Below are 72,089 nucleotides of genomic sequence, written 5' to 3'. Positions count from 1 at the left end.
AATGGTGGATGTTGAGCAATGTTGAATTCAAGCAAGTTGCAGATTTAGGGGTAGCAGGTTTTATTCACAGCGTTCAAGAGAATTGAAATCTGCCTGTTGACAAAGGAGACATACGAGCATACCATGGTCAACTTGTATGTGTGGGTGAGAAATGGCAAGTCCCGGCTTGAAACAGTGGTTGTGTGTGGGCTTGCTTTTAGCAATGTTAAATTCTAATAGCATCTCAATTGGCATCGCAGAGTTCGTGGGCTCAACACTCAGGAGATAGGAGAGAAAGCAAGGGAGGTAATCTGGGCATTTACTTGCGCCAAGCCAAGCATGTGCCAGGTGTAGGGCACTTTGGAATCTACTACGGTATAGCAGATCGCGCATGCACATGTGTGTGTGTGTGTGTGTGTGTGTGTGTGTGTGAAGTCAAGCCGACTCAAAAAAGGCTCAGCGACTGCAGGCGGACAACTAAAATATCACTTGCTTTTGAGTTTGTTGTGGGCCATAGCGTGCATGAGGAGTCGAGTGTGTGTGTCATTTTGCTAGCTCCAAGCCAGGCAGTAAGCGAGCCAATGAGAGCAGGTGAAGTTGACGAGAGTGATTGGCAGTAGCTTTTTCTTATTTGGGCTCTGCAAGCGGGCAACGCGACAAGCGTGTGTGTGTGTCGTGTTTCATTTTCTACGTGCCATATTCGGCAGCCATGAATGGGTTTGTGTGTGTGTGTGCGAGTCACGATGAGAGAGGGATCATGACGGGCCCGAAAGCTATGGCGGCGTGAGGCCAGGTCTAGTATAAAGGTTCGAACGAGAGTAGAGAGGCTTCTTTATTTTTTTGAATTCTAAAAGAAAATTCCTTACACTACAAGAGGTTGTGTGCTCTTGTGACGCTCTTAGCGACGGAAATACACTGGGTTTTTATAACCCCCGGCGTCGCTATATCCGTCGCTAAAAGCGTCGCTACGAGAGCGTCGCTATCTGCGTCGCTCTCTGCGTCGCTATAGGCGTCGCTATGAGCGTCGCTATATAGCGACGGATATAGCGACGCCTATAGCGACGCAGATAGCGACGCTCTCACAGAAGAGTATAGCGACGCATATAGCGACGCTACAGAGCCATAAATAGCGACGCTTATAGCGACGCCTGAGAGAATATTTTTTTGGTGGCAGGGCATTGAATGCCCTGCCACCCATCAACCATATTGTACTTGATTCACTTTTTAAAAAAAGTGCAAAGGTAAATAATAGACCCAAAATAGTCACCCACAAGACACATTGTTTGCAAAATTGACAATTGTACACATCATAGACAAACTGAATTGATTGGCAAATGTAATAATGACAATTGTACAACATCATAGGCATAAAGAATTGATTGGCAAAAGGAATTGCGGTGACAAATGTAATAATATACATGGTTCAAAAAGACGTATAAAATCCGTCTCATGATACATAAGCTATGAGAAACCCTAAACTAATGCTATCTAGCTACGGCTAAACTGACGTCGTCTAATCAGACGTCTCATCGCGTCCAAGCGGCGTATTTGTCGGATTCTGCAAAAAAAGACAATAAGACAGTTTTCAGTAAATATAAACATATAACGACATTTATAAAACAATACAAAAAATAAAAAAGAGTAAACCCTAATACTAACCATGCCGCCGCGAGAACTGAGAATGTCCATCAGGGCGTTTAAGCCCTTCCTGCCTGCGTACTCGCGCTCGTACGGTGTGGGATCACGTCCTGTCATCGACCACTGTCAAAACATACAAAGATTTCATTATGTTAGAACTAAAAAACTCATAAACCCTAAACTATCGAACATGCATAAAGAGCAATGTGAAAAGACTTACAAAATCGGCCTCAAATGATGCCCATCCACCGCTCCCCAAGTGGTGCGAGCTCCCTGCCTCTACTCGCGCTCTGGCTGCATCCTTTTGTTGCTTCCACTTGTCGGGATTCTCGCGCGCTGCTTTCTTCGCATTCTTCCAATCTTCTTTGGCCAGCCAATCTGGCCTATTCCACCCATTCTTGATTGCTTTTTGCACTTCGGAACGCTTGTGTTTGCAGTATTCGCGCATTCGAATCTTCATCAGGTCTTCATTGAAGCGCTGATCCCGTGTTGGAACGGGAAACTCATCATGAAGTATGCTGATGACTCTGTTTTTTAAATCACTTGGTACTTCACTCCATTTGTTTAGTATATAGTGTCTAAACAGCTGAGAGCAAAGACCACGCATGCGCGAGATCACCTTCTTGCCGTCATCATCCATGATGATGCCGCCGCTGATGTCGACGGAGTAAGGCAAGCCCTCTGGCCGGTGACGCGTGAACCTGGGTGTCCCGGCAGGGGTCTCTAGCGGCGTGTCGATGGGGGTACGGACGTCAGGTGTCTCCATCGGCGTCTGGGCGCCGAAGCGAGGAGTGTCGAGTGGGGTGGCTCCTGGCGGAGTAGGTAGAGGTGTGTAGCTTCTAGGAACAGTCAGCCGTGCAAAACCTGGCGTAGACGGCGATGTTGTGGCTGGTGTGGGGGCGGGCAAAGAAGGGGAGGGTAAAGAGCCTCGTCGAACACGAGGCGGTGTGGAGGCATCGGTGGCGGAATCCCCACAACAACCGCCACCGCCACCACTAGAGCGCCGGTGTCTAGACGAGTGTGACGCTCGTCTCGTCGACGCCGAAGCTTCGGAGCGCGCCGAATGCTCCGAAAGAGAGGGAGATGCGGATGGTGTAGGAACGCGCGATGATGCGCCAGAGCGATGACGCTCCACGTACCACTGTCTCTGCTGCGGTGACAAAGAAGAAAGAAACTCCTCATCATCCATACCTGCATTAAACACACGAATATTTAAACTCCTTATTGAATGAATAGAGTAGACAATGACGCAAAGACCATTAAATACAATGACGTAATGACGCATATAAATACAATGACGCAATGAATCGAGTGATAGAAGAGGCAAGTCGAAAACTCAGAATTTTCAATCAAAAGATGTGAGCGCGAGTAGAAAAGAGCATTACACACCATGGAAGCTACTTAGAGAGCTAGAGCTTTTACAGCACGGAGCAAAATTGTTCAAATACAATATTTGTGGCTTTAAGAGATCTCTCTCTCATCCTCGCATAACTCAGCATAACTTCCTATATCTATATAGAGCTCTCCGTTTAAACACATATCCTCTGTTTCATTTTGTAGCTCCTCTGCATGCACCCCATATAGAGTAGTAGCATCTTGATGCTCGTCTGGCACCACCGCAGCGGCTTCTGATTGAGCATCTTCTCTGATCTCCTCCATTGATGTCGTTGTGATTGGCACATGGTAGCCTTCATACGTCCTTGCACTACGAGGGGCTACCTCTATGACGTACCACCAGTTTGATGTAGACTTTGTAGGATGAAATACTACCTGCCAGAGCCACATAACTTACATGAGAGCCACATAACTTGTAAAAGGGGGATGTTAACTATTTATATACTTACTTGTTCACAATGCTCGGGTAGTACGAAAGTGTCTCTTAGGTCAGTCCATTTCTTAGTAGAATCCACCTCAAGAAAACCAGACTCTCCTCTACGCACAGTAGCGTTTCGACCCTCCATGATTATCTTGAACCATTGCACGTCGAACAAGTCGACAAAAAATCCTCTGTAATCGATCCTCAAAATCTCTTGCAGCGTGCCGAAGTAAGTGAGTTCCGCCACCACGGGATCTGCATCAGAGGAACGTCGTCGACTAGACTGTTCAAATTTTGCCATGATTCCACAATCTTGAGTAAAACGCTTTTTGTCGATTCGTTCCACCCTAAAATGTCAACCTTTACACCATGCTGCTGTGTATGACCTATACTACAACGAACAAAGATTATGAGTGGCCGTTCAAACGTTTATAAATAAAGTCACTTGCTAGTCGTACATTGCAAACTTACCTTGGTCGCGCAACCCCGAGAGTACTCCCACTCTTCTTCAGTCACTTCGTCACCGCATTGTTGTGCGCTTTTCAATTGGTTGTGCAACCATCTTAAGCTCATGAAGGTTGGTAGGCTCTCCAGAACCGCTGGATAGTGCATCGGTGGTCGTCTTCCCCGTCTCCACTCGATTCGTGCCCTTTGTTGCTCTTGCTTTGCATCCTCATATTGTGAAATCCACTTTTGCATCACTGGATTGTGAAGCATGCAAAATCGGTTGATTTTAGCCTCTAGATCTTCCGTCATCTTCTTCTCAACACCGAGATTGCACATGACAATCCCAGATATGCGCTCATCATCTATGGTTCGCCATAGCGTGTCCCGGGATTTATCAAATCCGTCTAGCCACTCTCCAATGTACACTAGGGACTCTGATACCAACCAACCTTCTGCCATGCTACCCTCCGGACGTGCCTTTTGACGCACATATCCCTTAAGCGTTTTCATGAAACGCTCTAAGAAGAACATCCATCTGGAATGAACTGTGCCAGCTATTTCCACCTCATCAACTATGTGAATAAGAAGATGCACCTGAATGGTTAGTATTGTAGTAGGAAAATGTTTCTCAAACATGCACACAAGCTCCGCAGCATTTAGTTTGGCGAATGGTATGGAGTCTACGTCGATCTCCTTTTGTGAGATCCATTGCACCAACTTTGCAAGTTTGTAGATTGTGTTACGGATGTCGAGAGACAAACATCCCTCAATGGCAACCGGTAAAATAAACTGTAAAGTATGTGCAGCAATGATATTAAAGTCCACATTTTATGCAATGATATTAAAGTCCACTATGAACGTACCTGACACATTTTATGCCAATCGTGTGACTTCAAACCGGTAAGCTTTCCTTCTTTAGTAAAACACGTTCGGAGCGAGTGCATTACGCCAGTGGGGGTCCGCAAAGATCGAATGGCCTCTTTTACTTTGCGTTCTTGGGCTCCTATGAAAATCCATGGTGCTTTAGGAAGTTTTATCGATCCATCAGACGCTGTTTGCGGCCAATATTGCTCCATACGATCCACATTTCTAAGGTCAACTCTGGCTCCCAAAGTATCTTTCTTGCCGGTCAAATGGTCCCATAGTAGATTACCCACATTCTTGAATATGTGCATTGGATCGAGCAAGTGATTGATCACGAGTCGGGGCCAGTATGGTAACTCGTACCATAGAGATAGTCTCTTCATCCCTGGAGGCAATCCGTCATCGCACATCTCCTTCTGCTCTAACCATGCTTGTGCAGACATCCTTGGTGGCTCTCTTCCCAAAAAGCCGTCGCGTAACACATGATTCTCCGGAAGATACGCTTGATGACCTTCGTAGATTTGCTTCTTCAGTGAGGGTGCCCTACGTGCATTCAGTCTAGGTCCACATGTGACACATGCTCTGTATCCGCTTGTTTGAAGCCCTGCATGTATACACATGATAATAGATCAACTATGGGGAAAAACAAGATTTACAGTGTCTGAGAGAGGAGTGTCAATAGATCACCTGAGCATTCTGTTAGCCCGGGATAGTCATGCATGGTCCACATTAGAATACCTCTGATCAAAGCATTCCGTCGTCCTGTGTGTCGGCTCATATCCACCACCTCTATGCCAATCCACAATTGTTGTAGCTCTTCCAATAGTGGACGAAGATACACATCCATATTCCCCACTTTATATCGCCCTGGCACAATCAAGCTTAGCCATAGGTGCCCCTTCTTCGTAGTCAACCACGGGGGAATGTTGTAGTTGACGATGACAACGGGCCATACACTGTAAGATGTTGATCTTTGACCAAATGGATTTACGCCATCCATAGCCAGGCCTAAGCGCAAATTTCGAGCTTCCCTGGCAAAATCCGACCATGTTCCATCTATATGTTTCCAGGCTGCGCAATCTGCAGGAATTCGTAGCACACCATCCGAAGATTTATTCTCCTCATGCCATGATGCTAGGGCGGCCATGGACTTACATTCGAAGAAATGCTTGATGCGAGGAAGCAAAGGAAGATGTCGCAAAACCTTTTGTGGAATTTTTGTCCCGTGGAGATCTACTCGATATCTTTCGGAATCACATTTCGGACACTTCTCCATGTCTGTGTATTCCCCTCTGAAAAGAATGCAGTCATTAGGACAAGCGTGGATAGAATTGTAATCCATCCCCAAGTTTCGCAAAATCTTTCTTGCTTCATCTCGGGAATCTGGCATCACATTGTCAGCTGGTAGAATGTGCTCTTTCAGCAATCTACACAACATAAAAATATGATACAGTCGTGTAAAAATCTATCAGATCATTATACATTTAGAGTTCTATTAAAGTAAACTAATTGTAATAGATCACCTGAAAAGCGCTGTGACGCTAGTGTCACTCCATCCAAACTTTGCCTGCATGTTGAGAAGAACCAGGAGTGCTTTCAATCTAGACATACGTGCTCCATTATACAATGATGTATCGGCTTCACTTTTCATATCATCATAGATAAGCCTTTCTGAATCCATGATCGTCTCGATCATTTCATCAATCTCGGGCTCAAACATTGCCTCGTTGGGAATGTGCTATGCATGATCATCCCCCGAGCTGTCAGAGGCTACATCTTGTGGCCTCACATATGCTGCTTGACCAAAGCGCCTGCGAATACGTCTATTGGGTTGCAAGATTGCTGCTTGTTGGCCAGCGTCAGAGTCCGACGAGTTATAATTGGCAACAACTCGATCTATAATAGATGGATCGAACTCGCCAAATTCGCGAATGTGCTGCAAAGAAACACGTCTTGTCCGTCGCACAGCATGCTTGCATTGATTACAAGGACATAAGACCCTCGTTGAGAGATAGGTGTTTCGGTTGGACGGTCCCACATCCTCGTCGCTACTCATAATGAGGATAAAAAACTTATAACCTGGACAACAAATTTAATATTCTATTGGCATTCTTCGTCTTATCTCTCTCTCTCTCTCTCTCTCTCTCTCTCTCTCTCTCTCTCTCTTTACCTCACATTCTCTAGTCATGTCCAATCCCCGCACACCTCGGTCTAGAGGTGCACGGAGATCAGAACCACCGGGTTATAATCTCGTCTTTATTGGTCAATACCTATATTTGTGGGTACAAGAAATCTAGACACCCACGTCTACATGATACTGCATGTAGTGGACAAAATCCCTTTGCCTCTTCTCTAGCTGTAGCACTTCACTTCATCTTAACATCTTTTCACAGTAGATCTTTTCACTGTTCGTCTAACTCTAAACCCTAAACCGTAAGTAATTCTTGCGTGGACTCGATCTAACGTAAATAAGCGTAAATCTAAATAAACGTAAATCTAACTAAAAATAAAGCTAAATCTAATTTAACGTAAGTCTAATGACTAGAGGTTGTCTAGATGGTCATTGTGTCGGGGATGTAGTGACTCTTGCTGCCCTGAAGATCCACCTTCTTCCCTATCTTCTGAAGACATTTCACCAGTACTTTTGGATCGACGGAGCCCACCATGAGTGAAGGCAGCAATACCCTATATTCCATTGAGGGCTTTCTTCACCCGCTTCATGCAGGCATCGCAGTCTATGGAGACCCGCATCTAATCTAATATAACGTAAATCTAAATCTAGCTTAAATAAACGTAAATCTAGTTAAAAATAAACCTAAATCTAATTTAATGTAAGTCTACATATAACCTAATCTTTAACGTCTTTTAAGATAGTTTCCTACGACGTTATAACTCTCTTCTTCCTGTGTGTGTGCGCGTGTGTGGATGTGTGTGCCAATAAAAAGAGATAAATGGTATAACCTTTCTATCACCCATGCCAAGTATGATAGATTGATTATGCCATTTCTCTCTTGAATAATAGGTCTTCAGTTCAACTCCTCGTCGGCTAGATCTTTAGGTCTTTTAATTTTAATTAGTTTTCTACGACGGTCCCTTAGTTTCTCTTTCTTTCTCTCTCAATGTGTGTGCGTTTTTTTGGATCGTATGCATGTTTTCTTTCTCTTTTCCTCTCTCAATGTGTGCGTTTTTTGTTTATGCATGTTCTCTCTCTCTTTTCCTCTCTCAATGCGTGCGTTTTTTGTTTATGCATGCTCTCTCTCTCTTTTTCTCTCTCAATGTGTGTGTGCATTCTTTGTTTATGTATGTGTGTGCGTTTTTGCACTCTCTCTCGCTCTCTCTCTCTCTCTCTCTCTCTCTCTCAAAAACACTATGTGTGTGTGTGTATGTGTGTGTGTGAGAGAGAGAGCGAGGGAGAGAGAAAGAGGGGAAGGGAACATGAGAATGAGGAGAGGGAAGGAGCATACCTGGCTCTCCTTCCTCTCCTCGTGTGTGTGTGTGTGTGTGTGTGTGTGTGTAAAAGAAAGAGAGAGAGAGAGAGAGAGAGAGAGAGTGAGGGAGAGCGTTACCTGCTCTTTGCTTGAGGGCGCCGAAAAACTCAGATCTGAGATCTGAGTTTTTGGGCGCGCTCGGTTATTTTTTTTACCCCAGCTGGCGTCGCTATGAGCGTCGCTATAAGCGTCGCTATGAGCGTCGCAAATTTCTTTGTAAATTTGCGACGCTCATAGCGACGCCGGGAAATTTTTTTTTTGAGCGTCGTTGTGTGAGCGTCGCTAATGTGAAGAGCCTCTTGTAGTGTTAGGAGGGTGTCCCCACGTTAGAATCATAAAGGGGAATTACCGTGTCCGCTAGTGAGGGGGGGGAAATGATGCATACATCGGCAGACAAAAAATGAAATATGCTCATAAAAAAATCTTTTTTTTTGTAATCCCGAGCCTGATCAAACTATCAAAAAAAATTCTTGCGTCCTTTGATGGTGCATACACACCAATTTGAACATTATAACAGCTAGAATTCCACATGCATCATGTAATGAAACAATATATTTGTCCAATCCTCATTAAAATTTAAATTCTCATCTATTTGTACACACTATTTGTACACACTATTAATCCACTCTCGCCCATTTTTCCATTTATGCTCAAAATTTATTCTCAATACATCAATTCATAGACAAGATGAGTAATCAAACCTTCTTTGGCTCATTTAAATCTAATTTTTTCAATCATTGCAAAACTAATTTCTCATATCTCAATGATCTAATCATCCAAATCATAAGATTTGTCATTTTGTTTTGTGAGGCTATACACATTCGATTATGACACTAGAAATTGCACAAATCATTCAAATTTTTACCATATCCAATTGGCGTACATATCAATGATAATAAAATCATCCTCAATTGTATACAATTGATTCATACCAAGTCATTTGATTATACACACCAATCTTTTAGGCCTTTCAATTATCATTAGTAATTGCTCTCAATCATTCATTCAAGCACCAGATTGCACATGCCATTGAGTAGGCACACGCGCCCAAATTTAGGCCAAAATTTTATGCAAAAACTACATAAATTCCACATTGCAATGCTCAACTTGCAAACTCAATCAAGCATAAGTGAATGCATGCATGCTTAACTTCTAAAAAATTAACACTATTTTGACCCAATCAAGCAATGCACACACTAAAAAATTAAGCACAAATGATCAAATTTTTCTCAATTGGCAATGAATTGAGGCTTATACCTAATGATTGCACACACGTTTCATGCACATTTCTCAATCAAAAAGAATTGCCCCAATTGAGCATCAATCATTGAAAATCAAGTGGTCTTGGATGGGTACACACACTCAATTTTTGCCCAAATTTTTGGCAATTAGGTTTATCCAATGATTCAATTAGCCTAGCATACACATCAATTAAATTATTTCATTCTCATATACCATCTATTCCATCACTTTATATGCATGCACACACTCAAGATTAGGTGCACACACACTTGAATTTTTTGACAGTTTTTTTTCCCTCTTTGGTGCATGCACACACACAATGATTTCTATGCACACACATGAATTCTTGATGAGAATTAAGCATTATCTTGATACACACAAATTTCATTAGTCAAATTAAATTTGACTATCAATTTCATTCGAAGTGAATCAAGCTAGATGCAAAGTGTAGGTCAATTGAATTACACACCTAATTTTAGCAAATAATTAGCACACATTGAACCACATTAATCAATCAAGAACCGACATAATCAAGTGAGTGCACTTACATCGTAATCACACTTCAAGCTATTCCTTTGCTCTACGCAAAGACACATCATTACACACACAAGTGTGTGCACCATCAAATTGACTCCAAAATTGACCATTGTAGGCCAAAAATCAAACACTCAAATCATCAAATTAAGCATAAATTGGTACAATTAACTTGATTAGAGTGATGATTCCACCTCTTAAAAGGGGATTTAACATACATTACACTTCAATGTTAGTGGTTAGGTTAGCAAATTTAATCAACAATTAGTAGAAATTACCATGAAATTAGTACAATTAGCATAGAAATGAAGAGAAATTAGCAAGGGTTAGTATGAAATTAGTGAAATTGGAGTTGGAATTGGGGGTTTGAGATATTTATAACTCTTACTTGCACATCATCCTCAAATCAAACGAAAAATTGAGTTACACACACTCAAAAACCAAGAAATTAGTCGTGAAATTACTCTATTCTAAACATCCTACACTCACTAGCTTAGATTATCGATCCCCGACAACGGTGCCAAATGTTGGGAGGCGTTGTAGCACGACCTAATCGCAACTCACACAATATTATCAAATCCGTGGATTGGCAACCCAAGTAGGGCATGGAAGCACGAACATAGAATGAATAGAAATAGAGGATTCAAGAGATCGCCTCTCCAATGCAAGTAGAGATTATCCATGGCAAGACTAACTCTAAACCTGCTCTAATCACTAATCAATCAACTCCTACACACAGCAGGTCCACTAAAGTCCAACTTACCATAGATTAGAACACTAATGATAAGCACACACTAATTACATTGGTGTTGGCCTCTCCAATCACCACATGCCAATCACGTCACTTCATCAATAGCTATACACACGAAGTGAATGGTGCAAGAGTTTCATAAAACCTATCTACACACAAGCAAACAATAGGGTACACACACTAATTACAAGATCAAGATCCAACTTAATAAGCCTAATTAGTGATGTTAAATCTCACAAATCGAATGCTTGTGGAAGAATATGAGTGGTTAATAGCAAGAAGTACATACCTCTCTCAAATCTAGAATAATGAGAGTGTAACACTACTTCATGGCATAATGAAATGTAGAAAAGAAGTAGACTAATGAGAAAATAGGAATTAAATTAATCAAGAAGAGCTTACTCTAGTTACAAATGGATTAGCACTAGCCTCTTAAGCATGGACATTAAGCTCAAGGTTAGGCCATAGATGAACACTCAAAAGAGAGGGAGCTCTCAAAAGTGTATCCTCAAGAGTGGATACTCAAGAATGAATCCTCCTTGCATAAAGGCTTCCTTTTAAAGGCATTCACCACAATCCCTTCTACTATGGGTTTAAGCTTGAGCCTCTAGCTAGCATATACAACTTTGGAACTCCAAGTGAGCCCAAGACTTATACAAAGTGAGTGGGAAGTATTGAGTGACATCCATAGCATATCTCCCACTTGATGCATAACCGGTGTAGCCTATGTTAGCCACTGCTAACAAGAGGAGAAGGACTATAGGATGATCTTTTCCTCTTGGGAGGAGTTGGGGATCATGGAGACTAGCGTCTTCATGGAGACACACCTTCAGAGGAATTCGGAGATTCACTTCTTTCTCGTTCATTGGATTACTCCTCTTCTCTTATCGGAGAGCGCCTTCTTTTGAAAGTCTCAACAAGAGGCTTTCTAAGCTCTCTCTCTTCTTGGAGAGGCAGAGAAATTTCATAAGCATGAAGTTGTTGAGTAGCTTTGGCTTGTAAGGTTGCCCATAGCTTGTTGCAACCTAGTAACAAGATAGTTCACAAACATTGGGGCATCATTAGTAGCACCTTCATGTGAAAAATCAAAATTGTCAATATTCATTCTACTCTATATTATTGTCAGTCATGCTAACTAAACTTATGTATATGCTACTTTGTGCTTTAGTACCCTCAAAAACCTCAATTTCTACTCTTCTTTACCTTTGAAAATTAGCTCTCAAGTAGCCACATCCGTGGTTTAGTCGGTTGATTATGGTTCCTATTAAGCTTGCTAGTAGTTCAATAATGGTTAAGCTAAGGGCAAGCCTCGAGAGACTCCGTTATTAATTCTATAGTTCCCAATGGTGCTCCTCGAACTAAGTCCTTTTCAACCAACATAATAGATCCCTATCCCACTGACCCTCTTGCAATGAACAGGTCCAACCTTTCATGGACAACTTAAGGACCTCTCTTCTTAAGCAAGAAAAGAGAAACCAATAGCTTTGATACGAATGTAACAAAATTGGTCTATAAACATTGAGAATAATGGAATTTAGAGAATTGTAGTGAGCATTTTTATGAGAATACTTTGGGAAACTAGAGAGAAAACTTGATTAGAGGTAGCAACATAACCATTATGTTTAATTATCTTGGCATGAACAATACTTTGCAAGATAGAAAATTAGAGAACTTGACAACAATTGATGACCGGATTTATGTGGAGCCGGTCCCCCCCTCCAAAAGACTTTTTTATTATAGCTTCTCCCATAAAAAGAGACTTGGTACAATACAAGCTTTGTACTCCTTGAGACCTTGATGGTGCAATGAAGATAGAGAGCTTCATGCACCACAATTATGTCCGTAGCTTAATCTAATGAAAGCATTAACTGTCCCCGACCTCGGTACCAAGACCTCAAACACCTTCAAAGGTGGAGAGAGCTAGCAAGGAATGAGGGTAGGAAAGAGGAAGAATAAGTATTCTTACGAGAAAGAAATAATCTCCTCACTTGTATTACTCTTGTAGCTTAGCATAGCACAGTAGCATAGTAATGGAGATGAAGAAGATAGATAGCTTGCACTTTGGAGCATGTTTCTTGACTGGATTTTCATTCCATAGCCAAGAGTTGTTGGTGTAGGCTCTCGACTTCTCAAGGTTAGAGAGGAGATGGAGTTCTTGCTCAACACACCATGAGAATGAATGTGTGTGTGTGTGTGTGTGTGTGTGTGTGTGTGTGTGTGTGTGTGTGTGTGTGTGTGTGTGTGTGTGTGTGTGTGAGAGAGAGAGAGAGAGAGAGAGAGAGAGAGAGAGAGGTGAAGCCACCCTCCTCCTTGCTTGGATTGACCCCTCTTCCTAGCTCAAGCTTGAAGTTGATTGGACCTTATCTAGACTAGCCAATCATATGCATTAGACATATCAAGCAACCATGGTAGCATTTGGACAAGTGTCCTCCTTTCCCCTTTGAGAGAGAGGGGTTGAAAAAAGCTTAAACAATTAATTAAATAAATTAAATTCTCATTGGATCCCTTTAGAGATCAACCAATAGGTTTTAGGCACTACATGAGGGCAGCATGTGTCGGTGCTTGACATGTGTCCTTGTTGCCTCTTAGGTCTTGGGCTTGCCTTGAGTGAGTGTGCGTGCGTGTGTGTGTGTGTGTGTGTGTGTGTTCTCTCTCTCATGCCCCTACTTGTAGGGCTCGCCCCCCCCCCCCCCCCCCCCTCCCCTCCTTGTGTAGGGATGTTGTTGACTTTGGAACACCTCACCCCTTAAACACCTTAGTCATGAAGCCCCTCAAGCATTTTAGTCATAAAGCATGACAAGCACCTCAAGGACCTTAGTCAACTCAAGCACGACGAGCACCTCAAGCATCTCAAGCACATGCTTAGCTTGTATAAGGTCTAACATACTCTAAGGTCTTGGGTCTAAGGACTATTAACACTAACCTTTGGAGGTATTTAATGAAGTTTACCCTAAGGTCTTTTAAGCTCCATTAGCTTGCATGTCTCTTTGCTAGACCATCTCCCATTTGTACCTATTGCCTTTGGTCCCGTATTGAGATAACTCTAAAATCACATGTCTATATTCTAACTCTTGTTCATGACAACATACATCTTTGGTTTGTGGATGTCATTGACAGAGAATATGAAGAAAATGAGATTTTGCGACAAAGAAAAGAAAGTCTCTTGAGGACAAAGACTTAGAGAACTGAGTTGAGGCTTGTGATTTGTGCTATCACTCAAGGCAAGGGAACCACCATATCAAGGTTCAAAATAGAAAGTTTGTTTTTTGAAATTGCAACTTTCAGTAGATTGCTCTCCAGAATCCCAATCATAGTTTCTTACTTAACGTAAAGCATTTTTTTACTCTATAAAGCAAAGCACGTTTTAAAAAAAGTTAACTCTACTAAGTTGTTTTATAAACATTGGCACTCAAAGAAAGTGGTTCAATTGGACAGTGATCTGCTAGGGGTGTTAGATGGCCCTGTGGGGAGGCATCCTTAACAGTAGAAGAGCACTTGCTTGAGCATGTTATAAACGCATGTTAACAACAAGTTATAATCCTTGATGTCAAGGCTCTTGAGTGGCTATGCTGGAGGAAATGGATCAATTGTGAAGGTGTTCAAATCTCCAAAAGTTGTGTTCGCAAGAGGTGACATCCACTTCGACCCTGCTTCGGTGCTTGATTTGATTTGAGTTGTCCTCAAGACAAACATGATTCTTGACATGATGTTGAGGTTCATGTAAGAGATGATTGGACCTTTTGACTCATGAACAACCCCAAGTGACGGTTGGTAAAAGAGACATACAGACTCTATACTACATACAACTTACGGTTTTAAGTTTTAAAAAATATCTCTCATATCTTATTCTCCTTGTTCAAGATTGGCTGGTCTATAAATACCTTGAAAAAGTGGTGAAGTTCGCACTAACCACATGCTTATACGACATTGTGTAAGAGTTTATCTTATACAATTTAATAAACCATTGACTATAAATATTAAAAATTATCATTCTAACAACAATGAATGTAGAGATTAGGAAGGGAAGGTTAGAGAACCATTCATAATATCAACTTGCTAATAATAATGTTACGCTATTTTTATTGTTAATTACACAATAGAGATAGAGTAGAATGTAGACGCAAAACTAGATTGATTGATTCAACTAAAAGTGTGTACAAAAGAGCTCATTATATAGAGCTAGGGTAGGCTGCTTCTTTGACATCACTGATGGCTTCCAAATTAGCCCATGCAAGTTCCAAACTCATGGGTGACTTTTCAGGACACTTTAGGAGTCCATTAACTAACTCTAGGTGAGTCCACACCTTCTAGTAATGACCCCCATGGATACCCACACCCTTAGATACCTTTTCTACATACTATCACATGGTTTTGTGCCACATATGTATCCTAATAGGATAGAGGAGATTCACACCATCATAGGACGAATCTCACAATTCCCAACAATCCTCCCCTTGGGGATAGCTATGTAAATCCAAGCTAACCACCATTATCCCCAATCCAGGAAACAACTAATGATAAACACTCTAATACAGGAATGCAACTCCAATCCAAGATTCCAACACACAACTCTAGTCCAAGAGTTTGCAAAAAACTTTCATTGCCACAACTTCATTGTTTGTCCTCCTTCACTCCTACTTCTTCGTCTTCCGACTCTGCTATCTTGGTGTTGATGTTGCCATGGTTGCTATCGTAGCTTGATCATTATCTTTATTAAATGGAAATGCAAAGCTAAATAACACTATTGCAAAACAAAAAACTGATGCTAATGTTCCTCCCCTTGACAAGAGCTTTCTAACCATCCAACCCCTCATGGTGCTAACCTCTCAAGCCCTCATGGTGCAATGGAGCGGTCTTAGCCCAAGGCCAATGTCTAACTACTTTCAAGCGCACACATCAACATCTTTAATGATGGATGTATAAACATACATGGCAAAGATATGCTTGGATGCAAACATTTATCTTTAAAATTCCCTTGAGAGACTATCCATTTTCTTTGCTTGTGCGAAGTACCTCTTCATTGGCGGTGAAGTCACCCTTCACATATGGAAGCTTGGGAAGAATTTAGCTACCTTGTTTTAACGACTTTTGAACACCTTGAAAGCTTGAGTTGCCAACAACAACCCTCTAGTTGAGGGGACAATACTTTGTGTGAGTGATCGCTTTGAGAAGGCTTAGGACCCTTTGAAACTCTGAATGAGATTGAGCCTTGGGTACTCGAAAAGCTCTCGGAGTTGCAATTTTCAGAAATTGTAGACCGTAGGAAAACCCTCTGTGTCGGGCCAAAAGAAGCTTATGGGTGTCGGGCCTTGCTGTAGGTTGTAGGAACCACTCCTACGGAGCCAAAAGTCTCGATAAGCTTTGTTTTAATATGGCTTGGCGTCCGAGCGACGAGCACAAAATCTTGGGCACGGGATGAATCCCTTACGGATCCAAAAGCTCTACAATTCACTGCAATTTATCGCTATTGTTAAGTTAGATCAACTTTCCTTACCGAAAATAGCTTGTGCTTTTTGAACCCACGACCGTCAACTACCACCAAGGCTCGCGAGCTCGCTTAAGGAGGGATCCGAAAATAGTGATAATATGCATACTCCGCCAGAGAGAAACCACACACTATAATCAAGAGGATTTGGGGCTAATCAAATCGGATTGCAAAGCTCATAGGTTCCATGGAAAGCTCTTGTAGAGGCCTTCCAATGTACACAATGAATCGACCAAGAGGAAAGTATTATTGGTATTGCTAAATAGAAGTAAAAACTAAGAAAAAACCATACGAATTGCGATACAATAAAAGCTTAATGATGCACACAAATCGAACATTAGTTTTTTCTATTAGCCAAGAGAGTAGTGGCTGAAGGGAAAGAACCCAATAACGTGCTCACATTAGCGAGAGAAAAAATAACTTTTATGAATGCATTTTAGGCTAATGTTCTAGTGAGAGATTAGAAGATATTAATTAAGTAATGACCTAGGAGAAACCATAGACTCTGATACCACTTGTAAAGATTAGGGAGAGAAGATTAGAGAATCATTCATAGTGTCAACATGCTAATGACAATGTTGAATACACAATAGAGATAAAGTAGAATGTAGATGCAAAACTAAATTGATTGATTCAACTAAAAGTGTGTACAAAAGAGCTCATTAATATAGAGCTAGGCTAAGCTGCTTCTTTAACATCACCGATGACTTCATACAAAGCTTCCAAATCAGCCCATGCAAGTTGCAAACTCGTGGGTAATCTTTCAAGGCACTTTAGGAATCTATTAACTCACTCCAAATGAGTCCACACTCTCTAATAATAACCTCCATGGATACCCACACCCTTAGGTACCTTTTCCACATGCTCTCACATGGTTTTGTGCCACATATGCATCCCTGTAGGATACAAGAGATACACACCATCATAAGACAAAGCCCACAATTCCCAACAATGAAGAAATGCCTAAGCTACGTATAGAAGTTTTGGGCTATGTATTCATTTCTTCAATAGATATTTATGCCTGTTCTATAAAAATTAAATCATTGTAAATAGCTTGTCATTAACACAAAGACCAGAGAATGTCATGAGGAGCCAACCTACCATGGTTGATGCCCCATCATCAAAGATTGACAAACATCACCTCCTCTACACCTTGTATGCCTTCAATCCTCTGCAATACTGCCACGCTCGGCTCATCCTCTACCCTGATGGACATCAGAGCTTGCTTGCTTGAAGTTTTCCTTGCAGTTACAATCATAAAACTGATACCAACATTGTCCTCCTCTAGCACACTCAGCACTTTTGCAATCATCCCCGGTTGATCCGGATGACCACGAGGATCAATCTTCCATCCAAGCTGATGTCTACATCAAAGCTGCCTACCTTCGAGAGGAAAGGGGTGCACCCGTGCTTCAACTCACCTTCAAAAGCAATCTCATCGGAATCCGAAAGCAGGGCCCTGGAAAACATAGGCTCCACTTGTGCAATCTTCACTTGTATGCTCTCCAGAGAACCTTCTATATCTACAGAGCTCTCCTCTTTACCTGATTTCCATTCCTCTGTGATTACTAAGCCCTGCTGCTTTGCCACATAATCTGCATTCACGAAATTTACGTTCGTCCTAGAATTTGGCTCCGTCAATCCTTTGATGATCATCGGGCGCAGCAGAGGACTCCAGGTGATCAAACGTCTCTCCAGGCAACACACAACCCCATCTTTGAATCTGTAGGAGACTTGCACACTTTTGACTGCACTGCCGATTGTCGCTAGCTGCATAAACCGGCCAAGTTTTTCTGCTAGGGGAATGTATGGAGCTAGGCGTTCAAGCACCTGTTCAGACACAGACTTTTATCCTCTTTTACGGCCAGGCAATAGCCGCTGGGAATAGAAACGCATACCTCTTTGTAAAACCCCCTTGCGTTGATAGTAGAGAGAGGAATGTCTCCCTGCAATGCGCTGAGGACCTCCTGTGCAACCTCCATAGCAACACCTTCCTGTCCTAGACTAAAAGTATGAATAAAAATGACAAGAAGACTGATGAAAGCAATGCTTGGTATGGAAGCAGGAATATTAGGGGGGGGAAAAAACCTGTGCCAACAACCTCATGCTTGCTAGTGGATGAGGCGTCACAGTGACATTCTTATGACCAGCCAGCTTGTCATCAAGCTTCGATGGCTCCTCTGTGAACACTGCCTGCAAAGCGCAAAATGAGTGACAAAGCCTCGTCAAAAAAGTGGGATTTGTAGCACTAGTTACTCTCCTCTTCACTTGGTTTTCAGTAAACAAGCTTTCTTGAAAAAGAAAGGATTATGGCCTTTAGTACCTTAGCAACCACCCCATTATCCAGTGCTTCAAGGAGAGCTTCCTCATCAATGACACCTACAGCATCGCTTATAATCTTTACCCCATTCCGGAGTTGGGAAATGATCTCAGCATTGAAAGCCTTCTTTGTTGTTGTGGTGAGAGGTATATGCAAGGAGATAACTTCAGCCGAAGCAAGCGACTCTCCACAGGAATCAAGTCTCCAACTGCCATCATCGAGGGAACCGAATCTGTCACAGCTCCGACTAGCACCCGACAGTTCTGCTAGTGTGTACGCAACCTTGTCCCATCCCATAATAACATGTCGAAAGGAAAACCTGGGAAACCGCATCGCTGCACATATTTGGTGACCAACAGCAAAGTCACTAAGAGTTCTTATGAGCTCCATTAAATTGCAGGTAAAATGAATATGAAACAAATGCTAATAATCCTTTGTAGCTTTGCTAGCCCATCATGTATAAGCCTTAAGCCGATGTAAAAGTCATGCAAAACCACATCCAAGGCTTATGCTATTTGGTGGGGAAGGAGGTCCGAAGTAGCCGGTTTCTTGCCGCCCAGTGACACTGATATCCGTCCTAAATACAAATGCAATTATGAATGGCCTCAGGACATAAAAAGTTGTAAAGCCTACATATTACTACCACCGGAACCCAGGATAAATAACAATCAAGAAACAACTGATGCTGCCATGATCTCTTGAGGACTGGGTAGGCATTGAAATTCAGTGCAACATGATCTGGTTTCTCTCGTGACTATACAAATCGACCACGCGTCAGAGTGAATTGGGCAGTAACAGCTATGTCTATAAATTGAGTTCCATAACTTCGTTTGGAGGACTTATCATGTGCAGCTCAGCATGTTATGACTATTTTGAAGGGTATGGCATCATGAGATTCCCTTCAAGGGGTGACCTTCCAGGCAGTTATTATAATCTTCAAGCATCGTCTACATGTAGGTGTACGTCATAGGCAATCTTGCAAAGGAGTTCCCATAGCCTGAACAATGCCAGAGTCACGGTTTGGGTGAGTGGCGTTGACAACAAGACAACCATATTCAGTTGCAGCTTCAACATCTACATTGAGGAGGCCTGCACCCGCCTTGCCGACAACCTTCAGACGGCCTTTCGAAGCCTCGAAGAGCTGCCGGGTCACCATGGTATCATTGCCCACGATGAGGGCGTCACAAACAGACATCTTCACGCAGAGTTCCGCAGGTGAGAGGTTGTGGGAGCAGTCGACATTGGCAGCTTTTCGAAGAATTTTGAGGCCGCCCTCGGCTAGCTTTTCCGCTACCAATATCGTGGGACGGCCTGGCACAGAAGAGATAGCTGCAGCAACGGGGAGGTCGGGGAGCTTCCTGTACATGCGTCTGCCAAGAAGCGCACCGGAAGCGGGGTACTGTACCGATGCAACACGCAGAGCTGCCATAGCTGCTCTCCAAAAGTAAAATTTAGCCATGTGAAAACGTGCCTTATTAAGAAGGAAAAATTACCAAAATACCCCTGTAATTTGAGGAAATTCCCGAAATACCCCTCAAATTTCAAAAATTCCCAAAATACCCATGTATTTATTTTGGTTGGATTGTTCAAGATTTTCTAATCTTCATTCGTTTTTGACAATTGAGATCCGTTTTTTGAGTGCTCAGCATGTAAATTGTCACCAATTACCATCACAAAAAAGGCAATTATGTTTCAAAATAATGAAGCAATTTATCTCCAAAGCCTACGTAACCAACTCAAATTGTAGTTTTAGCATCTTGTACGATAGACAATCACTCTTCTCGTGAAGAACTACAAAAAAAATTATTTTTCGAGAAATTTACTCTCACAACCAGGGGTATTTTGGGAATTTTGGAATATTTGAAGGGCATTTTGGGAGTTTCTGACAAAATATCGAGGGTATTTTGGGAATTTCCTCAAATTAGAGGGGTATTTTGGTAATTTTCCCTATTAAGAAAAATGTCCGGTCGTTCTTGGGAAAATCGAAGAAGAAGGAGGCGATCGATTTGGTGTTAGCCTGTTAAGCGAGAAGTGAGTGGCGAGCGACAGGTGTGATGGAGAGCCATCAACAGCTCGCAAAAGGCGGGGATGGAAATGGCTGCGGGACGATTGAGTGTCGGCTGGTGTTTGGGAACGCCCGGCAAGAGCAACCACAACGTCGTCATGCAGACCAACCAGGGGGCAAACGAGGGATGCTCCTTGTGTGCATATAAGGGCAAACGGGGCACGATTGCTAGTGAGGAGGTCGAGCAGGCGGAAGGACCAGGTATGTCGTTGTTGCGATTGGTAGTATCTGCGTGGGGATAACTAGAATGGAGGACGGCGACGGATGCAGGAGGGTAGATACAAGGGCGAGAGGGAAATGAACCGGCCTGGCCATAGGGTAATGCTGCAAGGTGTTGAGGCTGAGTATGCCATGAGAGTCAGGAGGGAGAAGACCTGCAGGGAGAGGGAGAAGGTGTGGCTGCTCGAAGGTGGACTTTGCGTGTGGGAATAATTAATCCACATCATCCATCCTAGCCATCATCCTAATAGGCATAAACGACACGCATCCCCATGGATCACATGAACCCTGTAACCGGCTTGTAACTGCCTCCTCCTTCTGTATATAGCTGCACCTCCTCGGATCAATACAACATACGCTTCTTTCCATCGCCTTCTTGTCTCTCTTTGCGTATCTCTCTCTCTCTCTCTCTCTCTCTCTCTCTCTCTCTCTCTCTCTCTCTCTGGCTTAACAGCCCCTCTCTCTCACTCACCTTCTCTGTGAGTTCCCTTCTCTCACATGGTATCATCGCAGCTCCCAAACGATCCTGCGCCTTCTATGGGGAGCCCACCTATGCAACCTTTTGCGCCCTGCTTGTAGCTGTGGGCAAACCCCGTGATGATACTCTTAATGGCCCTATGGCGAGCTCACCAGTTTCTCTACGGAGCCCCTCTTCAGGCGAGCCACTCAATTACCTGCGGCTTCATACAGAGCCCTTCTCTAGGCGAACCCATCAACCCTGCCCAGCCCCTTAGCGATGAGGTTGCTGGTGCTGCCATTGCCAACCTTGGTGCACCCCCACTACAATAGGTACTTCACATTAGCGACGCTCGCAGTGCGACGCTCAAAAGTGAAAATCCACGACGTCGCTATCAGCGTCGCTATTCTATTTGTTACATAGCGACACCTGTAGCGACGCAGACAGGGATAAAAAATAAACCGAGAGTGCTCAAAACTCAGATCTCAAATCTGAGTTTTCAGTGCTCAAGCAAAGAGGTAACCCGCGCTCTCCCTCTCTCTCTCTCTCTCTCTCTCTCTCTCTCTCTTCCCCCCCCCCCCCCACACACACACACACATAGGTGAGGAGAGGAAAGAGAGTCAGGTATGCTCCTTCCCTCTCCTCTCTCTCATGTTCCCTTCCCCTCTTTCTCTCTCTCTCTCTCTCACTCACACACACACACACACATACATTGTGTCTTTGAGAGAGAGAGAGAGAGAGAGAGAGAGAGAGAGAGAGAGAGCACATGCATAAACAAAAAAAACATACACACACATGCATAAACAAAGAATGCATACACACACACATTGAGAGAGGAAAAGAGAGAGAGAGAGAGAGAGATAAAGTAAAGAGAGAGAAAGATATAAAACAGAGAGAGAGAGAGAGAGAGAGAGAGAGAGAGAGAGAGAGGAGAAAACAAAGAGAAAGAGAAAGAGGGAGAAAGAGAGAGAAAATAAAAAACCAAAGAGAGAGAGGGGGGGAGAAAACAAAAGAGAGAGGTAAGGAGAGAAAACAAAGAAAGAGAGATTAGGTTAAGATTTAAATTAGATTAGGTTAGATTGCATTTAGATTTATGTTTATGTTGAGTTTAAGATTAAGTTAGATTTAGATTTACGTTAGACTAAGATTAGGTTATATTTAAAATTAAAGCAGTATTAAAGATTAGCTAGCTATGTTAGATTTAAGTAAGATTACATTTAGGTTTAAGATTTAAGATTGGATTAGATTTAGATTTATGTTGAGTTTAATATTAGATTAGATTTAGATTTAAGATTAAGACAAGATTTAAGATTAACTAGATTAAATTTAGATTTAAGTTAGATTACGTTTAAGTTTAGGTTAGATTTCAGTGCATGTCAATGAAGGCTCGCTTTGCTCAAAGAGAAAAAACTAGTTACACAATAATATGTATATTTCCATCAGAATCTGACACCTATTAACTCACACACTAACCATATTCAATTAGCCGCGAATCACCACATGTTCAATTAGGTTAGATTTAAAATTAGATTTTAGATTGAGTTTTTATATTAGAGTCTACCTTCGGGATTACGGTAAAAAAATTAGAGTTATACGAATGGTGATCCCTCTCTTCCTCTCTACGAATGTGACCTCAAGTTGGAAAGCTTTCAACGGCATGATACTTAGATTGGAGGCCAACATGTGATGTGCTAAGTAATCCCTCAAACAAAGATCTGTTGTGAAGAGATGTTAAGATGCTGTGAATCGCTACAGCTAGAGAAGAGGCAAAGGGGTTTTGTTCACTACATGCACTATCACGTAAAAGTGGGTGTGTAGATTTCTCGTACCCACAACTATAGGCATTGACCAATAAAGACGAGATTATAACCCGGTGATTCTAATCTCCGTGCACCTCTAGACCGAGGTGTACAAGGATTGGATATGACTAGAGAATGTGAGGTAGTTTACAGTGTGAACAAACAGAGAGAGAGAGAGAGAGAGAGAGAGAGAGAGAGAGAGAGAGATAAAAGACGGAGGATGCCAATAGAAGATTAAATATATGTCCAGGTTATAAGGTTTTTACCTTCATTATAAGTAGTGACGAGGATGTGGGGCCGTCCAACCGAAACACCTATCTCTCAACAAGGATCTTATGTCCTTGTAATCAATGCAAGCATGTTGTACGACAGACAAGACGCCTTTCTTTATAGCACATTCGCGAATTTGGCAAGTTTGATCCATCTATTATAGATCGAGTTTTTGACTCTGACGCTGGCCAATAGGCATCAATCTTGCAACCCAATAGATGTGTTCGCATGCGCTTTGGTCAAGCAACATACGTGAGGCCACAAGATGTAGCCTCTAACAGCTCGGAGGATGATCATGCAGACCACATTCCCAAGAGGCAATGTTTGAGCCCGAGATCGATGAAATGATCGAGACGATCATGGATTCAGAAAGGCTTATCTATGATGATATGAAAAGTGAAGCCAATATGTCATTGTATGATGGAGCATGTGTGTATACATTGATGGTGTTTTTGGTTCTTCTCAACACGCGGGCAAAGTTTGGAGGGAGTGGCACTAGCGTCACAGCGCTTTTCAGGTGATCTATTACAATGTGTTTACTTTAATGAAAAACTCTAGATGTATAATGATCTGATAGATTACTTACACAAGTGTACCGCATTTTTTTCGCTGTGTAGATTTCTCAAAGAGCACATACTGCCAGCTGATAATGTGATACCAGATTTCAAAGAGGAAGCAAGAAAGATCTTGCAAAACTTGGGGATGGATTACAATTCAATTCACGCTTGTCCTAACGACTGCACGCTTTTCAAAGGGGAATACATAGACATGGAGAAGTGTTCGAAATGTGATTCCGAGAGATATCGAGTAGATCTCCACGGAACAAAAATTCCACAAAAGGTTTTGTGATATTTTCCTCTGCTTCCTCGCATCAAGCATTTCTTCGAATGTAAGTCCATGGCCGCCCTAGCATCATGGCATGAGGAGAATAAATCTTCGGATGGTGTGCTACGGATTCCTGCAAATTGCGCAGCCTGGAAACATATAGACGAAACATGGCCGGATTTTGCCAAGGAAGCTCGAAATTTGCGCCTAGACCTGGCTATGGATGGCATAAATCCATTTGGTCAAAGATCAACATCTTACAGTGTATGGCCCATTGTCATCGTCAACTACAACATTCCCCCGTGGTTGACTACCAAGGAGGGGCACCTGTGGCTAAGCTTGATTGTGCCGGGCGGTATAAAGTGAAGAATATGGATGTGTATCTTCGTCCACTATTGGAAGAGCTACAACAATTTTGGATTGGCATAGAAGTGGTGGATATGAGCGGACACACAGGTCGACGGAATGCTTTGATCAGAGGCATTCTAATGTAGACTATGCATGACTATCCCGGACTAACAGAATGCCCAGGTGATTTACACTCAAACTCAAACACTGTAAATCTTGGTTTTTCTCAAGCTTATCTATTGTCATGTGTATACATGCAGGGCCTCAAACAAGAGGATACTGAGCATGTGTCACATGTGGACCTAGATTGAATGCACGTCGGGCGCCCTCATTGAAGAAGCAAATCTATGAAGGTCATCAAGAGTATCTTCCAAAGAATCATGTGTTACACGACGGCTTTTTGTAAAGAGAGCCACCGAGGATGTCTGCACAAGCATGGTTACAGCAGAAGGAGATGTGTGCTGACAGTTTGCCCCCAGGGATGAAGACTCTCTCTATGGTACGAGTTACCATATTGGCCCCGACTCATGATCAATCACTTGTTTGATCCAATGCACATATTCAAGAATGTGGGTAATGTGCTATGGAACCATCTGATCGGTAAGAAAGATACTTTGCGATCCAGGGTTGACCTTAGAAATGTGGATTATATGGAGCAATATTGGCCGCAGACAGCATCCAATGGATCAATAAAACTCCCTAAAGCGCCATGGATTTTCACAGGAGCCCAAGAACGCAAAGTAAAAGCGACCATTCAATCTGTGCGGACCCCCACTGGCGTAATGCACTCGCTCCGAGCGTGTTTCACTAAAGAAGGAAAGCTTACCGGTTTGAAGTCACACGACTAGCATAAAATGTGTCAGGTATGTTTGAAGTGGAATATATCATAGTGGGAATTGTGTAACAAATTTGTGTGTGAACTTTAATATCATTACTAGATGTGTTTTGTAGTTTATTTTACCGGTGGCCATTGAGGGATGTTTGTCTCCTCACATCCGTAACACAATCTACAAACTTGCGAAGTTGGTGCAATGGATCTCACAAAAGGAGATTAATGTAGACTCCGTACAGTTCGCCAAACTAAATGCTGTGGGGGTTGTGTGCAATCTCGGTGTTGAGAAGAATATGACGGAAGATCTATAGGATAAAATCAATCGATTTTGCATGCTTCACAATCCAGTGATGCAAAAGTGGATTTCACAATATGGGGATGCAAAGCAAGAGCAACAAAGGGCACGGATCGAGTGGAGACGGGGAAGACGACCACCGATGCATTATCCGGCGGGTCTAGAGAGCCTACCAACATTCATGAGCTTAAGATGGTTGCACAACCAATTGAAAAGCACACAACAGTGCGGTGAAGAAGTAACTGAGGAGGAGTGGGAGTACTCTCGGGGTTGTGCGACCAAGGTAAGTTTGCAATGTACAACTAGTGACTTTCTAGATGTTTGAACGGCCACTCATAATCTTTGTTGGTTGTAGTATAAGCCATACACAGCAACATGGTGTAACGGTTGACATTTTAGGGTGGAACGAATCGACAAAAAGTGTTTTACTCAAGATTGTAGAATCATGCCAAAATTTGAACAGTCTAGTCGACAACGGTCCTCTGATGCAGATCCTGTGGTAACGGAACTCAACTTACTTTGACACGCTTCAAGAGATTTTTAAGATCGATTATAGAGGATTTTTAAGATCGATTATAGTGCAATGGTTCAAGATAAACATGGAGGGTCACAACGCTACTGTGCGCAGAGGACATTCTGGTTTCCTTGAAGTGGATTCAACTAGAAAATGGACCGACCTAAGAAGACACTTTTGTACTACCCGAGCATTGTGAACAAGTAAGTTATGTGCTTGGAAGCTATCCAAGTTTAGAAGTTATGTGCTTGGAAGCTCTCATGTAAGTTATGTGGCTCTGGTAGGTGATATTTCATCCTACAAAGTCTGCATCAAACTGGTGGTACGTCATAGAGGTAGCCCCTCGTAGTGTACGGACGTATGAGGGCTACCATGTGCCAATCACAGTGGCATCAATGGAGGAGATTGGAGAAGATGCCCAGTCAAAATCCATTGAGGTGGTGCCAGAAGAGCATCAAGCTGCTACTCTCTATGGGGTGCATGCAGAGGATGTACAAAATGAAATGGAGGACATCTGCCTAAACAGAGAGCTCTATATAGATATAGGGAGTTATGTTGAGCTATACGAGGATGAGAGAGAGACCTCTTAAAGCCATAAACATTGTATTTGAACAATTTTTCTCCGTTTTATAATATATATTGTATTCACATGGCTATACTTGAGAAATTTAAATTGTGTTTAATCGTCATTGCGTCCACTCCAGGTACGTATGCTCCAGGTATGTTCTTACAAGCAGGGACACTCCTCGCGCCGACGAGCAGCATCTATGAGTAGAGACGGATCACCTCTTTCGTGATTGCAGCCTCAGTCTCCATCGCACTCAGAGCTCAGTGCTTTTACAAGATACGTAGAATGCACATGAGAGACAAATTCACAAGAACTTCACAGGAATATCTCTACATAGGAATCCCTCCCTCTTTATGAGTCCTCTCTCTCTCTCTCTCTCTCTCTCTCTCTCTCTCTCTCTCTCTCTCTCTCTCTCTCTCTCTCTCTCTACTTACCTATGCTTTCTTCTCCATTCAATATTAAGATTAAATGTTTGTGTGTTTAATGTAGGTATGGATGATGATGAGTTTCTTTCTTCTTTGTTACCCCGACAGAGACAGTGGTACGAGGATGGTCATCGCTCTGGAGAGCCATCACGTTGTTCTAATCCTTCAGTGCCTCCCTCTATTTCGGAGCATTCAGCGCGCTCTGAAGCTTCGATGTCAATGAGACGATCTTCACACTTGTCTAGGTACCGACGCTCTAGTGGTGGCAGCGGCGGTTGTTGTGGGGATGCCGCCGCTGATGCCTCGACACCGCCTCATGTTCAACGAGCCTCTTTACCTTTCCCTTCTTTGCCCACCCCCACACCAGCCACGGCATCGCCATCTATGCGAGATTTTGCATGGCTATTTGGCCGTTCCTGGCTACACACCACTACCTACTCCTTTGGGAGTCACCCTAGTTGACACTCCTCACTTGAGGGGCCAGACTCCAGTGGAGACACCTGACGTCCATACCCCCATCAACACGCCGCTACAGACCCTTGGCGAGATACCCAGGTTCACGCGTCACAGGCGAGAGGGCTTGTCTTACTCATTCTATTTCAGCAGCGGCATCATCTTGGATGATGAAGGCAAGAAGGTGATCTCGCGTATGCGCGGTCTTTGCTCTCAGGTGTTTAGACACTACATGCTAAACACTTGGAGTGAAGTACCAAGTGAATTAAAAGACAAAGTCATCAGCATGCTGCATGACGAGTTTCCCGTGTCAACACAGGATGACCGCTTCAATGAAGACCTGATGAAGGTTCGAATGCGCGAGTACTGCAAGCACAAGCATTCTGAGGTGCAAAAATCAATAAATCATGGGTAGAACATACCAGATTGGCTGGCCAAAGAAGAATGTGAAGCAAGTAGTGTGCGAGAATCCTGACAAGTGGAAGCAACAAAAGGAGGCAGCCAAAGTGCGAGTAGAGGCAGGGAGCTCGCACCACTTGGGGAACGACATCATTTGAGGCCGATTTTGTAAGTGTTTTCGCATTGCTCTTTAGGTTTGGTAGTTATGTCTATTTGTACTTTTAAATTCTAACATAATGGATTCTTTGTATGATTTGAACAGTGGTCGATGACAGAACGTGACCCCACACCGTACGAGCGCGAATACGTAGGCATAAAGGGCTTAAACGCCCTGATGGACATTCTGAGTTCTCATGGCGGCATGGTTAGTATTAGGGTTTACTCTTTTCTATTTTTTGTATTGTTTTGTAAATTATATGTTTATACTTACAGAAAGCTGTCTTATTGTTTTTTTTTGCAGAATCCGACAGATATGCCGCTTGGAAAACAACTTTTGGTGCTAAAGAGGTTTCAATTGTGGGGCATATGTGTAGTTCAGAAGGTAGAAGGCCAAGTCTAGCTAAAGTTGAAGCTATCCAAAAGATGAAGAAAACATGCTCTTCAGTTACTAAAGTTCGTCGGCTTCTAGGTGCGTGTGTATTTTGCCTTATTTGGTTGCCATATTTTGCTCATGTTGCAAAGGTGCTTTAGCAATTGCTAAGGAAAGAAAAGAGGTTTGTTTGGGAAGAGGTTTACATGAAGGCTAATAGGAAACTAAAGAAGATGCTTCTCGAGGCTCCGACCTTGAGAAAAGTAGACTACAAAATGTGGAAGGCCAATAATTTTAATAGTTGACACTAGCCTGCGGTTAGATTTGGAGCAAAGGTGTTCAATGCTCATCAACAAGGCTACCCACAGGTTAAGAGAGAACTTTGGGACGTTGCGATTACTCTAAGGTCTGATAAAGAATATTTTATTGGAGCTTCAATCATGGTAGAAATAGATTCCTTGCCATTGATAGGAATGATTTCCAACTGCTCTACACCGGCTATTGCCATGCTACTATGGATAGCCTATATTAAGTCTCTTAAACCTGAATTTTGTCATATCGCAAGTAGAGATAATCTTATTGCAGATTTGTTATCAAGGGCTAGATTTGAAGATGAAGAAGAGATGCTTACCACAAGTGATGATGTTGGGTTGAAGTTCTATACCTCTTCTTATCTACATGCAAATTGCGATAATACTGCTCATATTTTTTGAAGACTTCTACGAGGGAAAGTGGATTTTTATTGGCCGCTACCTAAGCACTCTAACCAAGCAAGGAGGATGGATTGACCAAGATTATAAAAGAATCAAGAAGAAGGCCTACGGCTATTTTGTGAAGGATGGTTATCCATGCCGGAAGCAGCCAAAGCCTTTAGGAGGGGTACCGCAATGGGTTGTTTGTGATAAAGCGACTTAACAGCAGTTTATAAAAGAGTTTCATGAGAAGAGTTTCATGAGAGCTTGTGGGCTGGACACAGAGAAGCATGGGCAACCTTTGTCAAGATCAAAGATGGGTACTAGTGGAAGGTTATGTATAAGGATGTGGGTCAATTTTGTGGAGACATGCTTAGTATGCCAACAATATTCTAATGTGTGACATTGAGATGGATTGCATCCCACCTATCCATTGTCTATGCACTACAAGTGGGTGGTGGACCTTATTACAATGCCAATAGGAGTGTGGCAGATGATGTATATTGTTCTTGCCAGAGAAGATCTTACTAACCAGGTTGAAGGTAGAGCTTTGCGTACAAAAGCTACCAATTCAGTGTGCAAGCTATTGCTTGAAGATGTGATTTTCAGGTATGGATGTGTTGGTCAAATTGTTGTTGATAGAGGGGAGCTAGATGCAGATGAAGCTTGTGATTTCTTTGCTCGGCTGGGCATTAAACTAGCTCTCACTACAGCATACAATCCAGAAGGGAATGGGAAAAGTGAAAGAGGGCATCCGCCTATTTTTGTTAAATCTTTAGCAAAGGCATGTCAAGGGCATATTGGTGATTGTCCTAAGCACTTACCATTTCTTTATGGGTTGATCGTACTACAAACAGTTTTGTTACAGGTTTTATGCCATTTGAGTTGATGCATGGGAAGAAACCCACTATGCCTACAGAGGAAGTAGTTATATCTTGGACTATAATGCCATGGGAAGAAGGTATGACTACAAAAGACTTGCTTGCTTTGCGTTGTCATGCCCCTTTGCAAGAACATGGTGAAAGACGAGAATTGCATGCATTTTCATGGTTTTGCCAAACTTATGAATTATGCTAAAACCTGTTATGACATCAGGATGATTGAATGTATAGTAAAAGTGGGTTTTGGGGCCTAGAAATGAAGTCGGTGCCTATAGGTCGAGATGCAATGATGTTTTCAAGAAGTGGTTTAATAAGCTTAATTTTTAGTGTTCTAAGTGCTCTATAGGCCTGTCTTTACGGCTCGTCAATTGGAGCTACAATGAGGAAGCTATTGCAACTTCAAGCTGGAATGGTTTGCAGATCCGTACTGGATTGAGCAGCTGTTGATGAAGGGTGAAAGTTGATATGAATGCATGGGGCTGAAGTAAACACTTTGTGGAGTGCACTTTTCTTTTCAGATTGTCAATCACAATTTTGGTTGTTAAGTTATTAGCAGTTGAAGTTTCATTGGAGGCCAATTTCGTGTTGAGTTGGTCCCCTCGAGCAGTGTGCCATTTGGGAGTTTTTGGGTATTTACAAGGTTCTAGAATGTTGTATGCACTGTATAAAGTCAATAGGAATTGACAGCACTACAATCGGAGTTCAGATCAACAAGATAATGCGAGTTGAAGTCGACGTCAGTTATTAACGGTGAGGTGCCAGATGACTTATTTTTGTTTTGGTTGCTTCAGTTGGCAGTTTCGGGAAAAGCAGCAACATGTGATTTTCTTAGAAATTTTTTGGTCGTTATGTATGTCAAATGTGGTGCCCTTACAAGAGCACATAAAGTTATCAATGGGCTTTCAGTTCAAATGTCGTTTACTGGAGACCGCTGATAGCAGGAAATGCCCAACATGGTTGTGGCTTAAGCGGATGCGAATCAAGGGCCTCTCTCAAAATGCAATCATCTGTACTTTCATCTTGAGGGCATGGGGCACCATGGCACCATTGAAGGCACTGATAGGGAAAATAAAATTCACGATGATACTATTAGTCAAGGGATGATGAAAATAACTGCCGTCCGAGGCAATGCCTTGGTCAATGTGCATGCTTTCTGAATGTGGTGCTAGGGCAATATGCATGCCAAATGTGTTGTAAACCCAAGGGTCGCTCACAGATTTACTGTGTTTGGATACTCCTGATTTTAAGGGCTTGGATGAGCAAGGGTATGTGCTTGAAGGTCCGCATGGTGATGATTTAGAGGGGGTGCAGACTCCTTCTTTATCAAGATTTTGTGATGCAGAGCCCTCAATATGGCAAAGTAATTGTGAACTTGATGATGCTTATTCAGAGGGGGTGCATAATGAACTGCAATCTTTTGGTTTTTCATATGATTGGGTTCATTGTGCCAATGATATGGACAGGGACGTTGATGCAATTTTCAACATGCATACTGAGCCTTGTTCTATAAAAGTCCAAAGGTATTTGGATGAGGGGGAGAAACTTGATGAGCAGTCTACAACAGATGTGGCTAGTATGCATAACATATGTGGAATGCCTATTTTGCAGCCTGAGATATGCAGAGTGGAAGATTCTTTTGAAGTGATGGACATAGATCTTATGTGCTTATTGGATGAAGCTTTGGAGGGCTTCATTATCGATGCAAAGGGTAACAAACAATTTGATTTCATGCATAAGCAGGTCCATCAAGATGTGGTTGATGATGACCATATGCAGTTGTTGGATGATGCTCTATTTGGTTTTGGGAATATACAAACTAGGGAAATGTTTTCTGATGCATCTCGGGAGTTCGGTGAAGAGGATTTTTCCAAATATTTGATGTATCCAGATATTAATGATCAAAACTAGAGGGGGTGAAGGTGAATTACCAATCCTCCTACCCGTGATTGATTATCAACAATTGGATGAGCCACAAGGGCTATGGAAGTGTCTAGTGATACATGTTGTTGTATGGGATTCTTTGTTACCCTATGATGTAGGGGATGTTGAGCTAGCTTTTCATCTAAGAGGAGACGATGATATGCATGGTCATGGGAAATTGATTGATATGCAGTTTGATCCGGGTGGAGATGGATATGTGTATGGTTTGGGGCATTTGACTTATATACCATGTGATCTAGGTGGGGTTCATGATGGTTTATGGGTTAATTCATGCTTATGCTCTATTGTTGGGAAATCCTTGTGCTTTCCCTATGATCTGGAGGAGAGAATATTTAAATAAGCCAACAGGTGGGAAATTTTTTCAAAGCATGCTCACAGTGGGGTAGTACTTATGCGTTTTAGGTTTTTGCTTGTGGTTTGGAAAAATGGTTGGCACATATCGTAGGATGTGCAGGTTCAAAGGGGGTGGATGTCGCGCCGCTTTGCAGGCACGTGGTGAAAGACGAGAATTTGCATGAATTTTCAAGGTTTTTCCAAACTTATGAGTTATGACAAAACCTCTTATGACATCAAGATGATTCAATGTATACTAAAAGTGGGTTTTGGGGCCTAGAAATGAAGACAGTGCCTGTAGGTCGAGATGCAATGATGTTTTTAAAAAGTGGTTTAATAAGCTTAATTGGTAGTGTTCGAAGTGCTCTATAAGCATGTCTTTACGGCTTGTCAATTGGAGCTATAGTGAGGAAGATATAGCAACTTGAAGCTCGGATGGTTTGCAGATCCATGCCGGATTGGGCAGTTGTTGCTGATGAAGGGTGAAAGTTGATATGAATGCATGGGGTTGAAGTAAAAACAGTGTGGAGCATGCCAGTCTTTTCAGATTGTCAATCGGAGTTTTGGTTGTTAAGTTATTAGCAGTTGAAGTTTCAATGTTTTGTGTAGAGTTGGTCGTCTCAAGCAGTGTGCCATCAGGGAGTTTTTGGGCTTTGAACAGGTTCTACAATGTGGTATGCATTGTATAAAGTCGATAGGAATTGATAGCACGACAATCGGAGTTTAGATTGACAAGATAATGCGAGTTGAAGTCGACGTCAGTTATTAACGGTGAGGTGTCGATGACTTCTTTGTTTTTGGTTGCTTCAGTTGGTAGGTTCGGGAAGGTCGAAAAGCAGCAAGATTTGATTTTCTTAAAAAAAAATTGGTCGTTATGTATGTCAAATATGGTGCCCTTACAAGAGCACATAAAGGTATTAATGAGCTTTCAGTTCAAATGTCGTTTACTGGAGACCGTTGATAGCAGGAAATGCTATCAACGTTTACTGGAGACCGTTGATAGCAGGAAATGCCCTACTCAGTTGTGGCTTAAGCGAATGTGAATCGAGGACCTCTCTCAAAATGCAATCATCTATACTTGCATCTTGAGGGCAAGTGGCACCATGGCTCAAGTCACTGATAGGGGAAACAAAATTCACGATGATACTATCAGTCCAGGGATGCTGAAAATAAATGTCGTTTGAGGCAATGCCTTGGTCAATGTGCATGTTGAATGTGGTGCTAGGATGATATGCATGTCAAATGTGTTGTAAACCCAAGGGTCGCCCAAAATGACCACCATAGTGGCCAGCCACCCATAAGATTAAGGGCCACCCATAGGCAAAGCATGGACGCCCACTACAAGGTGGAGCACGGCCGCCCAAGGGTGTGGTGGCCCAAAAGAGTTGGCCTCCCATTGAATAAAAATGAGGCATATCGTGTGTGAAGGGGAGGAAAACAAAGGGGAAAATAGCAAGCAGCAAGCTGAGGTGCAGGGGAGGGCGAACAGAAGACGCAGCAGCCATGGAGGGCTTTGGATGACGTCGAGCATGAAGTGAACCTGGCTCACAGGCCCATATCAAAAAAATTCGGCTCTAGCTCCACTTCAATCGGCGCTGCTGCAAATCCAAGATTGCCACATCATCACCATTATTCCCATGCCACATCAGTCATGTGCCGTGACTGTCGTGGAGGGGCAAAGGGGGGGGATAAGAGAAAATTCTTAGGGCTTTGAGGGGGTGTTAAACGGGAATGAAGGGCTTTGAGGTGGAAAGGGAGAAAAGATGGCGAGAGGAAGGACGGCAGGGGCTGTTCCGATCTCTCTCTCTCTCTCTCTCTCTCTCTCTCTCTCTCTCTCCCCCCCCCCCCCCCCCGGGGGCCCCCCGAAAGGGCGCACAAAGGAGAGAAGGGAAGTGAAGTAAAGAAGGGGAGAAGGCAAGGAGGAGGGCAACAGCAGGAAAGAGGAGCTTGTTTTTAGGAGAGGACGAGGCTCTCTCAAGCTTGCAAGGCGATAAAATGAATATCTCTCTCTTTCTCTCTAGAGCTCTCAACAAAGAGGAACAGAATCAAGACGCTTTCTCTCTCTCAAGTTTGGATCCTACGGGTAAGCACGAAAAATCAATAGAGGGATCTTTCTTGGCGGGGCTCTGAGACCTTGAGGCGGTTATTTCCATGGAGATTAGGCAATACAGGGTGGAATTCAAGGTATCTCATTCTCCCTCGACAAATTAGGCAAGCAAGGAGGGATGTGACTCTCTCATAATTAGCATCGGTTCACCGAACAAAGGAAACATTTATTTTTCTACCATAAAGCCAGACAGGAGGAGGAATTGAGATCGACTAAGAAGGGTGTGCAAAAGGGATGTGCTCTGCAAGACAGAGATCCTGGGGGATTCACTATTAGTAATGGGGGGATGCCACCTGCGTGCATCAAAATTAGAGAAACCCCCCTATGTACGGTGTCTTACATGCTAACCTACCCCCCTACACCGAACAAGATACGAACGTTCTCGCAATGAGCCATTCCCCCTCATATGGATTTCGTATGGAATGTAATGACCCGCTATTTTATGTATGCTAGTAACATAACAATTTTAGAAGCACATGTTTTCGCAAAAATACATGTTGAAGTGCAAATGAACAGAAGTGTAGATTGTAGTGTGTTTTCATTTGCAATAGATGTTAAGAGAACAAACCATGAAAATCAACAAATAGCCTCTCAATAGCCAAGAACCAAATCACCAAGAGCACTGGCAGCCATATGCTGACAAGGAAATTCATCTTGCACAACCTCAAGATGCAAAGGCTTCGTGCTCTGCTGGTGATTTCATCAAAGTCGTGCACACGCCCATTTCATGGAAAAAAGAAGATCTAGGCCCCTACCAAAGTTTCAAAAAAAAAAGGTTTTATGGATTACTACTAGCTAAGATTGCAAAACCTCTGCTAGTTCCTGAGCTTGCCTTGAAAAACATCGACGAAACTTACCACTCCTTAGTGTAAGTTGTAACAAATACTTAAAATTCGATACTCAGGAAGGGTTAAAAGTGAGCTCTTCTATTTTATGATTAGCCCGACTCAACGAGGGACTATCTTGATGTAGTGGAACAGGTCACCAAATGCATTTCATGCACCAATGAGAATCTCTATCCTCATCTCCATATTCTTGTGTCAATTGTTGTCAATTTTGACACCTCCCACCTCTCGTTCACTCGCTAGGTATCTTCAAGACAATGCTTGAAATTTTTCCAGCATGTAAGTTAAGGCTCAAGGCCACTGGAACCTTAGAAGCTCCAATTTTAGCAATGGCAAAGTGAAGGGTCACGGTAGCATTTTAAAACCCAAAGAAAAATGGAAAAGACCCATGAAACTCTTAGATAGCATTCCCAGCTTTTAACAAAGAAAATTTCAGCACATCACATACCAAGGAAAATGTATGACTCTCCCTTCCTCACTAAGACTTATTTCAAGAAGACAATAACCGAGTATAGCAACAATAACCAAGTATAGCATTGCTATTGAGTTAACATTTTCATTGCAATCAAGTAACTCTCATTCACGCTTAACATCATTTAGTAGATTTCCATTCGACATTGACACCATTGAGTCATTTGAAGAAATTTTATTCAGTCTCAAATCACTAGTTCTCATGTGATTAAAACTCACTCACGCTTAACATCATTTAGTAGATTTCCATTCATCATTGACACCATTGAGTCATTTGAAGAAATTTTATTCAGTCTCAAATCACTAGTTCTCATGTGATTAAAACTCTATGTCACATATGACTTCATAAATTCTTACCTTCTTTTAGTTGAGATGGAGACTATTTGAGCCACTAGAGCATGAGATTTTCCTTTAAATATTGATTAGAATAGAGCTCTTTAATCAAGCACTCCTACTTATTGATTTTCATAATATTATTACATAATAATAATAAGGGGACAAGAGCTCTAGTTTTTTTGCAAGCCAAATTTTCATGTAATGCAACAAAGATAACTTCAATTATTTGCGAGCATTGTACCCATTGAAGAAGGAAATGCTAGCTCTCTTGGTGGTATTCGGATATTCCCATCAGAAACGCATGCTTCAACAGTTATTATGACAAATGCATAGATTATCTTTTGAAAAACCGCTTGCAAGAGGCACTGTCGATAGTGATTTATAAGCATAAAAGAGAGTGAGCATAATCAACTTAGCTGACCTTTAACTTTGAACAAAACAGGGTCAAGGTGTTTCTATACTAATAACAAGCCTGGAAAATTGAAGTTTGGGGGGTTTTTAACAGGGTGGATTGTTTTGCCTTGTTTCAAGACTTGTTTCAAGGCTTCAAGCTACGAATCAATCCTTTCTTTAAGTATTATGGGTTCTCTGCATTCCTCTCTTCAAACCACCTTTGATGTTACTCACAGTGCAGAGAAATCAATGCGCATGAAGCAAAATAGCAATGACATGAAATCCCTTCTTTAAGGCAGCAGCACATATAATCATACATACTTGTGAAATCACTTGTGACTGGAAAGAAGAATCCACAACCATTTTGATCATGCCACCTTTGGGGCCATTGCGTGCAAACATGTCGTCATCCAAGCTTCCATCCATATGTTTGAGCTCTACTGGCAAGCCAAGAGAACTTGACCACCCTTTAGATTGTTCGAGTTCTATTAACTCCCCTTCTTTACAGCTACTTACATAGCTTTTTGTTTTCCTCTGACTCCTTTCCATGGTCATAGCTGCAAGTTGTTCTCTCAAGCACCTCGTTACCTCTTGCAGCTCATTATTCTCAGTAATCTTGACCTGAAGTTTCTCTTGTAGAACTCGATTGTCTGCTCTCTTGATCTGATGAACATTACAAAAAATATCAATAAAGCAAACTGGAACTCAACACTACAGCGACGCAATTTTCTCTCGCAACATTACCTCTAGTTCAAATGTCAACTCATTCATCTGGTTCATAAGCTTCATCACATTCTGCAAAATGTCAACAAAATATTCTCATACCAAACACTAAATCATCACGCTCTTTAAAGGGAGGAGCATGCTCTTAAATAATTCAAACATGCATGCATGTGTATGTGTGTGAGTGAAGACACCTCATAGGGGTAGAGAGAAGCTCAAAGGAAGCCAGAGCATGTGTTCGTGTATGAGTGAAGACACCTTATAGGGGCAGAGAGAAGCTCAAAGCCAGTAAATGTTTTGCAGCACTCAATATCCTAAACCAAGCAGTCAAAAACATACATGCACACTGGGCCACCAGACGCAAGGCCAAATCACCTGAGACATCTCAAATGGACTTGCATTGTGGAAAGCAGCTTCTCTAGCCCCTACAGTACGCTTCTCAAGTACGTCTGTACAAGACTTCTTTTCTTGAATCTCATCTTTTACCTTTTGAATGTGAACCTTCAGCAAAACAAACAATGAGGCTTGTAAGATTGATTAAGGAGTTACAAAAAAAAATTAATGGATACGAGAGGAGTGAGGGGGACACTGACAACATCCACCTGCAAGTTATTATCATCAGGGTTGCTGGTTGCTTGCTCCAGCATACACTTTAATGAGCTAGATCTAAATGCAACTTCGCCTACAAGCATCTTAACCTGCTCTCTTAGCAAATCCAATTGATCTACCATGGTCTCTCCTGTCTGTGGAACATGCTTGAGGAATCAAATGCTGCAATTCTAAGAGAACATAATAACAAACTTTCCATTCCGGAACCAAAATCAAAACCTTTGTGGGATGAAAGGTATAAAACCTTAACGACCCTTGTCTTCGCCCTATGGTGCTAAAAATTTTCCCAACCTGTGTGCGTTGCGATGCATTCTTCACTACAAGAATGATCTTTCACCCTATTACACATAGGCTTCTTCTTTCCTTTCATCTCTGAAAGAGGATCTAGGCTCTTATCCATTGACAATACAAAACCAGAGGAGTTTCTCTGAGAGCGATCAAGCTGTAAACTTACAGTAGCAGAACTTCCCATCAGATTTTCCAACCTTTCAAATCTCTGCAAAAAGCAAAGCTTGCCACTAAAAACTTCATTCTCCTGAAAGCAGACGTGTAAATAAAAAGCGAGAAAGCATGATGGCATGTTACTGCCTCAAGTGCCAAGACTTGGCTAAAACACTGTTGTGTCAAAAACAAAAATGTTCATACCTCTTCTTCTCCAAAAGAATGTCTTCGTCTATGACGTGGTTGCACTTCTGGGATTGGATTTGGCACAGAGCTCTTGCTTGACACAAGAATCAGCTTTGTTAATCTTTGGATGCGCACCTAAAAAAGCTGATATTGCTTGCTCCTCGTCTTCCAGCCTAGACTACATCTTAACTTGGCCAGCCTCCAGCTGCAAGAGATATCAAACATGCAAGTTAAAAGCACAAATGTTTGTGCCTCCAGTCGAATTAATAGATAGTTACAATAAGATCATAGCTCTCCGCACACAGACCTGCTGCCAAAGGTTGAGTATATCCTCTTAAGCATCCCCCACACTAAGAACTTGTCCCTTGTTAATCATATCCCTCTTTAGCAGATCCAACTCTTCCTTCAATCTCAAAACTAAAATGTCATCCAAAGAAAAACAAGATTATGGAATTAAAAGAACAGTACCTTGTTAGACGATGTATGTATCTCCGCATGTTTTGCTCTATGAGAAAATTTCAGGGTGTTGTGTGTCTCTTCAAAATAACTTGAAGCTGGTGTAATTGTACAAATAAGCTGCAATACAAAAACGATCCAAACTGTCAGACTAATCACCTTGACAAGTGGGTCTTTTAGAGACGACTAACACTTTGTAAACTTTCCATCGCCGCCATAGCTCCCACAGACTTTCTCAATAGAGGGGAACTTGTGTATGAGAGTGCATGGCAAAGGTTACCCTAGGAAGGGGCTACACTAGTCCACACAGGCTATGCCATTTACACAGAGGCAAAAACGAGAGATAGGTGACGCATGCCACAAAGAGATGGACAAAAATCAAAATGGGTCTAAGGAATATTAAAATCATACGGTTCCTAGCCCTACACCCTCTCTCCAAACCTATTATATCTACCCACCCACCCACTTTGTGCAATGATGCCAAAGACACGATGCCTGCTTCTCAAGACCATCATTTCAATGCTTCAGCATTTTCTTGACAGGGTTTTGCAACAATGAATCCCACTATCTTATTTCAACCAATCAACATTTTTAGCTTATCAAAAAATGCTTGAAAATATAACTCAATCTTTTTTCTATTTTAGTTAGCAAAAAGAGAAGGCATCTCTATAGCCTTTGCCCTTTGGGCAAGCCAAAAAGGGAACACATCACTATGGCTTTATCCCTTTGGGCAGGCCAAAAAAAGAGCATCCTTGGAAGAACTCGTCTTCATACACAAACAACTAACGCATATATAGCAACTTCAGCTAAAAAATAAATTGAGTACAAAGTACATAACACGAGGCACTCATATTACACCAAGGTACTCCTGTGCGAGAAAAAATAAACATAAATAATGCTTGGTCGATTCTTTTTAAATTACTAACTATATCTCATAGCATGTTTCAAAGCTTAAATGTTACGTTGCACCATGGCCAATGCACCATGGCCAACAACGGTAGAAAAAGCTTCCCAATGTAGAAAAGCTAAGTAAATGTTATCTATCTCTACACTATAGAAAGGGGGAGGGATTCGAGCCCCGCCCAACCCCCGGCACGCAAGTGGTGCGAGTCTAATTCTCCAATGAGAGCCAATGTGCTCTAAAACTTGACACACAATGAGACAAGGCGCATGAGAGAGAGAGAGAGAGAGAGAGAGAGAGAGAGAGAGAGATTGGGGGGGTCCATCAGAGACGACGCCTTCACTCATCACCTCCACAGTAGTACAAATTATGATCCCAAGATACATACATGAAGCTTCTCCATTCTAGACATTCCTTCTTTATATCAATTTGAGTATACAAAGTAGTGTTCCTAAGTGAAGTTGTAAGCTCGCACATCCTATTTTAAGACACATTCTTTATTTTTTGATTTGTGATTGACACACACATTGCCCAATATTGCACTTTCTCACATGTTCGATCGCTCGTGTGTGGCACGGGCCTAAGATAAAGCTCTATTATTTTGTAATGTAAGCCCAGATCACATCAAGGCAATGGATGCAGCTGACCTAGTGGAGCTTGGGCGGCACCTGGAAAAGGTGTGCTGAGCTTTTTGAGCCTTTGTCACAAAAAGCACGAATGAGTGTGTGTATCAAATAGGAGTTGATTACAGTTATGGTTGTAAAGTTGGTATCATGGGTGCAGGAGAAGCTCTTGATCATGCCATTGGTGTTACTATTGATTTTGCATACGAAGAAGAAGAAGAGAAGAGTGACTTGGATGATGTGCAAGAAGACAACAATAAATAAAATGAGGGTGCAAATGTGGAGACAAAGGCTATGCAGATGGTGGTATTGATGATGATGATGTTGACGAGGCTAATGAGGGTATGAATGTCCAAGATATTGATGCCTAGTGGCTACACAGAAGAAGATTAGTCAAGTTTATGGTAGCATCGACCCCAAAAAATCTAGAAGCTTGTTGATGAACAAGTCGTAAAGATGTTAGCTAAGGGAGAGGACAGGGAGGTACCATATTTTCTCATTGATATAGCTATCTTAGTTTGCTAGTGAAGTAAATTAACTCTTTGAAATACCAAGAGCAACACCCTCATGTGAAAGATTCTTTAATTGTCTTGTTAGGGCATGTGTCTTATGGCATAAGCACTTAATATCCCCCCCCCCCCCCGCCCCCCCCCCCGTGGGGTAGGTCCCCCCCCTCCCTTATGCATACGGTATGAGCATGAAATAATGGGGGGCTACCCCTATTGTATACGCTTAAGTCTGACCTCTAAAAGCCCCCCTCTTGTACACTCACGTGATACCATACGAAAATCCATAGTGAATCCCTCGGGACAGAGAGCAGACAAAACTTGACCGAGGAGTGAGTGGAAGGGAAAATTTTGGAAACTGATAAGTAAGGAAGATGTACAAAGTGGAATTTTCTTGGCGATTACAAATTGGATCCATTAGGTGTGAATTTTTTGAATAGAGGTTTGCAAATGAGCAGGCATACCGACGACGACGTATGCAATCGATTTGTATCGAGAGTTTCAGATATCAAGTTAATGGAAGCATCTATTGATTGCCAGTGTCAATTAAGTGTCGTTATCTTGTTTTAGTTTATTATTAGCCATTAATTATGTTTCAATTTGAGATACTATTCCGCAATTGCTCTTTAAGAGTCACTATATCTTCCTTTTAATAGCAAATCAATCCTAACCGCTCTCATTTTGCCTAGTTTGCACCTTGGTTGCTTCTCCGTCTCTATAGCTAGAAGTCGGCACTTCCCTAATCGACCCCGGAGACGCCCGCACTCCGACAACATATTTGCCAACTTAAGAGGCGTCAAGAAGATATCGAGCAAGCTAAAGTGAAGCTTAAGGAGGCAAGGTTGAAGAATAGAGCAGCATTCAATGGAAAACACAGACTACGACCTTATGCTATTAAAGATGGGGATTGGGTGCTTGTTTACGACAGAATCTTGGAGAATCAATACATGGTTAAACGATGGCTCGGACCAAATGAGGTGCTTCAGGTTTATGATAATGCAACATATAAGTTACATGAGCTTGATGGCAACGTGATCAAGGTGCCTGTTGCAGGAAAAAGGGTTAATTTGCTCAAGAAACGAGAACGCAAGATTATTCTTGAAGATCTCAGTTCATATCAACCCTCAATAGACAATGTTATGTACGCATCGAATGATGTGTCTAATGATGCTTTTGATCATGTTGATTAAGTGCAGTTGGCATAGACCGGAGGCTGTGCAGGTTCACAAGGGGTGGATGTCGTGCAGCTCAGCTTCCATGATCGGAAAAATAGCAAAAGGATGTAGGATAAGCCTAATTGAAGCATGTATGATTATTCAATAATAAGGGCTTGATAACTTGCAAGGTTTGATGCTAAATGTATGCCAGATGCGACTCTAAAGGGCCAGAACCTATGTTTTTAATGCTAAAAGTGGATATATCTAAAGTGATAAACAATGGCATTAGAATTTTATTGCTCAAAGTGCTCTATGAGCCTATTTTTACGGCTCGTCAATTGGAGCTACGGTGAAGAAGTTATACCAGTTTAAAATTGGGATTGATTGCAGATCTGTACCAGATCGGGCAATTGTAGATGAGGGATCGGAGATAAAGTAATTTCATGGTCGTGAGGTGATCATCTTGTGGTGTGTGCTGGTCTTTTTGGATAGGCAATCAGAGTTACAGTTGCTAGGATACTACCAATTTAAATTTCATCGGGGGCCAATTTCGTATCGGTTTGGTCGCCTCAATCCATGTGCCATTTGAGAATTTCTAGGCTTCAAGCACATTCTGGAATATCATGCAGTTAGTAGAGCAGTAAGTTCTTGATGAGTTTTCAACTAAAAAGGTTTTCCGAAATGTCATCTCTTGCAGTACATTAATGGTGGGGAATGTCAAAAAGGGAAGTCGCATTTGGCTTTGCCTTAGCCAATATATATGTCGAATGTAGTACCCTTATGGAAGCACATAAATTTATTGATGATCTCAGGGTAGAATATATTAACCAAATGTTAAGAGAAGGCGCTATCACTTATACTTGCATCTTGATGGCATGTGGCAGTATCCACGACACTCATGAAATGGCAACAAAATTCACGACGATATTGTTAGTCAAGGACTATTGGAGGAAGATGTTTTGCTTGGGAGTACCTTGATTGAATGGTGCAATGCAAGGGGCTATTGGCTAAACATGTTGTGCTTGGAAATGCTTTGATTTGCACTTGCAGTAGGCAATGCCTTGGTGGACATATATGCCAAAATGGTGTACCCATAAGGGCTTACGCACTAGCAAAAGGGGTCAATTTTGGTTGCCCAGGCCGCTCGCTTAAGGGTTCATGGGTGTGGATGGAGGAGAAAAAAAATAAGGCATGGTGGCAGGCAGCTAACCAGGGGGTGCACGAAAGAGAAAAACGCTTGCAAGAGGCTCTACACAGCTCAGACAGCATCGGCCATGAAACGAAAGTTGCACAGCAGCTTTGGGTGCTACTGTTTGGCATGGAAAATAGAGCATTCAGTGCACCTCATCGTCCAAATTGCCACATCACCAAGAGGCTTGTCACGCCGCCGTGACAAGCAAATGAGGGAGTTTCTTTTTCTGAGCCAAATATAGAAGAGTGGGGAGAGATTTTTGTATGACGAGGGATGAAATAGAAGAAAAACGAAGAGGGCAAGTAAGGAGGAATCAATGGGAGGGCAAGGAGAGCTTGAAGCAAGGGAAGAGGAAGGCCATCGAGATCTCTCTCTTGCTCTCTTGACCAAGGCTTGGAGAACTCTCAATCTCTCTCACTTTCTTTCCCTTATAGAGAGGAGGCATAAGCAAACAAGGAGAAGCCTAAGGAATATCTCTCTCTCTTTCCTTCTTTGGGGCCAAGATCTCTTGCTCTCACTCTTGATTAAAGGGGGTCGTCTTTTGCGCGCAAGGAGGAGTTTTTTTTTTTGCAATTAAATCATCATAATTAGCTTTACGTTCATCAACACCAAGCACCGACGGACGTTCTAACTCAGCTTTTGTAAAAGGGAGCTTAAACTCCTTAATCTATAATTAATTAATTTAAAGGTGTTGTTAACGACACCACCTTAGCAATTGTGCATCGGCTTTTGTCAGCATTATAAATTTAGTTTCTGTTGGCACTTTGTTCCTGTCTCGAAGAGGTTACTAGGCAATTGTGCAATGTGGTGCATCTTTTCTTTCTCTCTTCTCCCACAACTAGCAGCCCTATGCTGACCTGGCTCGCCTTTCAAAACCCTGACACCGTGCTCACGCCTCGTCCTTGCAATTCCCTCACAAATTTCATACATCACAACTCCATCCTCTCTAGAGTTCAAGGATGGCGTTAAGTTCAGCCTTCTCTCTAATTGGTTGCTCAACAACTATCTTGCGGTCCTAAATAGTGTGCGATCCTAATAGTGTTTTTGTAATGGGATGGTACACTCAATCCATCCTTTTTTACTCATCTTGGTTTTTGTTTTCAATTTTCATCTCCATCGTCCACACCTCTTTCGATTTACATTCCAATTGACTATATTTCTTTTTTCCTTCAACTTTTGTCCATTGAGGGTCGCTAGCAATAGCAACTTTTTTAGACACGTCTTTGGGAGGCTTCTCCCTTTGTATTTATTTTGGTTTTGAATTACTCAACTGAGGAGGTGTTGAGAGCTTTCCGGTCACTTTGTCTTTTATACAGAGAGAGAAATAAAGAGAACCATTCTATACTTTTATGTGTGGATGAGTGTGCTAAGAAATAGAGAATGGTCCATATGAATCATGCTCTATGTGTGTGTGTGTGTGTGTGTGTGTGTGTGTGTGTGTGTGTGTGTGAGAGAGAGAGAGAGGGCTCTCACACCGGAGCTAGAGTCAGAGGGAAGGGAGAATAAACATTGGTCTTCCATCAACAATCGATAAAATTTGCAATCGAGAATTGACAATTGACATCTATAGAATCGAGAATCGACGTAATAAAAAAAGTTTGATCCAATGAATCCAAAGCAGAAAGCGTGCATACCCAAGGCAGGAGCGTACCTCAACAAATGGCGAAGACGGACAATGGGAGGCAACTCCAACAACTCTTCGATATTTTTGAAGGTTTTTACGCTACATTTTTGTGAGCTTTGTGGTTTCCTTCGGGTTGACTTAGAATCTAAAAGCAAATCTCAAAATTTGTAGGTGGGATTACACATAGCGTAGATCTTTTCAACCGCTTAAAGGCAAATTAGAATTTTTGAGGCAAATCATAAAAAATTGTAAGAGGGGTTACACTAAATCGAGTTGAGGTGCAATGTTTTTTCCCAAAAACATGAAAAACTTAGGTATGAGAAATTTTAGAGGTAACTTTATTATATTTGAAGGCTTTTACACTCAATTTTTTAATACTTTGTACGTAAATAATTTTTTAAATCTGTAGATGAGATTACACTAGATCTAGGTTTTTCTGAGCATTTGTCTATACTATGATTTTTCCCAAAAACAAACTAGAGGTAAATTTACTATAAAATTTGAAGGTTTTTGCATTAAAGTGCAAAGTTCTTTGCACTTTGTAGATTCTCTAAACTTTGATTTAGGTTTTATGAACTTTGTAGTTTCTTTGAACTTTCGAGATGGTCTTTCAATTTAAAAGTTAAGGTTGTGATGTTAAGTGTCATTGTTTTTGCATCCATGGCTCAGTTGGAGCATGGAGATGTTGTATTTTTTATGTTTCTAATTCAGTATCGTTGAGTAAGTGCTGCTTAAAACAAAAATTTTAAAAAATTAGAGGTAAATCTTGAAATTTGTAGGTGGAATTACACTAAACCTATGTTTTTTTTGCAATGTTGTGGGTGTCCTAATCTTTAAATTACATTTTACAAGTGTGTGGCCCATCCGAGAGAGAGAGAGAGAGAGAGGAATTACACTAAACCTATATTTTTTTGCAATGTTGTGGGTGTCCTAATCTTCAAATTACATTTTACAAGTGTGTGGCCCGAGAGAGAGAGAGAGAGAGAGAGAGAGAGAGAGAGAGAGAGAGAGAGAGAGAGAGAGAGATGCCCCTTTCCTTGGCACCCAATCCATTCTCTCTCTTTCTTTGCCTTGGCCTCCACACCCCCCCCCCCCCCCCCCCCCCCCCAAAAGCCCTTTCCTTATGTCACATGGTAGGGGCCTCCAAGGTGCATAAGATATAGTTGAGACATTTGTAGGTGGGATTGCACTAAACCTAGGTTTTTCTCGAGCACTTGGGTACAGAATAGTTTTCTACTATTACTCAATAGTCCATTATCTATACTCTTTATAATGGACCTCAAAAAATTAGAGGAAGGAGAGGGCCTCCACATGTCGCATTTTTGGTTGATTTGCATGGTCTGTTGGATCAATGCCGATATTAAGATGTTGAGTCCCAACATTAAAAAAATTGCATAAAGTAGTTTAGATTGCAACTCCATCCTTTCCCAACGACTTGCAATAGTCAAATTTGTGAGTCTAACAAGTTGTTGTCAATCTGTGTGTGTGTGTGTGTGTGTGTGTGTGTGTGTGTGTGTGTGTGTGAGAGAGAGAGAGAGAGAGAGAGAGAGAGAAAGAGAGCCTTTCCTTGGCAACTTGGTAGCCCACCAAAATGACTACAAAGCATCAAAACCTGTCTACCTCCAGCCAAGGGAGAGTCATGAGAAGCCCGTATATTGGCAAGCCATGGTTTTGATAGCATGGTGCAATAGTAGCAAGTTGGTAGAAATGTGGTACATTGTCATTGATTGATGAGTGGGGATATATGGATAGCTCAAATTTGTTAGAAGTCGTGTGAAGGATGAGTTGATCGCAACCGATTGGCCGAAAGCACTCCAGAGAGAGAGAGAGAGAGAGAGAGAGAGAGAGAGAGAGAGAGAGAGAGCGAGAGCGCTATTGAGCAAGTCTTCAACTTAAAAGAATTGAGAAATGGAGGAAAGAAGGTGATAAAAGACATATCAAAGACCTACTTGTGATTCCTAGGACTACTATTCCATTGTGTGTGTGTGTGTGTGTGTGTGTGTGTGTGTGTGTGTGAGAGAGAGAGAGAGAGAGAGAGAGAGATCCAATTACCATGCTTTTCTAGAGAGATAGAAAGATAGAGAGAAGGCGTACATATGCATTGTTATCTCTCTATAGTGATTCCAAGGGCTACGTTTCCATTGTGTGTGTGTGTGTGTGTGTGTGTGTGTGTATGAGAGAGAGAGAGAGAGATCCAATTGCCATGCTTTTCTTGGCCACAGCAACGTGCAGGTCACATACTAGTCTGATTTCATCTCTTCACTTCAAAGGTGCACAATCGCCATGTTTTTGTCATACAGGGCCTATGGAAAAAATATGAAACGTAATGTAGCAAACTCCTTACCCTTACATAGTTTCATTTATCTTATTCCCTCTCATAGGTTCAAAGGTGCACAATCACCATATTTGTTCCATAGAGAGGGCATATGGCCAAAATAAAGTGATTTTGTAGTAGAGTGTAGTAGAGGATCGATGAGGGAGTGTCCAATAAAAACTAAACTTTTCAAGGATAGGGAATACATATAACCCTCACCCCTACAAAGTCTCGTTACAATCTAGGTCCATCTGGTTGGTCGTTAAGTGCACAATTGTCATATTTTTGTCATAGGCCTCTTGTTGGGGCCTATGACAAAAACAAAGTGATTGTGCAACACACAACCAACAAGACGATATGAGATGGCAATGAAACTTTGCAAAGATAGGAAATGCATTTTTTTACAAAGTTTTATCACAATCAAATTTTGTCTCGTCGATCTAGAATTGCACCATCTCCATATTTTTGGAATAGTCCTCCTTTAAAGGCCTATGACAAAAATATAGCAATTATGCAACACGCAACCAATAAATCAGTGTCAAATGGCACTAAAATTTCTAGGGGTAGATAATGTATCAAGCCCCTTGCCCTTAAAAAGTTTCATTATACTCTGATTCCATTCCTTATATCCCCAGAGGCACAATTGTCATATTTTTTCCATAGGGCTTCATTGGGAGACAATGACAAACTTATGAAGATTGTGTACCACGAGCAAAAAAGATGGTTTCAAATGGAAATGAAACTTTGCATCAAATCCCCCTCACCTACAACGATTCATTGCAATTTGATTACATCTCTCACTCCTAGAAGGTTCCATTCCAATTCAATTCCATCTCATCAATCCCTAGTTGCACAATTGCTAGATCTTTGCCATGGGCCTCCTTTGGGGGTATATGAAAAAAATATGTTTGATGGTAACGACTCTCTAGAGGGGCAAGGAACGTACCAAACCCCCTACCCTTGCAATTTTTTGTTGCAATCCGATTCCATCTCATTCGTCTCGAGCATAACCACCATATTTTTTTCATAAGCCTCCTTTGGGGGCCTAAGGAAAAATATAGTGATTGTGTAGCAAAAGATGGTGTGAGATGGAAATGAAATTTTTTAGGTGTGGTAATACACCAAACCCCTAACCCTTGCAAAGTTTCTTGCAATCCGGTACAATCTCATTAGTGCTTAGCTACACTATTGCCATAGTTTTGTCATAGGCCTCCTTTGGGGGCCTATTGAAAAAATATTGTGATTGTGCAGCATAGAACCAACCAGAAGGTGTTAAATGGCAATGAAACTTTGCATGGGTAGGGGATCCACCTAACCTGTAGCCTTGCAAATTTTCATTGCAGCCCGATTTTGTCTTGTCCATCTTAGGACAGACCATTGTCATGTTTTTTCCATAGGCCTCCTTTGAAGACGTATGGAAAAAATATGGAAACTGTGAAGCAACAAACCAATGAGACGATGTTAGACACCAATGAAATTTTGTAGAGGTGGGTAATGCACCAAACTCTTTGTTCCTACAAAGTTTCATTCCAATCCGGTTCCACATTATGTAGTTTATGGGTTTTATTGACGAGATTGTATCTTGTATTTGATAATTATGATATTAGTAGCATTTTGATAATTATTAGTAGCCCTTGATATTATTATTTTTTGAAATCTCATTTGAGCTAGATATGAAATAAAACATGTAAACCCTAGTATATCCATTGCACAAAGGCATCCAGGGGAACTAGTACTAGAAATTTGACATACAAATTATATGATGTATAGTATGATGTGGCCATTTGAGAGATCTATCGTGTGGTCTTGTTACTAATGTTTTTTTTTTTTTTTGAGAGGAAAAACTCACAATTGTGAGTGATCGTATTACAAAGTCACCAATAGATTAGAAATCACCCTCAAGCTCATGCAGAGTCTCAAGGGACAAAGGGTTATATTCAAGCTTCATTACAAGTACCTACTATGGAGAACATCCTTTACAACAAAGGTTCGATTGGATGGTGATGGTCGCCTAAGCCAATCATCCGAGTTATGCCTTTTACTTACTACATATATCGCCTTGCTTTTTGTACAATCTTTGAGAACCTAGCCACCGAGAGGTTGCTATCAAAGACTCGACAGTTCCTGGCCTTCCAAATATTACTGAAAAAACAATATTTGACAATTTGACTACAAATTAGAAGCGCAGATCTTTGAACTATTTTCTTCCAATGCATAAATCCCTCTTGAAGAACCCAATCTTCCATTATCTTTGTATCCATTTGCACAACTATCCTACAAGGCCTCTAATAACCGGGCATTCCATGAAAAGGTGGTCGAGGTCTTCACTAGCCTCCCTGCATCCTGAACATCTATCGGGCGCAATACCACACGCTTGAATGTTGACGCCCGTTGGTAAGGCCCCCCAAAGCACCTTCCACAGAAATATCTTCATAAACTGAGGCCATTGTGGATTCCAAATGTTCTTTGTGACCTCTACCCAACGCGCCTCCGACCATTGCATCTTCCATTGCTTGTTTAAAGGGGCGACCAATCAACCTCATGGATTATCACCTGGTAGATGCCCTTGGTATGGGGTTTAGAGAATCGGCTACTCATGGGCCATTTCCAGGCCTTCCACTCAAAAGTAGATTCACAGATCGACATCAGAACATTGTCCCATGCCATCAACAACCCTGTTGACAAGTAACTTCTCAATGTCATTGAGATGAAACTAGGCAGCCACTTGGTCAAAGGATTTCTAGCACTTGCTATTTCTATTCCAAAAGTGGCTCAATTGTTGAAGTCCTTTATTGTTCATCAGTCTTGCAAATTCTCTCCAATAAGGGTTCAATAAAACCCCAACTGCTTTAGACAGCCATGGGGACCAGTGAGAGATGGAAATCTGGAAGTATCTAGTTAATTCACCCCATTCCAATGCCCATGTAGCTCTATTGCACTTTTGCACCAGCTCTCCTATAATTCCACTCAGTCTTATCTAGCACATCCTGGGGCTAGAAGTTTGTCGTGTACCTCATCCCTTTCCATTGACCACCATCTGAGCAAAGTTTTGTCTTATCAATCGTATCCTTGGTCATGATAGCCCAAGACTAGTCTTGATTTGCAATTGAGACCACAAACTTGGCACACAGGGCCTCAACATGGACAACAGGGTTTAGAATTCCAAGGCCACCTTGGGCCAACGGTCAAGCAATACCTTCCCACTTTGCCCATTGCCATGGCGATGAGGCTTTAGTGTTATTCCTCCATAAGAATCTTATAACTGGTTTCAAAACTCCTTCCAATTACATTTGGCTATTTTAAGTAACGGGCTATGAAGCCAATATACGGGAGCATAAATGAATTGATCACTCTGACCTGGCTCTGGAAGGGGAGAAACACATACTCCCACCTTCTCATTTTTTTATGGATCTTCTCAAGGACCCATTGGAAGCTTTGCTTGTGAGTAACATCCACCCCTGAGGGGGGGGGGGGGGGGGGGGGGGGGGGGGGCAGATGCTTGAAAATCCTACCTATAGACACATTGATCTCCCTTGACCAAACTAATGGATCAAATGAGTCGCTTTCTGTGAGAGAGATTAGTCTAGACTTCTCAATACTACACTTTGATCTAGAAGCCACAAAGAGTATTTGCACAATCACAAGGGCCTTCTTGAGCACCTTAGGGCAGGCTTTCAAGAAAAGGAGGGAATCATCCATGAACATCTTGGCTAGGAGCTTGTCGTACCGGGCAAAGTTAACCCATGTATTTCCCCTTGCTCAGCAGTAGCTTCGAGCATTGTTATCAGAGGATGTGACCCAATGGCATAGAGAAGAGGGGCTAGGGGGCATCCTTGCTTGATCAATCTTTTGGCTTCAAAGTAGCCCACAATTCTATCATTAAACAAGAGCTCAGATTGGCTGCTCGTACCCAGAGTGTGTATAAGCTGATAGAGGTACGGTCCAAATCCAAATGCTTTCATAACATCTTCGATGAAGGATCACACACTCCTATCATAATCCTTGTCCAGATCTAGCTGAAGCAAAATGCACTCTTGCTTTGTGAAGGCCGCGTACTCAATGCCAACCATTGCTGTCAGGATGTTGTCATATATTGACCTTCCTTTGATAAACCCATGGTGATGAGGGGAGATGACTCTATCAAGGAGGGGGGCCATTCTAAGAGCAATTGCCTTGGCAATGATCTTGTATGCCACAGACATCATAGTTATGGGACACCAATGCTTAAGCTGCAAGTAGCAGACCTGTTTCGGGATAGGCTTGATAAGCCTTCTTTTCACATTGGCATCCAAGGACCCCTTGACCAATGCTTGGTTAGCCATGCACATGACCAGAACCTTAAGGTCCTCCCAGAACTCCCTGAAGAATTCATTCATCAGACCATCCCAAACAGGGGATTTCTCCTTGCCAAGATCTTGCAATGCATATGAGCATTCTTCTTTAGAAAAGGCCATCTCAAGACAATTCGCTTTGGGTTGGGTGATTTTCTTGTTGACACTCTCGATCAAGGTCGCTCTGGCTTCATCCACTTCTTGAGAGCGGGTTTCTGGTTGGCCAATGATTTGGCTGAGGTGATCTAGTGTCATCTTAGCCATAACGTCTTGGTGTTGTATAGCATTCCCATTCTCATCTATGAGCAAGTGGAAGGAGCTGTGGCTCTTCTTGATTTTTGGGGCCCTAAAAAAATGTGCTTGATTTGCAGCCTCTGGCTGGAGAAAGGTCTCCATGTATATCAATCTCACCCTCTTGACCTCCTCGATCTGCTCCTCAGCTAGATTGGCTTTTGCTTCTAGCAACCTTTTGTGTTCCTATTTGGAGGCCAACCCAGAAGCTTTTTTGAACGTCAGACTAGTAACCTCCTCTTCAAGCTGCTTCCAGTGCTCTTCCTGCACCTTCTTCACCCGAGGGCCTGGGCTTTCGATTGCTTTTTGGATATTTTGAGCAAAGAGGTCCCAAGATTTAGGTTTTTCAAGATTAACATCTTTTTTTAGTTTACTCAAAGCTTTCTTGGTAAGACATCTAAATAGAGGGTCCTTGAACAAATGTACCCCAGTAACAAGTAGCTTCTTACTTCCCTTGGGGGTCTACCCCTCCACATTGGCTTTCCTAAGTTTCAAGTGTAACTGTATATGGTCTGACATACTCTTTGTTGGTAGGATCTTCATCTCGATCAACGACGTGATCCAATCAGCCTTGTGAGAACAGTAGCACCTGTCAAGTCAAGAAGTCATGTAGGCATACTAAAGGCTTGTGTATGTGAAGCTCGGCATGTTGTTCCAAGGGCCCAGCTCCACATGTCCATCATAGCCCATTTCCCACAAAGACCCAACCATTTAGCTTTTTTAGAACCTGCCAATAGATTGGTTGAGGCTATCCTATCCTTGCACTTCTCCACCATATTAAAGTTGCCAATTAGTAGCCACTCTCCTTCAATAGGGAACTCCGTAAGGTGCATCCACAGTCTGGCTCTATCTTTTTCATTGCAAGGTCCATATATGTTTACTATGGTGCTCGATTGATCTGCCCACATGATTCTCACTCCTAGGGCTCTCCCAGAGGGGTGATTAATGTTCAGTATGGAGCCTGATTTACCCTTGTAATTTTCTGTGGAAAAAGCGCACATTTGTAAGGCCCCCATTATGAGGAGAATCCATCGTGCGTGAAGGAAAATCACTCACCAGAAACCAAAATTTTCACAGACAAGAATCAGGGGCAACTTTAAAGGCCTCGGGGGCGGAGGCCCCCGAGACTTTTTTTTTCGCCGGAATATTATGGCCGGACGGCGGCCGGAAAGTGGTCGGAAAACGACCGGTCGGTTGGCCGGTGGCCGGTAGTCAATGGCCGATGTCCCTTGCGCCTTGCACCTCCTTCCCTATGTTCACCAGCCTCGCGGTCCACATGGTCAGCAGGGAGAGGTAGAGGGAGAGGGAGAGCTGAGCTTATGCTTCGCAGCTGAAGGCGATGGAATCTGCCCTGCAGTCCGTCGCCCTGCAGAGGAAGGCGGTGAAGGCAAAGGGAGGCCGCCACGGGCATGCAGAGGATCAGTAGAGGCTACATCAGTTGCATCAGAAAAGGTGGCGGTTGCATCTGCGAGGGGTGACGCAGTTTACAGAGGGTGACCATTGAGGAGAGTTACACGTTGGCGATGGCCATACTAAGCAAGAGGAGGTCCAATCTGCATGGGCATTGAATTCGACAGGGACAGGAGCTGCCTTGTGGCGAGGCAAACCCCGTCAGACCTGCGCTCTGGCTGAGCCGGCTGTGCGATACCTTGCAGGAAAAAAAAAATCCCTGCCTCTGATCAAGCGCCTACGGACACGCGGCATCTCTCTCTCTCTCTCTCTCTCTCTCTCTCTCTCTCTCTCTCTCTCTCTCTCTCTTCCTTTTGCTTCACTTTTTGAAGGGTATCTCATGAGATACCCTTTATTTTGTCCTGCTTACAGAATTGCGGCAACATACTTGCAAAGTTTCATTGCAATCCAATTCCACCTAATCGGAAGTAATCTCCTTTTCTGCGAAGTAATTTTTGACAAATAACATGCTAAGAGCCGGGTTGCGCCAGTGTGAGTGGGGGGAGCATTGGGATCAGGATGGACCGAATCACACCCAGCATCATTGCAGCACAGAAAAGACTAGGGCATATAAAACTAGTAAAGATGTTTCGTTGTCATTGGCTCCAGCTACCCTCCGATCAAGGAAAAAGGAATTCTCTTGTAACCCTCGCTTAAGCCTTCCTTTGGGTGCGACTTGGCTCTAAGCACTCGAAAACGGATCTCAATAATCAAAAGGGAATAAAGATATCAAAATATGGAACAATCAAACCAAAATAGAAACATGTGTATTTTGAGAATTTTTGAAATTTTAAGGGTTCCACAAATTAGAGGGGCATTTCGGTCGCCCCCCCAAAAAAAAAAAAAAAACCAAGGTTGTGCTTACCCACCCCTCCACGCATTGATGTCAATGTCTAAGCCTTGTCCCGCCCCTACCACACGAGATTGCCCCCCTCTTCCATTTAAACAAATTAACAAAGGAACATTTTTTCCTTTTCTTCTGTTTCTCTTAACCCAAGGATCTTTCTAGATTCCTATTAAAGAGACATGGTCCAGACCTACTCGGTTGCGGATTGCACCATTGCCCTATTTTTGCCATATGCCTCCTTTGGGGGACTATGGCCAAAATATGGCAATTGTGTAGCAAAGAACCAATGAGACAAGTGTCAAATAGAAATGGACTTGGCAAGGATAGATAATACGCCCAACTCCTTCCCCTACAAAATTTTATTGCATCCCAATCCCACCTTGTCGGTCCCAAGGTGCACAATTGCCATACTTTTTCCATAGGGGGCCTATGGCAAACATGTGGCAATTGTGCTAAACATGATTCATGTCAGGTGCCATTACATTTTGCAACATTAGGGAATGAATCAACCTTCCTATTCTTGGAAAGTTTCATTGCAAGCCAATTCCATTTCCTCAGTCTCAAGGTGCACATTCTCCATAGTTTGCCATAGGGGGTCTATGGCCAAAATGTGGTGATTGTGGACTAAGGAGATGGTTAAATGGGAACAAACTTTTAGAGGTAGAGAATGTAATAAAAAACCCATCACACCTCTACAAACTTTCATCCGTAGATCCAAAAAATTAAGCCCGGCCAATTTTGCATTCATTAATTTTGTTAGAATCTAGGCAGATACTTTTGTTTCAAGGGATTAAAAATAAAGCTAAGTGCTTTAGAGCCCAGTCCCATCAAGTGGCTAGAGCGGCTCGAAGTGCTGCAAAATTGAGGAGTCGAGGTCTCACCTAACACCTGGAGCACTTGGAGCGGTTACTTGCATGCACTGTAGCTATTGCAAAGAAGAGCGTAAAGCTGAATTTTTGCAACACATACATAGAAATTGACTTTAAAAAGAACATTCATTACACATGTCACCTTGTACAAAAGCCAACGTAGTTGTAGGGGCTCACCCCACTACCATGCGCTGTAAGCATCCAACGAGGTCATATAGGTAGCGGATAAATCGTCACAGAGCGGGCTCATAGTTTGAATAAAAAAGCAAGGAGCCATCCACGTGGACCCATTATTCCCAAAATGCCCTTGTATCTATTTTTGTTGGATCCTTCAAGATTTTCCAATCTTTATTCCTTTTTGACAAGTGCTCTGCATGTACTTTTTCACGAAATACCTCGCAAAAGAAGGCAATTATGTAATTTGTCACAAAATACTTCACAAAAGAAGGCAAATTCATCTGCATAGCCTCCAAAACCAGCTGAAATTCTAGTTTTGGCATGTTGTATGATATACAATCAACCTTCTTATGAAAAGCTACAAATTTTTTTATTTTTGGAGCGATTTGCTCTCACAACCGGGGGTATTTTGGGAATTTGGGAAAATTTGAAGGGAATTTCGGAAATTTGCGACAAAATACTAGGGGTGTTTTGGGAGTTTTTTAAGGTGGACAGAGTCCCCGATGGAGAGATTTTTAATGAGTACGAACAGTGGAGGACATGGAGGACGTCGTGCACCAACAGTTGCGCATACATAGAGAGATTTTTGCTGGCAACCAATGATATGGTATTCTCTCATCTGCAGGCAATGCTGAGGATAACGGATTTCCCTCTATCACGGTGATCTGTAGGTTGGAACCGGGTGCAGGTGCGACAGTGGTGGCAAGCAGGGATTCGCTATTGAGGAGGGTGTGCAAGGATGTAGCAGAGGGAGGATGCTGCCATGTGTGGGGATGCCTACAGGAACTAGCTCGGGTCCTTGTAATGAGGAACGGCAGTAAGGCTCTTGTGTGTGCGGCGGTTGAGTTTCCCTTATGGTGCTTGTCAGCAACCAAGCTGCGTTGTTGCCTCTCTGTTTGGTAGGCAGTGTCGATCTACAGTTGTGCATGCGGGATGCTGCAGGGAGCAAATCAAGAAGATGGATCAGGGGGGGAGCTGGTCAAGGTGGGTGGGTGTGAGTAGGACAAGGTGGGCAGCGAGGGACTTTGCGTGGGAACGGGGATGAGAGGACGTTGCTTTGGCAGAGGAACTTGGGAGAGGATTCTTCCCACATAATTAATTAATAGAGTGAATGTAGACCAAGTAAAACGTGGACCCATAGGAGGCTCTTAAATTAAAAGTTTCATCCGTCGATCCATAACTGCACAATTGCCATATTTTTGCAATATGCCTCCTATGGACAAAAATGTGGTGATACTGTAGCACGAGACCAACGAGAGGGTCTTGGATGGCAATGCAACATTGTATAAGTAGAGAATCCACCAAGCCCTCTAATTATGTCTCATCAATCATGGGATGCACCATCGCCCTATTTTTGCCATAGGCCTCCTTTGGGGTTGTATGGCCAAAATATAGTGATTGTGAAGCATGGGACCGACAAAACGATGCAAGATGGGAATTAAATTTTATAGGGGTAGGTAATGCACCGAACCTTATATCCCTACAAAGTCTCATTGTATTTCAATTTCATCTCATCTATTTCAAAGTACACAATTGACATATTGGTACCATAAGTCCCCTATGGTAACAATATAGAGATTGTGCATCACAACACCGCGGAGATGGTGTCACATGGCAATGGTAACAATATAGAGATTGTGCATCACACCACTGAGGAGATGGTGTCAGATGGCAATGAAACTTTGTGTGGGCAAGGAATGCACCAACCCCCCTACCCTTATAAACTTTTATTTCAAGTCAATTCCATCTCGTCCTTTCCGATTCTCACAATCTTTATATTTTTTTAATAGGGGCTCTATGGCCAAAGTATGGCGATTGTGCATCATGGGATCAATGAGAAGGTGTCAGATGGCAACACAACTTTTTAGGGGTGGGGAATGCATTTAATAGTCCATCCTTGAAAAGTTTTATTATAATCCAATGCCATCTTGTCGGTCTCTAGCTACCCAATTGCCATACTTTTGGCATAGATTTCCTTTGGGGACTTATGAAAAAAATATGGTGATTAGGTCTCCCCAATCTCATAAAAATAAGATTATTTCAAAATATATTAATGGTAACATTTAATGGCCTAGTAACTTGTGTGTAGCGGAAAATAGCATGAACATAGTGAGCATTTCATTAGAATAGATTCCTAATGAGATTAACAAGAGTGCTTGGGTGGAGAAAGCAACTAAAAGCATAACACCTAGTTAGATAGCATGAACAATACTTCAAAAGCGAGATAAATTAATCAATTGACAACAGTTGAAGACCGGATTTGCATGGAGCCAGTCCCCCCTCCAAAAGGCTTTGTATTATGGTTTCTCCCATAAAGAGAGACATTTTACAATACAATTCTTTGCGTTCCTTCAATACTAACTAGTGCAATGAAGATGGAAACTTAATGCACTAAGCAAAACACTTATGAAACACAACAATGGTCTCAAACCCAAGACCTCACACACCTTCAAAGATGGTGAGAGCTAGCTGGGTATGAGAGTAGATTGAGAGGAAGAAGGAGTATTCTTACGAGAAAGATGTACATTTCCTCACATAATCACTCATATTAGCATAGCTTAGCTTAGTAATTAGCATGGTAGAGGAGATGAGCATGCATTGAAGCTTGGCTCTTGGTTGGATTTGCATCACAAATCCAAGAGTTGTTGATGTAGGCCTCCCTTCTCACAAGCTTGGAGTAGGTGGTAAGCTTTCCATTAAAGCTTGAGAAGGAGAGAGAGTCTTCTTTACTTCACACATGAGATTGTGTGTGTGTGTTTGTGTGTGTGTGTGTGTGTGTGAGATAATGCCTTGCAAAAATCAGCCCCCTCTCTCTCTTGGTCGATCCCTCTTGCTTTTTGCTCTTGCTAGCATCCTATTGGACCTCCCCAGGCTTAGCCAATGGTAATTAAGCAGCATAAGTGATAGACTTCTGACATGTGTCCCCCTTTCCCCTTTTGTGAGAGCTTTAGGTAATTATTTAATTCAACTAAACTCTCATTGGACCCCCTTTGCCTCTTGGCCAATAGGGATCATGCAAGCCATTGGGCTGTTGAATGCTCATTGGTCCCCTTGGGAGACTGTCCAATAGTCTTCTAGAGAGCTTAATTCTTATTGGTTCTTTTATTAAGTGTTTTTAAATTAATTAAACTAGATTTACTCTAGCCTAATTCTCATTGGTCCACCTCCAAGGCCATCCAATAGGAATTGGGCACACCTTCTGGGCATCTGGGCTAGGGAGCTGACATGTGTCCCTCATTCCCTTTGTGTAAAGGGAGCTTGTGTGTGTATGTGTGTGTGTGTGTGTGTGTGTTTCTCTCTCATCCCCTACTTGCAAGGCTCCCCCCCTCCTATGTAGGGATTGACAAAGACTTTTTGTGACACACACTAAGCATCCAATTTCCCTAGTGTTTGGCCTTTGGACACAACCTTTAAATTTTGGAGCCTTAGCATTTTGGAAGTCTTAATGGGCTAAACCTTAGGGTCTTTTAAGCCCATTGTTGCACATTGCTCTTTTGCAGATGGCCCCCCCTTTGGATCCCTATTTTCCCTCCTTTGGATCCCTATTGTGGCCAGTCTGCTAGCTTAACCAATATTCTAGCTTTTCTTCCCGTGGCACTTTCCCATATTAAATGATCAGTTTAACATGAGAAAATCATTTAGGATAATTAGATATTGATTATTATGACATTACCTCTCTCTTGAAATCATATTCGTCCTCGACTATGGAGTAGAGAAGATAAAGCATATTCATTAGTCCTTTTCTTAGCGGGTAGAGGATCCCTATGTTACCCTACAACATCGTTCCAGAATGGATGACTAGTCCATTTGGCACTTGAGAGCCTAAGTTGCCACAAGCATGTCTACAGATTAGTACTATCGATTTTCCATAGTAGAGTGACAAGCTCTACTTGGTGTTCGGGAGACATCGTCTCCACAAACTTGATCTAAGTATGCATACTACTTCATTTTTGTGCACAATAAAGAAAAAGAGAGTCTTATAAGACAAAAACTTTGTCCATTTTAAACATTTGTACATCTGCTCACTCTAGGGAAGCATTGACAAGGTTTAGGTTATCCTTTAATTGTATGCCTTGCATCCATTTAGCATCTTCAAAACGATAATTCTTAAACTTAATAAGATATCATTGGATAATCTTTCCGCCTCTTAGTACCTTGTCTTCATGTCGGAGAATGGACTCGGGCTGCAGCACCTCTTCTTGGTCCTCGATCTCCGGTGGGTCTTTAATAGTTGGTTCTTGAGGTGGATCTCCTTTGTAAGGCTTTAATAGGCTCACATGGAAAGCATTGTGTATGAGCCAATGACTGGGAAACTTGAGTTGATAGGCCAACTCATTGAGTGGCCTAAGAATCTAGAAAGGGCCATAGTACCTTTTTGCTAACTTAGCATAGTACTTTTGGTGTCCCGTAGGATTCTTGCCCATCATGTGCCTTAATCGAGCCTTGGGAAATTTTAATAAGACCCAATCATTTTCTTTAAAGGCTTGGGCATCTTCTGTGCTTGTCAGTAGCAGCCTTTTGCCTTTGTTGTGAGAAAGAGATAGCATCCTTAATCGTTTGGAAAGATTCTTGTAGGTCTTGGCTATACTCATCTGCAACGAAGATCTTCCCGTGTATCTTAAGTAGAAAGGGACTTTTTGATCTTCCCTCAATTACCTCAAAAGGTGCTTTTCCCCCGGAAGCATGTACAGTGTTATTGTACGCATACTCCACTAAGGGTAGGTACTTCTCCCATTGGGATCTTTGATCTACTTCCATTACATAGGCTTTTAGTAGATCGAGAATTGTTAGGTTAGCTATTTCACTTTGGCCATCCGTTTGCGGGTGATAGGCCGAAGAGAAATTTAGCCTTGTTCCTAAATTCTCAGAGAGACGCTTCCAAAAATTACTGGTCATTCTAGGATCTCTATCCGACACTATGGACATTGGCAAGCCATGGTACTTGAAGATTAGTGAAATGAAGAGGGTTGCCATTTGATGGGCTTTGATAGTCTTTTTGACAGGTATAAAATGAGCTTGTTTACTGAACCTGTCTAGTATCGTCCATATTCCCGTATTCCCATGGATAGACTTAGGCAATCCAAAGATAAAATCCATGGATATGCTCTCCCATGGTGAATTCGGGATTGGCAAAGGTTGAAGCAATCCAAATTGCTTCCCTCTAACAAACTTTGTCTTTTGGTATACCACACATTTAGAAACATACTCTTGTATGTTTGCTTTCATGGTAGGCCAATAGAAAAATGTTTCAATCCCCTTTAGGGTAGACTCAATCCCTCTATGCCCTGCATAAGGAGTAGCATGAGATTCATACATTACTTTCTCACGTAGTGAGCTAGTAACGCATAGTCTATTGCCGTAGAGAAGATAATCATCTTGTAAAGTAAATGGTTCCTCTTTCTTCCCTAATGCAAGGGCTGAAATCACATCTATAAAATCAGGATCAATAGCATACTCATCTATCATAGAAGATAGATCATTGTGAGTTACTATGGAAACCGCATTCACTCTCGGCCATCTTGAGAGTGCATCGGCTACTTGATTATGCTTGCCAGCAATGTGAGCAATATGAAAATGAAATTGCCAAAGGAAATTTGCCCACCTCATTTGTTTGTCGGAGAGCTTGGTCTGCGTCATGAAGTACTTAAGACTTTGGTAATCCGTTCGCAGAATGAAAGGAGTCCCAATAAATAGGGCTTCCATGAGTCTAAGGCATGTAGAACTGCAAGGAGTTCCTTTTCATATATGCCTAGAGCTTGCTCAACATGGTCAAGCCTTCGACTTTCATAGCCTATGGCATGCCCTTCTTGAAGCAAAACAACTCCAAGGCAATCACCACAAGTGTCACATTGAACCAATCGCTTTGAGAGATCCGGTAGTGTAAGCATAGGTTGAGAGATAAGCTTTTCGAAAGCATTGTTGTCCTTGGCAGACCATGTGTACCTAACGTTTTTCTTTGTTAGGTCATGTAATGGTCCTGCTATTAGTGAGAACTTTTCTATGAAGCGTCTATAGTATGCACACATACCTATAAAGCTTCTTAATTCATGAAGATTTCTTGGTTTAGGCCATCCTTTTATTACCTTTAACTTTGATGGATCCATTTGGATGCCATCTTTAGAGATAATGTGACCTAAATATTGAATCTCTTGTAAGAAAAATTCACTTTTCTTTCGATTAACATAGAGTTTATTCTCTCTTAGAACTTGAAATATTACATGGAGGTGTCTCTTGTGTTCGTCTAATGAATTAGAGTAGATGAATATATCATCAAAGAACACTCCAGTAAAGGTTCCGTGAGGCCTGAATAGCTTCTCCATCAAGCGGTTGAATGTAGCTGGTGCATTGGTCAAGCCAAAAGGCATGACAATGTATTCGTAAAGACCAAACGTAGTGCGAAATGTGGTCTTTACAATGTCTTGATCTACTATCCTTATTTGATGATAGCCATTTTTTAGGTCAATCCTACTGAAGTAGGTGGACCCTTGTAGCTTATCAGATAGGTCTTCTACCCGTGGAACGGGAAACCTATTTTTGATATTGATCCCATTTAGTGCTCTATAGTCGACACACATACGATATGTGCCGTCTTTCTTTTGCACTAGTAGCACAGGAGAACAAAATAGAGATGAGCTAGGCCTAACCATGCCCTTCTCAGCTAACTCATGCACTTGCCACATAATCTCCTCTTGTTGAGCTTGAGAAACTCTATAAGGAGGTTTGTTAGGCGGTGAACTTCCTGGAAGAAGTTCAATTGCATGGTCATCATTGCCTCGTTTAGGATAACTCTAATTCCTTTTGGTTGTGTATATTTTCTTTTGCTAAAACATTAGGTTCATTTTGAGAATCTTTAACAAAAATCATGTACATGGAAATAGAGCTCTTTATTGACTTGTTGAAAGCTTGTGTATGTACAATGGGTATAGTGTTACTCATTTCCTCAGCATCTATATACATATCTTTTTCCCTGAACTTAAAGGAGATTCTCCTTTCAGGGAATTTAACATTGGCAACCATACGATCAAACCATGGTGCCCCTAGGATTACATCCTCATGCTTGAGAGGAGAGATAATGAAGTCCTATTTGTCCACATAGCTTTGGACATGGAGCCTCAATTTCCCGATTAAGGGAGTGACTGAAGCTTCTTAACCCTTGAAAGCACCGCAGCACAAAATTGCTACTTTTGCTCTCCAAAATCCAACTTTTTGAAGACAGTGGCTTTGAGTTGTAGGTCCCAAAACTTGTCTACATATTTGTGGATGGATTCATAGGGAGAGAGCTTCAAGCTTCGCCATTCGGTGAGTACTTTGTCTTTGGCATCAGTGGCCAAAAACTGCTTCATAATGGAAGCTCTTAAAGCTTTCCATGTTCGTGGAGCTTCATCGTTGGCCCGTAGGCTAGACCATCATTGTCTGGCGGACTTTTGAAAGTGCATAGCTACATGGCATAGCTTGGAGGACTCCATGAAGCCCTCATCTCCAAACGCCGCATCGAATTGTTGGATAAAGGCCAAGACTTTGTCCGTAGCACCAAAAGTGCCATCGTAAAACAGCACTGGCTCCTGTCATGCTTCTAATAGCTCAATAGTGGTTAAGCTCTAGGCAAGCCCCGTAGGACTTCACTATTAAGACCATAGCTCTCAACAGTGATGCCCCGTTAACTGCACAAAAGGCAGGCGCACTACAAGGCTGAAAAATCCCTATTCTACTTACTCACATGCAATTAATAGTACCAACCATTTATAGCTAGCTTGAGGACCTCCCTTCTTAAGCAAGAAAAGAGAAACCTTGTGCTCTAGTACCAAAGTAACATTTAATGGCCTAGTAACTTGTGTGTAGCGGAAAATAGCATGAACATATTGAGCATTTCATTAGAATAGATTCCTAATGAGATTAACAAGAGTGCTTGGGTGGAGAAAGAAACTAAAAGCATTACACCTAGTTAGATAGCATGAACAATACTTCAAAAGAGAGAGAAATTAAGCACTTGACAACAATTGAGGACCGGATTTGCATGGAGCTGGTCCCCCCTCCAAAAGGCTTTGTATTATGGTTTCTCCCATAAAGAGAGACATTTTACAATACAATTCTTTGTGTTCCTTCAATACTAGCTAGTGCAATGAAGATGGAAACTTTATCCACTAAGCAAAACACTTATCAAACACGACATCAATTCCCTCACGGTCTCAGACCCAAAATCTCGCACACCTTCAAAGATGGTAAGAGCTAGCGGGGTATGAGAGTAGATTGAGAGGAAGAAGGAGTATTCTTACCATGATGAGAGAACATTGGTGAGGAGCTCGTCATGGTGAGGAGCTGAATGCTCATTGGTCCCCTTGGGAGACTGTCCAACAGTCTTCTAGAGAGCTTAATTCTTATTGGTTCTTTTATTTAAGTGTTTTTAAATCAATTAAACTAGATTTACTCTAGCCTAATTCTCATTGGTCCACCCCCAAGGCCATCCAATACGAATTGGGTACACCTTGTGGGCATCTGAGCTAGGGAGTTGACATGTGTCCCTCATTCCCTTTGTGTAAAGGGAGCTTGTGTGTGTGTGTGTGTGTGTGTGTGTGTGTGTGTGTGTGTGTGTGTGTGCGTTTCTCTCTCATCCCCTACTTGCAAGGCTCGCCCCCTCCTATGTAGGGATTGACATAGGGATTGACAGAGACTTTTTGTGACACACACTAAGCATCCAATTTCCCTAGTGTTTGGCCTTTGGACACAACCTTTGAATTTTGGAACCTTCGCATTTTGGAAGTCTTAATGGGCTGAACCTTAGGGTCTTTTAAGCCCATTGTGCACATTGATCTTTTGTAGATGGCCCCCCTTTGGATCCCCAATTTCCCTCCTTTGGATCCCTATTGTGGCCAGTCTGCTAGCTTAACCAATATTCTAGCTTTTTCTCCCCTGGCACTTCCCCATATTAAATGATCAGTTTAACATGAGAAAATCATTTAGGAGAATTAGATATTGATTATTATGACATTAAGTGCATAAGTGAAGGTGAGTTTAGGAAATGAAAAGAGAGATGAAGGTGGAAATTCAAAAGCCAAGTGAAGGTGGAAAGTCAAAAGACCTTTTGTGTTCATACAAATAAGTGTTTCTCTTCACCTTCATTTTTCTTTTAGCATTTTCTTCTCCTCTTTAGCGTTTCCCTCTCTCTCTCTCTCTCTCTCTCTCTCTCTCTCTCTCTCTCTCTCTCTGTATATTGCCTTCCTAGCTAATATTGTATGCTTCGTCATTGCCTATTGTTATGTGTTATAGACTAACGCATCATTGTTGTTGTTGTTGAGGGGAATCTTTGAATTAGGAATACCTTTTAATTTGATTATGGAGCACTAGACCAGCAATAATTTTTCAAATGGCAATGAGACTTTGCAGTGTAGGATATTTACTAATTGATCTTGAAAAGTTCCATTGCAATCTCGTTGGTCCTGGGGCAACCATCTCCATATTTATGAAAAAATATGGCAATTGTGAAGTATGGGATCAGTGATGAAAAAGTGTAAGATAGTCGTGAAATTTAGCAAGTATAGGGAATGCATCAAACTCTTCTCCCTCACAAAGTTTCATTGCAATCTAATTCCATCTCATCGATCACTTGTTACATAATTTTTGTATTTGGCATAAGCTTCCTTCAGATTTTAATTCTATCGCAAAAATATGGTGCTTGTGTAGTGTACTCTCAACGAGATGGTTTATGATGGTAGCAAAACTTTTCAGGGGAGTGAAATGCACCAAAGCCGCCATCCTTGTAAAGTTTCATGCAATTTAATTCCGTCTCATTAATCCCTAGTTGCCATGTTTCTCATAGGCCACCTCGGTGCTCACATATCTTGCTTTGTAGTGTAAATTTCGATTGAAAATGAAAAATTTCGGTTGTTATTCCATTGGACCTTGATTTTGAAGTTTTAAACATGGGCATTTCAGTTTTAAACCCTGATGAATATTGTAGATTTTGACATAATTCCTAGTTTTCCCTTGAGACTAGGTTGGAAATTGGACATTCTCATATCCTAAGACACTTTTATGTCTTGTTAATTGACCATTTTTCTTGACTTATTTGAAGATTTTTACAATAATGTTTTTAGTGCTATATGTCCACAAAGTTGCCAATTTCCACAACCAATAGTACAAAAGTTGTAGCCAATAACAATATTTAATCATAATCTTCAAATTTGCTTTATATGAAGCATTTTCTTTTCTTTTTTGGCCATACTCAATTGTGAGTGGAGAGAAATTATATTAACATAAAAAGAATACAATCGCCTTCAAGCACAACCTGTGCCTTGAGGTGTCAAAAATTTCCATAGGGTAAGACCCAAACCCCAATAACACCAAAACATGCTATGATAATCGTAGACATCTTAGTACATGTCGCCATTCTTCATCTCTACCTACTGCCTCTCTTTCAGCTCCTACAACATGGATGAGCTCGATGATGAGACACACTATATCATCAAATTGGGCCATCATCAGTTTTGCCTCAACACCCAAAGGTTCCTTGATTTCTAGACTTGATTAAGGTAACTAAATTTGGTGACTTGGGTGCACACTAGAACAGCCTGGTTATGATGATCTTTGCCCTTCCAGAATCAGGTCATCAGTAAAAAAAAATGATCTTCCAAGTCTTCCGTAACCATTTGCATACTTTGGCAGCTAGCCCTTGTGAGGTTGGGCACTTGCTTAAACAAATGTAGAGGTTCCTCAAAATCCGCCTTGCGACCAAAGCAAGTATCAATGCAAATATCTCTAGTGCAAATCTTAATCCCTGTAGGCATGGCTCCCCACACCACCTTCCAAATAAAATACTTCATGTAATCCGGCCATTTGGTCTCCCATATGAGATTAATGCTTCTTTTCCATTGCTCTTTCGACCAATTGTAGTGGGGCAAACCAATCCGCTTTGTAAGCTAGCTCACAATATATATATCGGGCCTTGGGGAGCAAGAACACTCTACTTTCATCCAATGCTAGGCTTTTCAGTCTAACTCCACCCCGCGAGGATGGGTGACAGTGACACTGACAATACTTCCAAGAGTCTACTAATCAAAATTCATTTGTAAAGGCCCAAATTATGTTGCTACACTAAAAATTCAACATCCTTCTAGCAGAGGTTTCTAGCATCCCAGAGGTGAGACAGGTTGGAAATTCCTTTGTTGCTGACGCGCGCAACTTCCTCTAGAAATGATTCAAAGAACCCCTTCAAAGGTTGGAAATCCAAGGGGACCATTGGAGAGAGTAACTCTTGAAATATTTTAACTTCTCCCCCATTGCATAGTTAGAGACGCTTTGTTACACTTTTGTGTCAGTTTCCTTGTATTGCACCAAGGATAAGTACCGTCCAGAGAGGCGCCAGAATTTTGTCATGCGTTGTGGCCTCCTTCCATTTTCTCCCTTTTAAGGTGAGCTTTGCTTTGCTTATCATATCCCAGCCCATGATGGCCCATTCTTGATTTTCTTTTGACATCGATATAACTAGCTTGGCACACAATGCTTATGCATGTAGCATGGGGTCCAAGACCCCAATACCACCTTGTTTCTTTGGTCTTGCTAACCATTCCCATTTTGCCCACTAACAAGGGGTCATGGTCTTAGTATTCCTCTTCCACAAGAAATGTTTATCAGGCTTTAAAAAATCTTTCCAATTGGATTTGCTCAGCTTAATAAACATTTATTGCCTTCCATAGCAGAGTAACTGGCTTTAAAAAATGTAAGGGGAGCACAAAATCCCATCTTCTCATTTTTCTATTCATCTGTTCATTGCCTAACCAAATCGTTGTTTATCCGATATGCCCACCCTCATTGGGGCATCCAGGTGCCTGAACACATTTCCCTTCCGAATAACTTCCCCTAACCATTCCGCGGGGTCAAAGGAGTCGCTTATAGATAAAGAGAAAAATCTTGATTTCTCAATATTACACATTGAGCCAAAAGCTGTGGCAAATAGCTGGACAATCTCAAGGGCTCTTCTTAGCACTTCTAGCTTGGCTTTGAGGAATAGCATAGAATCATCTACAAACAAATTTGCAAGCAATTGCTTACCTCTAGGAAGTGATAGACCTTGAATTTCCCCTTTTGAAGCGTTGTCCTCAAGCAAGGTTACTAGTGGTTGCAAGCCAATAGCAAAGAGCAGCGGGGCAAGGGGGAAACCTTGTTTGATTGATTGCTTGACCTCAAACATACCCACAATCCTATTGTTGAATAGCATCTCGAAGTAGCTTCCCTCCCCAAGCATATGCACTAGCGCACACAACTTGGGTCTAAACCCCAGAGCCTTCATGATTGACGCAATCTATGACCACGAGATTCTATCATAGGCCTTATCCAGGTCAAGCTGAACGAGGATACTTTCTTGCTTGGTCAAAGTTGCGTGCTCAATGCCAACCATGGCTGCCAAGATGTTATCATAAACAGAACGTCCTTTGATAAAACGATGTTGATGAGGAGTGATGACTTTGTTCAAGATTGGATCCAACCTAAAAGCCACAACCTTGGCAGTGAGTTTGTATGCCACCGTCATCATTGAGATACAGCACCAGTGATTTCGCAAAGAGAAACAAACCAATTTGGGAATAGGTTTGACCAACCCTTTTTTGAGGTCGGCATCCAGATGCCCCTCTAGGAGAGCCCTCTCCATGATCTTGACTATTGGAATTTTGAGACCCTCCCAAAATTCCTTGAAGAATTTGACTGTGAGCTCGTCCCACCACGAGGACTTTTCCTTCCCAATACCTACAAGGCATACCAGTTTTCATCGATTGAAATTGAGCTCTCCAATGCTATCGCTTCAGCAGGCATCACACTACACTTCACAGTATCAAGAAGTTGGGTTTTTGCCTCCTCAACCTCTTGTGAGCATACTTTTGGCTGACCAATAATTTGACTAAGATGGTCGAGCATGAGTTTGGCCATAGCATTTTGGTCATTTACAATGTTTCTCTTCTCGTCAGTGATTGCTATAATAGAATCCCTTCTTCTTTTGATGTTCAGAGAGCTAAATAAATGAGCTTGGTTGGTCGGGCTTGGTTTGAGGGCGAGCTCTCTAGCTAGCAATCGGGTCTTTTTAATATTCTCAGCTTGCAGCTCATATTCTGAGGCTTCTCCTTTTTGCATGCTTTTGGAGAGCTTCTCTACTTATTCTTTCAGCTCCTTGTTTGTGTCCTCTTCAGCTTTTTTTACTAGAGGCCCTGCTCGGTTGATCGTTGATTGTATGATGCGCACCAAGGAAGACCATGTGTGAGGGTCATCAGCTTCCACATCTCGCTCAAGTTTGTCAAGAGCCTTCTTGACTAAGGACCTAAAGAGGAAGTTCTTATAGAGATGTACACCGGAAATTAGTTTCTTCGTTTTTCCCTCTGAGAGACAAGCATCATTGCTAGCCCTTGGTATGTAACGCTTAAGGGGGAAATGATCACACGTGCTCTTGGAAGCATCAGTTTCCAAGGTCACGGCAAAGGAAAGCCAGTTTTCTTGATGTGAGATGTAACATATGTCCAGACAGGAAGCCATGTTGGCGTACTGTAAGCTCATGTATGTCCAACCGGGAGAGCTGCTCCATGGGCCAACAGTCCACAAATCGAGCAACACCCATTTCTCGCACAATGCTTTCCATTTAGATTTTTGAGCCTGCCAGAATGCTACCCGAGCCCGATTTGTCCTTCCGAGCCTCCACCATATTGAAATCCCCCATTATGCAGTAGTCTCCTTCCAACGGCTAATCCCTTAGATCCGCCCAAATGTTGGCTCTCCCCTTAGTAGCACACAGTGCATATACATTAATAAGGGACAAAAATTACCTTGCCCATTTCACTCTTACCCCAAGGACTCTCCTTGAGGCATGGTTTAGCACAACCTATAGCTCCAGCTCCCTGTCAATGATGGATAGCACCTCACTAAACCCAAGAGCCCATTGTCGTAAAACACAAGCTTACTCCCTAATGCTTGCTTTTTGCACCTGGAAGCATCAAGATGGTGCTCTTGAACTAGCCAACAATTTGTAGCAGTTTTTCTAACCTCCTCCCAAAACAATGTGCTCTTCAAGGTCAATTTTATGCCCTTCACATCCATGACTGAATAATCAGGTCATCCATTAAGAGAAGATTCAGACATACTTCTCCATGTCTGTTGAGCCATTCATAGGTGGCTCTCTTTTGTTACCCTCCTCTATTTCACCATGATGAGTGCGCTTGTGACCAAAGCTACCCTCCTCCACCACGATCAACCGAGAAGAAGAAAACTTTGGCATGTAAAGCCTCAAAGAAGTTTCCCAACTTAATGGGGGGCTCATGACAATCTAGCGGGTTCTCCTTGCGATGGAAGCTGCTACGAGCAATGTTTTAACTCGCTTGCACTTAATTATTGAGGCATGTTGCTAGCCCTCATCCACTTACCTCGGAGTACAAGCCAGGGAAATTTTTTTCCGAGGTTTCACCGGTGTTTTGATCACAAGAAATGCTGAGGATTTCACCCTTGGTGTGGCTTGTCTGATGTTCATTGGGCTCGGCCCAACACTCGAGTGGTCCTTGGGGGTGACTACATGAGTGTTAGATTTGGGCACTACATTTTCAGTATTGCTCCCTCCTCCTCCTTGATTTTCTCCTTCAACTTCAATGTTGAACACACTCAGTTCTTCAGTTGTGGTTGTTCTGCATTCCCCACTTCAGCTCCCTAGTACCATTCAGATGGCAGTCTCTAGCAAAGTGGCCAACCCCATTGCATTTAAAACATGCTCCAAAGAACGTGCCAAAACTAAGAGGGATAACTTTTTAACATGCCCCACATTAACTACCATGATTTTCCAGAGAGGGTTTACGTACGTCCCAATAGATGCACACTTTATTAGCCGCGGTCCCTAGCTTTATGTGCATTGGGAAAAACAGATGGATACCCAGGGTGCTCGCAAGGTCTCTGAGGTTATCACATAGCCAAATTGGTAGATTGATAAAGTCAACCCACATGAGGCACATATCCTTAAAGGCCTCTAGAGATTTGAAGGATTGGTTCCATGGTAGCACGCAGACGAAAGAGCAGTTAAGGTACATCGGGCTTTTTGCTAGGACTTTGCCAGTTGCAACCAGGTCGTTGAATCAAAAAATGTAAAACCTTTTGGTCAGATATTGGACATATTCAATCATTCCACCATGACTGAGAACCGTCAAGCTAGAAATCCATCTGATGAGTTCCATTTGTGATGGTACTCTACCCATAAAGACTCAACGCCTTGGCATTGGGCAAGCTACGAAACAGTGGCAAGATCAGTGGCGAGATCGATCGAGCAAGACGATCTCGGGATTCTTAACCCAAAAATCCACGTGGAGGCCCAGTGTGCTAAGTTTGTGGTCACACTCACAAAGCAAGACGAACCTTGGGCTACTATAGCCAATGCCATGATGGACAATGCTAGAATCTACTCGCAAGGTGGACAGTGGAAAGGGCTTGAGGTACATGACAAACTGCTTACCCTGCGGTGGGCTAGCCTGAAGCTCGAGGGGGGGGGGGGGGCTAGCCAAGAAATGCAAAAGAGCGGCGGAGACTTTGGGGTGGGAAGAATTCACAAGATGTCACAAAGTGATGACATGGCTGCCAGAGAAACCGTAATTTTTGCCAGAAACCCTAATCTACAAAAACCCTAACTGTTGAAACCCTAAATTCTGCCAAAAATCCTAACCCTAATTTTGGGCATGACATGTGGCAGCAGTACAGACGTCTGCAGATTGCGACGGAAATTGCGGAGGCTGAAAGATTGCGGCACATTTACTTTTTTTTTACAGTTTTTGGATGCTATTTTTTTCCTACGCAAAGGGGGGGGGGAGAGAGAGAGAGAGAGAGAGAGAGAGAGAGAGAGAGAGAGAGAGAGAGAAGCTTTTGCTTTATTCTCTATGGGCTCAAGAGAGCTTGTGAGAGAAGGAGCCTTGGCTTTATTTTTAGGCTTTTGATTTTCAGCTTTTGGGGCTCTACTTTTGGCAACCCTTGTAACTTTAAATATGTGAGCCGGCCTCTCACAACTCAGAGCATCTGGACGCAGACTCTGAGTGTCAGCGCCTGTCCGCACTCTTGTACTTTGAACTCAGAATAATACAAAAAGAAATATCGAAAGGGGCGCCAGTCTTTGGGACCAATATCTCTAGGCACAAAACTCCGTCGGGCCACTGTCAAATCAATTGTGAACTGTGAACTATTTTGAAGTGATTATTTGGTGCTCTCGTGGTAGATTCTTGACTTGGAGTGTCCAAGTCTATTATAGTGGTATCAGAGCACAGCCGATTTCTCTTCTACGGGAAATCTGATCCCAAATTATTTTTTTTCCGCGGCACTGTGGCTTCAGGCAAGGATGACTCGACTCCCTCTGCATCCGGAGATGCGGCAAGGGATCACAAAGAAGATTCCGGCAAGGAGTATGGCCCGTCTCGGCCTACTCAGGCGGAGCGTTGAGAGATGGAGCATCGTCAATTGATCGGCGATGCAACGAAGATGATGCTCAACTTTGCGAAGGACCCAAAATTTGCAAAATATATAAGCGAGACTTCTTTTTGAGGAAGTGTACGAGCAGTGGCAGAAAACCACAACACCACCCCCAAAACCCGCTCTCAAGAGACCTTCTGTTCACAAGAAATATTCAGAGAAGAACTAGAAGAGGTGGTTGATGCACGAATTGCTCAGCTTTTTGACGCGCAAAAAAGCACGGCAAAAAGTAGAAGAAAGGCACTGACTTCTCGGGCTATTTGGGTCGTTAGTCAACATTTGAAAAGGCAAAGAAACAGAAGAAGCGTGTTCGATTTGAAGAAGTATGCAGTTCTTCTTGTTCTTCTTCTTCTTACAGTTCTTCTAGC

General features: G+C 42.3%; 3 pseudogenes across 1 annotated transcript; all 3 read right to left on the bottom strand.

Annotated features, from left to right (window-relative positions):
* Nucleotides 1-16,905: 16,905 nt before the first annotated feature.
* On the bottom strand, nt 16,906-19,912 carry LOC147461153 (D-3-phosphoglycerate dehydrogenase 2, chloroplastic-like; annotated as a pseudogene). Its single transcript, XR_015186420.1, has 4 exons — nt 18,568-19,912; nt 18,333-18,437; nt 18,143-18,238; nt 16,906-18,074 (listed from the first exon to the last, which is right to left on the bottom strand). The product of XR_015186420.1 is annotated as a D-3-phosphoglycerate dehydrogenase 2, chloroplastic-like (transcript).
* LOC147461152 (D-3-phosphoglycerate dehydrogenase 3, chloroplastic pseudogene) lies at nt 19,529-19,930 on the bottom strand (annotated as a pseudogene).
* A 16,877-nt stretch (nt 19,931-36,807) lies between these two features.
* Nucleotides 36,808-51,888, bottom strand: LOC147461151 (kinesin-like protein KIN-7E, chloroplastic; annotated as a pseudogene).
* Nucleotides 51,889-72,089: the final 20,201 nt, after the last annotated feature.

This window comes from Adiantum capillus-veneris, chromosome 3 (genome assembly GCF_014529385.1).
Source record: "Adiantum capillus-veneris isolate H3 chromosome 3, ASM1452938v2, whole genome shotgun sequence".
NCBI lineage: Eukaryota > Viridiplantae > Streptophyta > Polypodiopsida > Polypodiales > Pteridaceae > Adiantum > Adiantum capillus-veneris.
The sequence above is the reverse complement of the archived record's forward strand: the minus strand, read 5'-3'. Positions and strand labels throughout refer to the sequence as shown.